Here is a 72,089-nt window from a genome sequence, read left to right as displayed (position 1 = left end):
TGGAGATCTTGTCATGCCCCGCAGCCAGCGTTCTGTCTGAACGTGTGTACAGCGCTGCTGGTGGTGTGCTGACAGATAAACGCACGCGGCTCTCCACTGATAATGTAGACAGACTCACGTTCATAAAGATGAACAAATCATGGATCCGAAACGACTTTTCTACCCCTGTGTCATCCTGGGGAGAGTAAAAGCTTGATGATTGGTTAAAATCACCCTACCAACCGTTTTAAGCTTTCAAATTACTAATCATGTTTATCTGTATCTTGACTGGAAAATAATTTGGGCTTTGTAGCAGTGTGCAGCACTGATCCTATTAGGCCATCTATACTAAAGCTTCACCAGATTTAAAATTAAAAATAATTTTTAGCTGCATCTAGCCCGGAAAATAATTTTGGGGCTCCGAGATGCGCTAGGCACATAAGTGCCTTCTTGCTGCACTACCTGCAGCATGACCCTCATATTGTCAGAATTCGAAGTAATCATGACTACTGGGTTGCCACACTCTTAGATCCCCCAAACTTTTCGATCAACCTTTTCATTTTAATAAAGACCAAAAAAATGGTCATTTTTGAAATTATAAGCATTAGCAGGTTGTTAGAAACTGAAATCAAACAGTTTTCAACTCAAAACTTTATTCTAGGTGATGTTACATTTTCACATAGGACCCCTTGTTCGAAAGGAGCTTCTGAACTCTCTCGTCCATTGAATTTGTCAGGTTTTGGATGGTTTCTGCTTCAATTGTTTTGCATGAGGACAGAATACCCTCCCAGAGCTGTTGCTTAGATGTGAACTGCCTCCCGCCATCATAGACACTCCTTTTAATGATGCTCCAAAGGTTCTGAATGGGGTAGAGGTCAGGGGAGCATGGGGTCACACCATAAGTTTGTCCCCTTTTATGCCCATATCAGCCAGAGATGCAGATGTTTTATGTGCAGCATGAGATGGTGCATTATCATGCAGAAAAATGATCTTGCTGTGAAATACACGGTTCTTCTTCTTGAACCATGGCAGGAAGTGCTGTTTGAGAAAATCCACATACATTATGGAGTTCATCTTTAGCGCCTTCAGGGATCCTAAAGGGGCCGACAATCTCTCTCCCCATGATTCCAGCCCAAAACATTACTCCACCTCCTCTTTGTTGGCGCTGTAGCCGTGTTTGCGTGGGGTGTCCATCAACCAGCCATCCTCCACTCCATCCATCTGGACCATCGAGCGCTGCACGGCACTCATCCGTGAACAAAACAGTTTTGAAATCAGTCTTCATGTAATGTTTGGCCCACTGGAGCCGTTTCTGCTTGTGTGAAGTGGATAGAGGAGGTCGATAGGATGGCGCATGCACAGCTGCAAACCTCTGAAGGACCCTGCATCTTGTTGTTCGGGGGACGTTGGAGGCACAAGCAGCTTCAAAAACTTGTCTGCTGCTATGACAAGGCTTTTTTGTCGCTGCTCTTTCAACCTGACGTAATTGCCTGTAGGAAAGAGTCCTCAATTTGCCCTTATCAGCACGCACACGTGTGTACTGTGAATCAGCTACATACTTCTTGATTGCCAAGACACTTCATCCTGATCATCGCACAATGTTGATTGTAGTCATGCCTTGACCTAAACACTCCACAATTTGTTGCTTCTCAGCAGCCGACACATCCTTTTTCTTTCCCATTTTGGCAGAAAATGTAGGCTGCTTAATAATGTGAGAGAGCCTTCTTAAGTAGTCTTGCCTTTCATTGGACACACCTGCCAAACTAATTAGCACAGGTGTCTGCAATTGCTTACAGTGATATAAAGAGCCCTGACACACATCACCATCAATGAGTTTAACTGACAAACAAACAAATTCTTCCCTTATCACTCCTAAACACTTTTTGTATAATAATTTGGAACGCAGTGTACATGTGCTTTTCCACAAAACACCAGTGGTTCACGTAGTGAATCTTACAGTTCTAACTTGCCAACCGTGGTCTGTATGGAGTTGTTCAATAAAGGGCCCAAAATTAAGATAACATAGATGGGAGAGGTCTCTATGAATAGGAATTCCTAAGTATTTGATACCCTGTGAGGGCCAGGCAAAGGGAAAGTTGGACTGGATGGAATCCTATATGGATTTGGGGAGGGAGACATCGAGGGCCTCAGACTTCGCTGCATTGATTTTAAAATTTTACCATGTAACAAAGTGATCTATTTCAGCCATAACAGCATGGATGGATATATGTGATTGAGTGATATATACTAGGACATCATCAGCAAATAGAGAGCACTTGTACTCGGTGCCTCCCACCTCAATCCACCTAATATTGGAGTTATGGCGAATTGATGAGAGCAGGTGATCCGTCACTAGGATGTATAAGAGAGGGGACAGAGGACATCACTGCCTTGTCCCATTGGTGATTGTGAAAGGTGATGAAAATGTTCTGACGCACCCCCTGGGCCTTGGGACACCCGGAGCCGGACCCTTTTTGGTGGATGCTGGTGGTTGTAGTCTTCGTGGCGGCGACCCAGTTCCGTGGCTCAGGGCGGTCAAACCAGTGGCGGAACTATTTATGTGGTTTTCATGTTTAAATGTCCGACTACGCCACCCGTGGATTGCGGTCAGAGTGAACCGCCGCTACAGGGCAGACCACTGAGGCTGGTGTTGTGGGTGCAGCAGAGCGTAGCATAACTCCCCACGGGAGGAGTATAGCCTCAGGGCAGTGTATGCGGAGGATGGGGGTGATGGTGCAGGGCAGCAGCAGTAACGACACGGAGTCAGTGATGCAGTTCAGGGCCTTTACTCACAGTTCTTATTATCCAGACCACGTCTGCAGGTAACGGCTGCCCACGTCGTACTGTGCTCACCAGGTGAGGGGCTCAGACAACTCCCAGATAACTTTGGAGCACTTCACAGGACCCCCTTTGTGTGTCCTTTGTCTGGCCTTTCTTACCAACACTTCTGTCCGGCTGCCTCGGGCCTCCTCTTGGTAAACTTGGCGCCAGTTTCCCTGACCCTATGTGGTGCCTTCCTAGCGGGTGTAGCGAGGGGCTGCGCCACATAAAATGTCAGAGCCTCCGGTTTCTAGCTGAGGGTCGTTTCCTGCCTCCACTAGTTCGGGGACCGGTCTCCCCCTTTGGCCTGACCCCTCCACGCAGGTGGATTCGGGCGTGCGGTGGCGACTCGCCCGTCCGCACCCCTGGGATCCCTTCATTCCTCGTTCCTGGAGCCTTCTCCGCTCCTCTTCCTTCCTTCTCCCTCTTCCAGGCCTGGGCCTCTGTTACTAGGCCCGCCTCCGGAGCAGAGCTCATGCAGAGCCCCTGCTCCCTGCCACTTTTGCTCAGACTTCTCTGCACTGAACTAAGATGGTGCCCACCTTTTATACTCCCTTCTCAATGCACCCAGGAACTGCTTCCTCCCTGCTCCTGCACTACAGGGTTCCCCTTCCTCAGTGTTCCCTCCCCCCACTCCAGCCAGGGACAGGGACTGTCGTGCCCATCTCAGGGGCATATTGGTCGCCCTGCCCCATGGCAATGTGGTGTAATGCATGCAGGTGTCGGGTCCTGATCCACACTCCATCCTTACCTGAGAGTGAGATATCACACCTCTGGGTGAGGTGCAATACGTCTGTAGCAACCGAGCCCTCAGGGTGCTACAGTTCCATTTATCTTCAGCCTAGGTGACGTATTGCGATACAGGGCCGTGATTTTGGCTATAAAAGGGTCCCCTAGACCCCTACCCCAAGCTTTTTAAGAGAATCATATATGGCGTGCCAGGAGACTCTATGGAATGCTTTCTCAGCATCCAACGAGAGTATCTAATTACAAATTTTTAACTGCATCTAGCCCAGGAAATACTTTGTGCCTAGTAGCAGTGTCTGCTAGTGAGCGGATTATCCCGGCTGTTAAGCAAGCTGCACCACCTGTAGTTTAGACACTTAATTTTTTCAAAGGAAATGCTTCGGGACCATGGGATACTTAGTGAAGAGCATCAGGAGGCACCCCAAGGCATAGGGGCTGGGACTGGCAGTAGGATGCCTTGCGGTGGACAGCCGAGCACGATCCTTATAAAAGCTTTTTAACTGCAGCAGCTTTAGTGGACGCTACTGGAGCTGGAATTACCGCGGCTGCTGGCATGAGACTTGCCCTCCAATAGATCCTTGTAAATGGATTTAAAGTGTATACATTCAAATTAGAGAGACAATTTAAATTAAAAAGCTTAGAGCTGCCTCCACCACAGGGGGGCTCGCTCGACCCACCAGCGGACAGGCACCAGTATTGGGAGAGGGGGGCTGGCCGTCAGGGTTCACCGCGGCTCTGGCACAAACCCGGCGACACGGAGGTGGCACGGGCAGGAGCGGACTGGCCGTGTCGGCTTCTCACTTTTTGGATTTTAGAAGGGCATGACATGCCTATATCTGTGTCTCCCCCTCCTTTTACTCCTCCACCTCTTTTATTTTCGCATGACTATATGTACTTGTCACTTTTCCATGTGTTAGTTATGTCTTCTGAGCAGTTTGTCAGCTTTTGGACACCTTTGAAGGTGTTTTCTATGTGTTTCTATGTGTTTTTGTTTGCCTGCCATTGGTTTTAACGGTGTTCGAAGGTGTTCGACGAACAGTTCGACGAACAGTTCGGTGAACACACGGGTGTTCGACGAACCGAACCGAACTCGAACACTACGGGGGTGGCTCAACACTACTTATAACTTCCTATAAACAGCATGAACCCCCACATAGCCCCTATAAATAGTATAAACCCCCATATAGCCCCTTATATACAGTATAAATCCCCATATAGCCTCTATATATACAACATGAGCCTCACATAGCCCCTTGCATATAGTATGATCCCCCATATAGTCTCCCATATACAGTATGAGCCCTCACATAGCCTCCTTTATACAGTATGTGTCTCTACATAGCCTCCTATAAACAGCATTAGCTTCACATAGCCTCTTATACACAGCATAAGCCCCATTTAGCCTTTTATATATAGCATGAGCCTTACATAGCCTCCCTGTATACACCATTAGCCCCAAATAGTCTCTTATATACTACATGATCCCCACATAGCCTCTTATATACAGTATGAACCCCACATAGCCTCTTATTTACAGCAATGGACTCCACAGAGCCTCCCATATACAGAATGAGCCTCACTTAGCCTCCAATATACAGCATTAGCCCCACATAGCCTCTTATATATAGCATGAGCCCCACATAGCCTCTTATATACAGCATGAGCACCCATCTAGCCTCCTATATACAGTATGAATGCTCACATAGCCTTCCATATATAGCATGAGACCCACATTGCCTCCCATATACAGCATGAGACCCCCATTGCCTTCCACATACAGCATGAGCCCCCGAGTAGGCTCCTATTTACAGTATTAGCCCCCACATGGCCTCCTATATACATTGTGAGCCCCCACATAGCCTCCTATATACAATATGAGCTTCCCACATAGCCTCCTATATACAGTATGAGCTCCCCACTTAGCATCCTATATATATTGTGAGCCCCCACATAGCTTCCTATATATAGTATGAGCTCTCCACATAGCCTCTTATATACAGTATCAGCCCCTCATTGCATCCCATATAGAGTATGTGCCCCCACATAGCCTCCTATACACAATATGAGCCCCCACATAGCCTCCTATGTACAGTGTGTTCCCAACATTGCCTCCCATATACAGCATGAGCCTCACATAGCCTCATATATGAAAAAAAACAACAACACATACTCACTTCGCTCCCATTCCTCCAGCACTCTGCTCTCTCTGATGCACTGATCTCCACAGTACACAGCTGATGCGACTGTTGTCTTACCGCTGATTGGTGAGAGATGGAGCCGGTGGCTCTTCCTCCACCAATGTATTCACCGCTGTCTGTCCCGAGGATGAGGATAGAGGTGACAGTGGGTGGTGGCAATGTACGGATGGCGGGTGAAGGCATGGTGTGGCCTGTGGGCCACTGTTTCATCCCTTTGGCTGTCTCGGTCCACGGGCTGGACTAAAACAGTCAGAGAGCTGAAGTTTGCCCAGCTCTGCTATAGCTGACATACTGTAGGTCTTAACTTATGGTCATAATGATATCAATATTAATAATTGTACATAAATAATACCATACTGTGGCTCTATAATCACCAGCTTTTATATAGCCAATATGGTGGCAGTAATAATCAAACACTGATAGTCATTTTGCTGTCACCCATTTTCATAGAATTATATAGTTCATTGTTAAAGAGGATGAATTTCTCTTGAGAATAATAGGGACAATCTTACTAAATGTATTGTCTCATTTATTCTGACTCGGTATTAGCAATATACTGGGGACTCCAGTCTATGTGTTATGCACACGCCCGGACTGACTGGCGTGTGCGTGTTTAGTGATCCCACTGGACCATGAACTGGAGAGTGCCTGGAGGGGCGTAACTAAGTATCTCCCTGATCCGACCAAGGTCGCACGATGGCTAATGATGCCTGTGCACCAGGGAGGAACCAAGCAGAGGGACCAGGTGCTACTCCAGGTCAGACCCCGGACATGGCTGTTGACTCACACCAGGGAATACAGGAACAGGCAGGTTAGGCTGGCACACAGACAGGTGGGTATTGGCAGGCACGGCTGGCATGCAGACAGATGGGCACTGGCAGGCACGGCTGGAGTGCAGACAGGAGGATACTGGCAGGCATGGCTGGCATGCAGACAGGAGGGTACTGACAAGTACGGCTGGCGTGCAGACGGGGAGGTACTAGCAGGTTGGAGCACAGGCTGGATAGGGTCCAGTACAGACTGGGATTCAGGAACAGAACCGCAGATGCGGCAGACAGGCAGAGTAGAGAGGAACCGCCGGAGCGGTGAGCAAGGCAGAACAGGCAGGAACCGCCGGAGCGGTGAGCAAGGCAGAGCAGGCAGGAACCGCTGGAGCAGTGAGCAAGAGCAGAGCAGGGCGAGACCGCCGGAGCGGTGAGCAAAGGTAGAGCAGAGCGAGACCGCCTGGAGTGGCGAGCAAAGGAAGAGCAGAGCAGGGCCGCCTGGAGCGGTGAGCAAAGGCAGGGGAGAGTGAGACTGCCTTTTCGCGGTGAGCAAAGGCAGAGCAGAGCGAGACCGCCTTTTTGCGGTGAGCAAAGGCAGAGCAGAGCGAGACAGCCTGGAGCGGTGAGCAAAGGCAGAGCAGAGCGAGACCGCCTGGATTGGCGAGCAAAGGCAGAGCAGAGCGAGACCGCCAGGAGCGGTGAGCAAAGGCAGGGCAGAGAAGACAGGGCTCTGTTCACACGGAACAGACTAGAAGGGAAAGGCAGAACCAGAAACACACAAGGTACTTGCAATGAAGTAGCAAGTGGACTCTAAACTCACAAATGGGAGTACAGGGACAATGAGTAGGAGTTAGGTAAGGGTTCAGACTCTGCAGGATAAGGGACGGTACGGACATAGAGAAAAACAGGTAACAGGCTAGGAGAGTATACAGACAAGAACAGACACAGCAGCAAGATACAGGAGCGTGTTCAGACCGGAACAGGCAAGATAAAGGAGCGGGTCTAGGTATGCGGCCCCTAGAAGACGGAAAGAACAGGCTAGGAGCGAGTTCAGACTGGTCTGGAAATACAGCCTCCAGGAAGGCGGACAGACAGGCTAGGGTACAGTTCAGACAGGAACTGCTACTGAAAGAGATACAGGAGCCAGTCTGGGAAAACAGTCCCCAGAGTGGTGGAAAAAGACAAGGACAGAACAGGACCTGGCACATTCAGAGTCAAGGAACACACTGAATGAAAGCGTTGCTCAGGCACCAGCTTCCAGGTGAAGCTAGTTTAAATATCCAGTGGCAGACAGCAATAGGCTGAGGACACATTAGGGGTGTGCCCACAGCAGCTACAAGAAACAGGAAGTAACCGGGCCGCCGCCCTAAGCAGTCAGAGCAGAGACAAACAGACAGCATGAATAGAAGCCAGGCTAGCAGACTGGACTGAAGATCAAGTTTGTGATCTTGCATAGTGAGAGATGTTGCACCATGCAAGCCCGCCACCAGGTATGTTATAGTACCCCCCCCTTACGCCCCCTCTTCTTCAAGCCTGCAAGAGTGTTCCGCAGAGAATTGGGAGGCCAATCCTTCTCTTCAAGAGGATTACCTCTTCTGTCCACTAGAGGGAACGAAACTGGTCTCATCATCTTGGTAACTAGGATGTTTCCTCCCATCAAGCCATCCTCAGCAACGAATGAAGTGGGTGAAGTACCAGGTACAGGGTGTAAGAAAGTCTCTGTCCATTTGTTATCAGGTAGCACCCCGGAGGCTTCAGGAGACAACTGGAGGTCCTCCACCTGTTTGGAGGGGTGCAGAGACTCAGGGGTAACCACTGCTTCGGGGTCCACTTGGTCAAGCTCACTCGATGAAGCGGGCGAGGTATCAGGTACAGGGCGTAGGAAAGTCTCTCTCCATTTGTTATCAGGTAACACCCCGGAGGATTCAGGAGGCAACTGGAGGTCCTCCGCCTGGTTGGAGGGGTGCAGAGACTTGGGGGTATCCACCGTCTCAATGGACGCAAGGCCAGATTTATTAAAGATGGAGGGTCCATGCTTTGGGACTATCCTCAAACTGAGAGATGACATGTCTGTGAGGCGGGACGGTACCTGAATCCAGATCATTGGTTCAATCGTCGAGACTGTGTGGGGACATTGCCTACACTTCTCTTCCTTCGGAGACTTCAGCGCACAGCGATTCAGCGACTAGCAGATCTGGTGAAGAAGAAGGCATTGCTGACTGTCCTGAAGATATGGGGACTGGACACCCCTTGTACCTTAACAGTCCCCCAAGATACACCATGCAAGGTCTCCAGACCTGAGCGGGCACTAGATCTCTCGGCTCTGGACGACTTGTGGGTAAACCAGTCAGCACCTGAAAGGAAAGCTTCTTCAAGTGTAATGCTCCAATCTGGAGCTTAATTTGTACAGACATCTTTTGACTGTTTCTGAGTAGGGCTCGTCCTTCTGCAGACAATGCCCAAACTGGCTTCTAGAGTTTTCGGACGGGAATCAGACACTGACTCTTCAAGGCTTTAAGCCCGAAACTTCTGATTAATCTGAGGCTTTTACTTGCCACGGAGACAGTCATGGTCATCTGTGGAGAGGAAACACTAACGCCCAGGGCAGCCTCTCCTACAGGCCTAATGTCTTGGGATTCTCCAACCTTCACAGGACAAAGACCGTCAGGGGGTCCCAAACAACCGCAGTGGGACTGCAATTCGATTTCATGACTAAGTTCCTGCCTCTGCTTTGCCTGCTGAACATGGTCAACTTTCATGGATTGCGTGCGGGTAGCTGCTTCTACAGGCTGGGGAACAAGAGGTCTTTGGGAGGACAGAACCTGGCGTGATGGTTTGCCTCTATGCCTTGCACATCTGGACTGCCTCTTGAGGTTGGGAAGAGAAGTATTCTGCGGAGCGTAGTCATCCTGTGTGGATTCTGGGTGGGCATCAGTCTCTTCGGGCAGGAGAACTGGTGAGCTACCCACACACATTACCCATCGAGGCTGCTCCGGGATACTGGAAAGTGAAGCATTAGCAGAGGCATCAGGATTGGGGTCATCGAAGACCATTAGAAAGGCCACCAGGAAGGCCTGCAGGTCAAGGACGATAGGATCCCATGCTTTCCATAGGGGGGTGATCCATTTCAAGGCATCACTCGCTAGGTAGGATAACATAAATGCCACTTTAGCCCAATCGGTAGGAAAATAGAGAGGGTAGAACTTGAAATGCAGCATGCATTGCTCCAAAAACGCATGGCTTTGTTTAGGATCCCCATATTACCGTGCCGAATCCGCAGGAACGGGTGCAGAAAGCTCCATTTGGACTGGTGCGTACATGGCCTGGGCCATAGCTAGAGAATTTTTTTTTTAATTTATTTCTAATGCACGTATTCGCTGGACACGGATTCAAAATGTCTCTGAGAGCGAAGGGCCGTGGGGCTCAACGGGAAACATGGCCTGAGCAAACTGTTATGCACACGCCCGGACTGACTGGCGTGTGCGTGTTTAGTGATCCCACTGGACCATGAACCGGAGAGTGCCTGGAGGGGCGTAACTAAGTATCTACCCGATCCGACCAAGGTAGCACGACGGTTAGCGACGCCTGTGCACCAGGGAGGAACCGAGAAGAGGGACCAGGTGCTACTCCCGGCCAGACCCCGGACACGGCTGTTGACCCACACCAGGGAATACAGGAACAGTCAGGTTAGGCTGGCACACAGACAGGTCGGTATTGGCAGGCACGGCTGGCATGCAGACAGGTGGGCACTGGCAGGCATGGCTGGTATGCAGACAGGAGGGTACTGACAAGTACGGCTGGCGTGCAGACAGGGAGATACTAGCAGGTTGGAGCACAGGCTGGATAGGGTCCAGTACAGACTGGGATTCAGGAACAGAACCGCAGATGCGGCAGACAAGCAGAGCAGAGAATAACCGCCGGAGCGGTGAGCAAGGCAGAGCAGGCAGGAACCGCCAGAGCGGTGAGCAAGGCAGAGCAGGCAGGAACCGCCGGAGAGGTGAGCAAGGCAGAGCAGGCAGGAACCGCCGGAGCGGTGAGCAAGAGCTGAGCAGGGAGAGACCGCCGGAGCGGTGAGCAAAGGCAGAGCAGAGCGAGACCGCCTGGAGTGGCGAGCAAAGGCAGAGCAGAGCGAGACCGCCTGGAGCGGTGAGCAAAGTCAGGGCAGAGCAAGACCACCTTTTCGCGGTGAGCAAAGGCAGAGCAGAGCAAGACCGCCTGGAGCGGTGAGCAAAGGCAGAGCAGAGCAAGACCGCCTGGAGCGGTGAGCAAAGGCAGAGCAGAATGAGACCTCCTGGAGCGGCGAGCAAAGGCAAAGCAGAGCGAGACCGCCTTTTCGCGGTGAGCAAAGGCAGAGCATAGCGAGACAGCCTGGAGCGGTGAGCAAAGGCAGGGCAGAGCGAGACCGCCTGGAGCGGCGAGCAAAGGCAGAGCAGAGCGAGACCGCCTGGAGCAGTGAACAAAAGCAGGCCAGAGAAAACAGGGCTCTGTTCACACGGAACAGACTAGAAGGGAAAGGCAGAACCAGAAACACAGAAGGTACTTGCAATGAAGTAGCGAGTGGACTCTAAACTCACAAACGGGAGTACAGGGACAACGAGTAGGAGTTAGGTAAGGGTTCAGACACTGCAGGATAAGGGACGGTACGGATACAGAGAAAAACAGGTAACAGGCTAGGAGAGTATACAGACAAGAACAGACACAGCAGCAAGATACAGGAGCGGGTCAAGGTATGCGGCCCCTAGAAGGCGGAATGAACAGGCTAGGAGCATGTTCAGACAGGAACAGGCAAGATACAGGAGCGGGTCAAGGTTTGCGGCCCCTAGAATGCGGAAAGAACAGGCTAGGAGTGAGTTCAGACTGGCCTGGAAATGCAGCCTCCAGGAAGGCGGACAGACAGGCTAGGGTACAGTTCAGACAGGAACTGCTACTGAAAGAGATGCAGGAGCCAGTCTGGGAATACAGTCCCCAGAGTGGCGGAAACAGACAAGGACCGAACAGGACCTGGCACATTCAGAGTCAAGGAGCACACTGAATGAAAGCGTTGCTCAGGCACCAGCTTCCAGGTAAAGCTGGTTTAAATATCCAGTGACAGACAGCAATAGGCTGAGGATGCATTAGGGGTGTGCCCACAGCAGCTTTAAGAAACAGGAAGTAACCGGGCCGCCTCCCTAAGCAGTCAGAACAGAGACAAACAGACAGCATGAATAGAAGCCAGGCTAGCAGACTGGACTGAAGATCAAGTTTACGATCTTGCATAGTGAGAGATGGTGCACCATGCAAGCCCGCCACCAGGTATGTTATACTATGTCACAATTAATTGTCTTCTCTTCCTTTTTCCCCAAACTATTAATAATGAGATTCTTTTGGGACAGCTCTCTGTCCTGACTATAGATATAGACCAATACAATTATCCCGCCTGCTGTGGTCAGCAACGCGCCAAGTGAGGGACAGCTAGCAACCTTGCTGGCTGCAGCACACAATACTGGTGAGTTCAGCAGCTTGCTGACAAATGCTGGCATATCGTCGAACACACAGGTTTACCAATAGTCAGTTGGTTACTAGTTGTACGCTGGCCAGTTAATTGCATAATACTAAGGGACAGCTCAATACATCATGCTTATAAAATATCTATGTCAAATGTCACATACTATGCATCTGTCTGCATACATAACAGCTACAATTATAGTACACAGAGATATGGTATTATAACAATGGACAAATACATTTTGCCTATACCATGCCAATTTCAACAGAGTTACCATCATATAAGCAGATATGATAGAGCAGGAGTGAGCAATTCATTTTCCCGAGGGGCCACATAAGAGACCATGGCAGTTGTGGAAGGCTGAACCAATAGGCTGAAGTTAATTCTTCTCAATATTAAGATTAACATATTAATTGTATCACTTATTACTGATAAGAATTAAGTATAACATGCCTCTCTATAACAAATGCGCCCACCCATAGCCTCTATATACAGTATGAGCTCCCACATAGCCTCCTATATACAGTATGAGCCCTCACATAGCCACTCTCTATTCAATATGAGCCCTCACATAGCCTCCTATATACAGTATAAGTCTTCACATATCCCACACATACAGGTGCATCTCACAAAAATAAGAATATCATCAAAAAGTTAATTTAGTTCAGTTCTTCAATACAAAAAGTGAAGCTCATATATTATATAGAGTCATTACCAACAGAGTGATCTATTTCAATTGTTTATTTCTGCTAATGTTGATGATTATGGCTTACAGCCAATGAAAACACAAAAGTCATTATCTCAGTAAATTAAATTAATTAACAAAAAACACCTGCAAAGGCTTCCTAAGCGTTTAAAAAGGTACCTTAGTCTGTTTCAGTAGGCTCCACAATCATGGAGAAGACTGCTGACTTGACAGATGTCCAGAAGGCAGTCATTGACACACTCCACAAGGTCCCAGAGTTCCAATTTTCATTTGCAAATCAAGGTCCCAGAGTCTGGAGAAAGAGTGGAGAGGCACCCAATCCAAGCTGCTTGAGGTCTAGTGTGAAGTTTCCACAATCAGTGATGATTTGGGGAGCCATGTCATCTGCTGGTGTAGGTCCACTGTGTTTTATCAAGACCAAAGTCAGCACAGCCGTCTACCAGGACATTTTAGAGCACTTCATGCTTTCCTCTGCCGACAAGCTTTCTGAAGTTGGAAATTTCATTCTCCAGCAGGACTTGCTATCTGTCCACACTGACAAAAGTACCAATACCTGGTATAAAAACAACAGTATCACTGTGCTTGATTGGCCAGCAAACTCGCCTGACCTTAACCCCATAGAAAATCTATGGGGTATTGTCAAGAGGAAGATGAGAGACACCAGACCCAACAATGCAGACGAGCTGAAGGCTGCTATCAAAGCAACCTGGGCTTCCATAACACCTCAGCATTGCCACAGGCTGATCACCTCCATGCCACGCCGCATTGATGCAGTAATTGATTGAAAAGGAGCCCCGACCAAGTATTGAGTGCATTTACTGAACATACATTTCAGTAGGCCAATATTTCGGATTTTAAATTTTTTTTAAAGCTGTTGTTATAAAGGATTCTAATTTACTGAGATAATGACTTTTGTTTTCATTGGCTGTAAGCCATAATCATCAACATTAACAGAAATAAACACTTGAAATGGCTCACTCTGTTTGTAATGACTCTATATAATATATGAGTTTCACTTTTTGTATTGAAGAACCGAAATAAATTAACTTTTTGATGATATTCTAATTTAGTGAGATGCACCTGTAGACTATCTATATACAGTATGAGCCCTCACATAGCCTCTCTATATTCAATATGAGCTCTCACACAGCCTCCTATATACAGTATGAGTCTTCACATATCTCACACATAGACTCTCTATATACAGTATGAGCCCTCACATAGCCTCCTTTGTACTGTATGGGCCCCACATAGCCCTCTATATACAGTATGCGACCCCACATAGCCTCCTTTATACAGTATGAGCTCCACATAGCCTCTTATATATAGCAAGACCCCCACATAACCTCATATATACAGCAAGAGCCTCACATAGTCTCCTATATACAGCATTAGCTGCACATAATCTCTTATATACAGCATGAGCCCCACATAGCCTCTTATATACAACATGATCCCAACATAGCCTCCTATATACAGTATGAGCCTCACATAGCCTTATATATACAGCAGTAGACCCCACATAGCTTCCCATATACAGAATAAGCCTCACTTAGCCTCCTATATAAAGTATGAGCACTCACATAGCATACTTTGTACTGTACAGGCCCCACGTAGCCCTCTGTATACAGTATGAGACCCCACATAGCCTCCTTTATACAGTATGAGCCCCCACATAGCCTCCTATATATTTATGAGTTCTACATAGCCTCTCATATACAGGATGAGCCTCACATAGCCTCCGATATACAGCATTAGCCCCACATAGCTTCTTATATATAGCATGAGCCCCACATAGCCTCTTATATACAGCATGAGCCCACATAGCCTCCTATATACAGTATGAGCCACAAATATCTTCTTATTTACAGCATCAGACCCCAGATAGCCTCTTAAATACAGCATGAGCCCCCACATAGCCTCTTACATACAGTATGAACCCTCATATAACGCCCCATATGCAGCATGAGCCCACCATAACCTCCCATATAAAGAATGAGCCACACATAGCCTCCTATATACAGCATTAGCCGCACATAGTCTCTTAAATACAGCATGAGACCTTACATAGCCTCCCATATACAGCATGAGTCTCATGTAGCCTCTTATATACAGCATAAGCCTCATATAGCCTCCTATATAAAGTATGAGCCTTACATAGCCTCTTATATACAGCATTAGCCACACCTAGCTTCTTATATACAGCATGAGCCCCTCCTATATATAGTATGAGCCCCACATGGCCTCTAATATACAGCATGAGACCCCATATAGCCTCACATATACAGCATGATCCCCACATAGCCTTATATATAGGATGAGCCCCCACATAGCCTCCTATATAGTATGAACCCTCACATAGCCTCCCATATACAGTATGAGACCCACATTGCCTCTCATATACAGCATGAGCCCCAATATTGCCTCCTATATGCATTGTGAGTCCCCAAATAACCTCATATAAAGCATGTGCTCCCACATAGCCTCCTATATACAGTATGAGCCCCACATTAACCCCCATATTGAGTATATGCTCCCACATAGCTTCCTATGTACTGTATGAGCCCTCACATAGCACCCTATATACAGTATGAGCCCCACATAGACTCTTATATACAGTGTGAGCCCCTAAATAGAATCCTACATACAATATGAGCCCCCACATAGCCTCCTATGTACAGTGTGATCTTAATATTGCCTCCCATATACAGCATGAGCCTCGCATAGCCATCTATATAGAGGCAAACATCCCATACACATGAAAAAAAAACAACAACACATACGCACTTCAATCCCATTCCCCTGGAACTCTGCTTTCCCTGATGCACTGACTCTCCACAGTGCACAGCTGCCATGTCTGCTGTCTCACATGCTTATTGTTGTAAGATAGAGATGGTGGTCCTTCCTCCACAAATGTATTCACCGCTTTCTGCATCTCGAGGATGCAGATAGCGGTGATAGCGGGTGGTGGTGACGAATGGACAGCGGGCGAGGGTGTGGTATGGTCCGTGGGCACTGTTTCATCCTTTCAGCTGTCTCACACCACGGGCTGCACTAAAACAGCCAGATAGCTGCTGTTTTCCCAGCTCAGCCATAGAGCATAGCTCACATAGATCTTAACATATGGTCATAATGATATCAATATTATTATTATTATTATTAATTGTTATAGCGCCATTTATTCCATGGCGCTTTACATGTGAAAAGGGGTATACATAGCAAAAACAAGTACAATAATCTTGAACACAATGTGACAGCGACTGGTACAGGAGGAGCGAGGACCCTGCCCGCGAGGGCTCACAATCTATTAGGGATGGGTAAGGATACATTAGGTGAGATATTAATAATACTATATGAGTAACTCTATACTGTGGCTCTATAATCACCAGATTTATATAGCCAATGTGATGGCAGTATTAATCAAACACTGAAAGTTATTTTGCTGTCACCTACTTTTATTTTATATAGTTTATTGTTAATAAGGACCAATTTCTGATCTTCCTCTTGAGAATAAAAGGGACACTCTTACTAAATGTATTGTCTCATTTATTCTGATTGGGTATTAGCAATATACCTGGGACTCCAGTATAGGTCAGAATTAATTGTCTTGTCTTCCGTTTGCCCCAAACTATTAATAATGGGATTCCTTAGTCAGGAAAAGAGACAGTTTTTTAAAAATAATTTTACAATCAGAAATGTTTATTAATTAATAGAAATAAAAGCTATATTTTATTTACATATTCACATCCTTTAACGTTTTCTACCTTCAGTGGTGGCCAAAAGTATTGGCACCCCTGCAATTCTGTCAGATAATACTCAGTTTCTTCCTGAAAATGATTGCAATCACAAATTCTTTGGTATTATTATCTTCATTTAATTAGTCTTCAATAGTGTTGAGCGATACCTTCCGATATCAGGAAATAACGGATGGGATTGGATCGGGCCGATACCCAAAAAGTATCGGATATCGCCGATTCCGATACCGGAAACCAATGCAAGTCAATGGGACACAAATATCGGAATGAAAATAAACCCTTTCTTTCCTTGTAGGTTAATTCTACATGAAGGAAAACAACTAACAATAATGTAGAATGTATTGGGGGAGGTGGTTGCCCAAATCAATGGGAACAGTGCTCACAGTGAAACATGAAAAGCCGGCAATTCAGCAGCGGCATACACCGGTACCCGACAATTTAGAACAGAAAGAATAGAGCTTCACACATAGATTAGATAGATAGAAACATGTCAGTCACATATATATGAAGTACAGTGACAGTGTTGCTTACTGTATGTTATGCACACGCCCAGACTGACTGGCGTGTGCGGGAGAAGTGGTTCCACTGGACCATGAACCGGAGAGTGCCTGGAGGGGCGTGACTAAGTATCTGGCCGATCCGACCAAGATGGCACGACGGCATACGACGCCAGTGCACCAGGGAGAAACCGGGCAGAGGGACCAGGTGCTACTCCAGGTCAAACTCCGGACACGGGGGTTGACCCACACAGGGATTACTGGAACAGGCAGGTTAGGCTGGCACAGACTGGTGGATATAAGCGAACACGGCAGGTATGCAGACGGGTGGATACAGGCGAATATGCAGGCAAGGAGTTACTGGCCGAAAGGACGGGCTGGAGCACAGAGAGGACAAGACCCAGTACAGACTGGGTCCCAGAAACAGAACCGCAGATGCGGTAGCCAAACACAGCAGAGAGGGAACGCCCAAAGCGGTGGGCAAGAGCAGAGCAGGACGGGACTGCCGAAGCAGCGAGCACAAGCAGAGCAGGACAGGACTGCCGGAGCAGCGAGCAGATGCAGAGCAGGACGGGGCTGCCGGAGCAGCGAGCAGAAGCAGAGCAGGACAGGACTGCCGGAGCAGCGAGCAGATGCAGAGCAGAAACCGCAGGAGCGGCAAGCAAGGCAAGAGCAGAGTGGAAACCGCAAGAGCGGTAAACAAGGCAGGAGCAGAGCGGAAACCGCAGAGCGGCTAAGAAGGCCGCAGCAGAGCGGAAACTGCAGTGCGGAAAACAAGGCAGGAGCAGAGAGGAAACCGCTGAACGGCAAACAAGGCAGGAGCAGAGCGGAAACCGCAGAGCGGTAAACAAGGCAGGAGCAGAGCGGAAACCGCAGAGCGGTAAACAAGGCAGGAGCAGAGCGGAAACCGCAGAGCGGTAAACAAGGCAGGAGCAGAGCGGAAACCGCAGAGCGGTAAACAAGGCAGGAGCAGAGTGGAAACCGCAGAGCGGTAAACAAGGCAGGAGCAGAGCGGAAAACGCAGGAGCGGCAAGCAAGGCAAGAGCAGAGCAGAAACCGCAAGAGCGGCAAGCTAAGCAGGAGCAGAGCGGAAACCGCAGAGCGGCTAAGAAGGCAGGAGCAGAGCGGAAACCGCAGAGCGGCAAACAAGGCAGGAGCAGAGCGGAAACCGCAGAGCGGCGAACAAGGCAGGAGCAGAGCGGAAACAGCAGAGCAGCAGACAAGGCAGGAGCAGAGCGGAAACCGCAGAGCGGCAGACAAGGCAGGGGGATAGGACTCTGTTCACAAAGAACAGACGGATAAGGAAAGGCAGAACCAGAAGCACACACAGTACTTACAAAGAAGTAGCGAGCGTACACTAAATTCACAACAGAGGTACAGAGACGACGAGAAGGAAATTAGGAGCAAGTTCAGACTCTGCAGAAAGACGCAGAAAACAGACAAAGAGGGAAAAGGGAGAAAAGGCAAAAGTAGAAACGAGGCACAGACAACTAGGAACCGAGGAACGGGAACAAATACAGCAAGGCTGGGACACAAACAGGACTCTGTTCAGACGGGAACAGATACCGCAAGGCACAGACAACTGGAACCAGAGAAACGGCAACAAATACAGCAAGGCTGGGACACAAACAGGACTCTGTTCAGACGGGAACAGATACCGCAAGGCACAGACAGGCAGATCTAGGAATACAGCCCCTAGAAGGCGAAAGAACAGGCTAGAAGCGTGTTCACAAGAACAGACCACAGTTCAGACACAGAACTGGAGAACAGGCAGGAAAACAGGATAGGACCTGGCACGTCAGAGACAAAAAGCCAACTGACAGGACACAATGCTCAGGCGCCATCTTGAGGAAGAAGGTGGTATAAATACCCAAAGATGGACAGCAATAGGCTGAAGGTGCAACAGGGGCTTGTCCGCAGCAGGTACAAGAAACAGGAAGTTCAGCGGGCGTCGCCCTATGCAGCCAAAACAGACAAACAGACAGCAAGGAGGGAAGCCAGAGAGACATTCTGGACTGGAGATCAAGTGCGCGCTCTTGCACAGTGGGAGATGGACCACCATGCAAGGACGCCGCCAGGTATGTTACAGTACCCCCCCCCTTACGCCCCCTCTTCTTCAGGCCTGCCAGAATCTTCCGCAGGGAATTCGAGGACCAGTCGTTCACTTCAAGGAGATCACTTCCACTGTCCACAGGAAAAATTGATCTCATCTGGTTAGCTAGGATGCTACCTCCTGTCCAGCCATCCTTAGCAACAGACGAAACGGGTGGAGTACCAGGAACAGCACACAAGGAAGTCTCTCTCCACATATTTTCAGGTGGCACCCCAGAGGGTACAGGAGACAACTGGAAGTCCTTCACCGGGTTGGAGGGGGACAGAGACTTGGGGGTAATCTCTGCTTCGAGGTACATCTTGTCAAGCTCACAGGAAGAAATAGACGGGTTATCAGGTACATAATGAGGAAAAGTCACTGTCTCTTTGCTATCTGGTGGTACCCCGGAGAATTCAGGAAACAACTGGAGGTCCTCCGCCGGGTCAGAAGAGTGCAGAGGCTCAGAGAAAACATCTGCTTCAGAGTACACTAAGTCGGACTCACTGGAGGAAGCAGGAGAGGTATCGGGTACCGAGTATAGGAAAGTCTCTGTCCATTCACCACCAGGTGGCACCCCGAAGGGTTCTGGAGACAACTGGAGGTCCTCCGCCTGGTCAGAGGGGTGTAGAGACTCAAGGGTAACCTCTGCTTCAGAGTACACAAGGTCGGACTCACTGGACGAAGCAAGCGAGGTATCAGATCCAGGATATAGCAAAGTCTCTGTCCATTCACCACCAGGTGGCACCCCGAAGGGTTCTGGAGACAACTGGAGGTTCTCCGCCTGGTCGGAGGGGTGTAGAGACTCGGGAGTAACCTCTGCTTCGGAGTACACTAGGTTGGACTCACTGGACGAAGCGAGCGAGGTATCAGGTACAGAGTATAGGAGAGTCTCTGTCCTTTCGCTACCAGGTAGCACCCCGTAGGGTTCTGGAGACAACTGGAGGTCCTCCGCCTCGTCGGAGGGGTGTAGAGACTCGGGAGTAACCTCTGCTTCGGAGTACACTAGGTTGGACTCACTGGACGAAGCGAGCGAGGTATCAGGTACAGAGTATAGGAGAGTCTCTGTCCTTTTGCTACCAGGTAGCACCCCGAAGGGTTCTGGAGACAACTGGAGGTCCTCCGCCTGGTCGGAGGGGTGTAGAGACTCGGGGGTAACTACCACTTTGGGGTACCCATTGTCAGGCTCACAGGACGAAGCGGACAAAGTATCGAGTACCGAGTGTAGAGAAGTCTCTCTCCATTTGTCATCGAGTGGTATCCCGGAGGATTCAGGAGGCAACAGGGGGTCCTCCGCCAGGTAGTAGAGGTGCACAGACTCAGAGGTAGCCACAGCTTTGGAGCATCCTTGGACATGCACACCGGTTAAAGTGGGTGAAGCATCTGATGCCGGGTGCAGGAAGTTCTCCTGTGTGGAGTCTGGATGGGCAGAAGTCTCTTCGGGCAGGAGAACCGGAGCACTACCCACGCACATTACCCATTGGGGCTTCTCCGGGATACAGGGAGATGAAGCTTCAGTAGGGACTCAAGGTTGGGGTCAGGAGGTCTCAGGGAGGAGAGACCCTGGCGTGACGGCTTGCCTCTACGTCTAGCACGTCTGGACTGCCTCTTGAGGTTGGGAGAAGTATTCCGGAAAGCGTAGTCACCCTGTGAGGATTCTGGGTGGGCAGTAGTCTCATTGGGCTGGAGGACTATTGCGCTACCCACACACATTACCCATCGGGGCTGCTCCGGGATATTGGGAGGTGAAGCTTCAGCAGGAGCCTCCGGGTTAGGATCATTGAAGACCATTAGAAAGGCCACCAGGAAGGCCATTAGGTCCAGGAGGATCGGATCCTGTGTTTCATATAGGGGGTTGATCCATTCCAAGGCATCACCCGCCAGGTAAGACATAATGAATGCCACCTTAACCCGATCGGTGGGAAAACATAGAGGGTAGAACTTGAAGTGTAGCATGCATTGCTCCACAAATGCACGACTTTGTCTTGGATCCCCATAGTAACGTGGCGGATCCGCAGGAACGAGAGCAGATAGATCCAACTGGACGGGTGCGTAATTCGCCTGGAACTCAGCTGAGAAAAAAAAAAAAAATTATTTATTTATTTTTAATGCATGTATTCGCTGGAAAACTTCTCAGAGAGCGAAGGCCGTGGGGCTCAACGGGAACCATGGCCTGAGCATGCTGTTATGCACACGCCCGGACTGACTGGCGTGTGCGGGAGAAGTGGTTCCACTGGACCATGAACCGGAGAGTGCCTGGAGGGGCGTGACTAAGTATCTGGCCGATCCGACCAAGATGGCACGACGGCATACGACGCCAGTGCACCAGGGAGAAACCGGGCAGAGGGACCAGGTGCTACTCCAGGTCAAACTCCGGACACGGGGGTTGACCCACACAGGGATTACTGGAACAGGCAGGTTAGGCTGGCACAGACTGGTGGATATAAGCGAACACGGCAGGTATGCAGACGGGTGGATACAGGCGAATATGCAGGCAGGGAGGCACTGGCCGAAAGGACGGGCTGGAGCACAGAGAGGACAAGACCCAGTACAGACTGGGTCACAGAAACAGAACCGCAGATGCGGTAGCCAAACACAGCAGAGAGGGAACGCCCGAAGCGGTGGGCAAGAGCAGAGCAGGACGGGACTGCCGGAGCAGCGAGCACAAGCAGAGCAGGACAGGACTGCCGGAGCAGCGAGCAGATGCAGAGCAGGACGGGGCTGCCGGAGCAGCGAGCAGAAGCAGAGGAGGACAGGACTGCCGGAGCAGCGAGCAGATGCAGAGCGGAAACCACAGAGCGGTAAACAAGGCAGGAGCAGAGCGGAAACCGCAGAGCGGTAAACAAGGCAGGAGCAGAGCGGAAACCGCAGAGCGGTAAACAAGGCAGGAGCAGAGCGGAAACCGCAGAGCGGTAAACAAGGCAGGAGCAGAGCGGAAACCGCAGAGCGGTAAACAAGGCAGGAGCAGAGCGGAAACCGCAGGAGCGGCAAGCAAGGCAAGAGCAGAGCAGAAACCGCAAGAGCGGCAAGCTAAGCAGGAGCAGAGCGGAAACCGCAGAGCGGCTAAGAAGGCAGGAGCAGAGCGGAAACCGCAGAGCGGCAAACAAGGCAGGAGCAGAACGGAAACCGCAGAGCGGCGAACAAGGCAGGAGCAGAGCGGAAACCGCAGAGCAGCAGACAAGGCAGGAGCAGAGCGGAAACCGCAGAGCGGCAGACAAGGCAGGGGGATAGGACTCTGTTCACAAAGAACAGACGGATAAGGAAAGGCAGAACCAGAAGCACACACAGTACTTACAAAGAAGTAGCGAGCGTACACTAAATTCACAACAGAGGTACAGAGACGACGAGAAGGAATTTAGGAGCAAGTTCAGACTCTGCAGAAAGACGCAGAAAACAGACAAAGAGGGAAAAGGGAGAAAAGGCAAAAGTAGAAACGAGGCACAGACAACTAGGAACCGATGAACGGGAACAAATACAGCAAGACTGGGACACAAACAGGACTCTGTTCAGACGGGAACAGATACCGCAAGGCACAGACAACTGGAACCAGAGAAACGGGAACAAATACAGCAAGGCTGGGACACAAACAGGACTCTGTTCAGACGGGAACAGATACCGCAAGGCACAGACAGGCAGATCTAGGAATACAGCCCCTAGAAGGCGAAAGAACAGGCTAGAAGCGTGTTCACGAGAACAGACCACAGTTCAGACACAGAACTGGAGAACAGGCAGGAAAACAGGATAGGACCTGGCACGTCAGAGACAAAAAGCCAACTGACAGGACACATTGCTCAGGCGCCATCTTGAGGAAGAAGGTGGTATAAATACCCAAAGATGGACAGCAATAGGCTGAAGGTGCAACAGGGGCGTGTCCGCAGCAGGTACAAGAAACAGGAAGTTCAGCGGGCGTCGCCCTATGCAGCCAAAACAGACAAACAGACAGCAAGGAGGGAAGCCAGAGAGACATTCTGGACTGGAGATCAAGTGCGCGCTCTTGCACAGTGGGAGATGGACCACCATGCAAGGACGCCGCCAGGTATGTTACACTGTACTTGTCACTTAGTGTAATGGATTTATTTAAAAAAATATTAGTGTTTTCATGCACTGTCTCTTTAAAAAAGCCGGCCGGCAATTCAGCAGCGCTACCCGACAATTTATAACAAAAAGAATAGAGCATCACACATAGATTAGATACATAGAAACATGTCAGTCACATATATAAGAAGTACAGTGACAGTGTTGCTTACTGTACTTGTCATTTAGTGTAAAAGATTTATTTTAAAAAATATTAGTGTTTTCATGCACCGTCTCTTTAAAAAAGCCGTCCGGCAATTCAGCAGCGGTACCCGACAATTTACAACAGAAATAATAGAGCATCACACACAGATTAGATAGATAGAAACATGTCAGTCACATATATAATAAGTACAGTGATAGTGTTGGTTACTGTACTTGTCATTTAGTGTTAAAATAAAGGATTTATTTAAAAAAAATTTGCCGTGGGGTTCCCCCTAATTTTAGTCTCTAGCGGAGGTTAAGCAGACAGCTGGGGCAGATGTTTGAAGCCTGGGAAGAGGGTAATACCCACGGAGCTTCCCAGGCTACTAATATCAGCCCCCAGATGAATACCTAGCCTTTACTAGCTATTAAAATGGGGGACCCCCCAAAAAAATGACGTGGGGTCTCCCCTATTTTAATAGCTAGCAAAGGCTAGGCAGACAGCTGGGGGCTGATATTAATAGCCAGGAAGGGTGCCATGAATATTGGCCCCCTCCCAGACTAGAAACACCAGCCGTCAGCCGCCCCAGAAATGGCGCATCCATAGGATGTGCCAATTCTGGCACTTAGCCTCGCTCTTCCCACTGCCCTGTAGCGGTGGCAGTGGGGTAATAGGGTTGGGGTTGATGTCAGCTTATAATGCCAGCTGACATCAAGCCCAGGTAAGTAATGCAGAGGCGTCTATAAGACACCCCCATTACTAACCCCATAGTGAAAGTTACAAAAAAACACAAACACCCAGAATAAAGTCCTTTAATTGAAATAAAGACACAATTCTTTATTGTTCTAAATTAACCATACTTACCATCACGCCCATTCCAGCTGAAGCCAACAATCTCCTGCAATAAAAGAAAAATAATAAAGCAACATCATCCTTACCTTTCGATGGTTCCCAGGACAGCTCCAGCTCTGCTACATCGAGATGACAGGCTGGATCGCAGCCGAAAGCTGCCATCCAGCCTGTCATCCCGCTGACACTGAGAAGCGCAGGCATGCTTGCGTTCCTCAGTGTCTGGCTGTGACGGCATCCAGATGAGCCGACAATGAACTCAGCTCACCTCATGCACGTCACTGACAGCATGGGAGAATTCTCCTGCGCATGCGGTGAGCGTGAGAGACTCGACTCATCGGGATGCCGTCACAGCCTAACGCTTCTCAGTGTCCGCAATTAAAGGACTTTATTCTGGGTGTTGTGTTTTTTTTTAAATACTTTACTAGAAATTCAAGGCAGTCATGTATAATATTGGCGTGACCCCATGAATTTTGGGCTTAGGGCCAGCTGATAGTGCCAAGCTGGCCCTAACCCCTTTATTACCCAGTGAGCCACCGCACCAGGGCCCTGGATGAGTTGGGTACAGCGCCAGAAGATGGCGCTTCTATGAACGCGCCATTTTCCGGGGGTGGCTGCGGACTGCAATTTGCAGCGGGTGGGGCCCAGAAAGCTTGGGCCTCCCTGCGCTGCAGATTCCAGCCCCCAGCCGCCTAGTTGTACCTGGCTGGACACAAAAATAGGGTGAAGCCCCACGTATTATTTTTTTTAATTATTTCATGAAATTCATGAAATAATTAAGAAAAAAAGGGCTTCCCTATATTGTTGTGTCCGGCCAGGTACAAATAGGCAGCTGGTGGTTGGGGGCAGCCCGTTCCTGCCTGCTGTACTTGGCTGGACACAAATATAGTGCGAAGCCCCACGTCAATTTTTTTTAAATTATTTCATGAAATAATTTAAAAAAAAGGGCTTCCCTATATTGTTGTGTCCGGCCAGGTACAAAAAGGTAGCTGGTGGTTGGGGGCAGCCCGTTCCTGCCTGCTGTACCTGGCTGGACACAAACATAGGGCGAAGCCCCACATCAATTTTTTTTTAATTATTTCCTGAATTTCCTGAAATAATTTAAAAAAAATTTACGTGGGGCTTCGCACTATATTTGTGTCCAGCCAGGTACAGGAGGCAGTAACGGGCTGCCCCCAACCACCACCTGCCTATTTGTACCTGGTTGGACACAACAATATAGGGAAGCCCTTTTTTTCTTAATTATTTCATGAATTTCATGAAATAAAAAAAAAAAATATGTGGGGCTTCGCCCTATTTTTGTGTCCAGCTTGCGCTCCTCAGTGTCAGGCTGTGATGGCATCCAGATGAGTCGAGTCTCTCACGCTCACCGCATGCGCAGGAGAATTCTCCCATGCTGTCAGTGACGTGAATGAGGTGAGCTGAGTTCATTGTCAGCTCAACGGGATGCCGTCACAGCCAGACACTGAGGATCGCAAGCATGCCTGCGCTTCTCAGTGTCTGCGGGATCACAGGCTGGATGGCAGCTTTCTGCTGCGATCCAGCCTGTCATGTGAATGTAGCAGAGCTGAAGCTGTCCTGGGAGCCATGGAAAGGTAAGGATGATGTTGCTTTATTATTTTACTTTTATTGCAGGAGATCGTTGGCTTCAGCTGGAATGGGCGTGACGGTAAGTAGAGTTTAATTTAGAACAATAAAGAATTGTGTGTTTATTTCAATTAAAGGACTTTATTCTGGGTGTTGTGTTTTTTTTAAATACTTTACTAGAAATTCATGGCGGTCATGTCTAATATTGGCGTGACCCCATGAATTTCGGACTTAGGGCCAGCGGATAATACAATGTTGGCCCTAACCCCTTTATTACCCAGTGAGGCACCGCACCAGGGCCCTGGATGAGCTGGATACAGCGCCAGAAGATAGCGCTTCTATGAACGCAACATTTTCTGGGGTGGCTGCGGACTGCAGCTCGCAGTAGGGGGGGCCCACAAAGCTTGGGCCACCCTGCGCTGTGGATTCCAGCCCCCAGCTGCTTAGTTGCACTTGGCTGGTCACAAAAATAGGGCGAAACCCCACGTATTTTTTTTTTTAACTTATTTCATGAAATTCATGAAATAATAAAAAAAAAGGGGCTTCCCTATATTGTTGTGTCCGGCCAGGTACAAATAGGCAGCTGGGAGTTGGGGGCAGCCCGTTCCTGGATGCTTTACCTGGCTGGCATACAAAAATATGGCAAAGTCCACGTCAAAATTTTTGGGAAAAATTAATTAAAAAATAAATAATAATTTAGAGACTGCATCTTTCTTAACCCCTCAAGTGTCATTTAGTGTTAAAATAAAGTATTTATTAAAAAAAAAATTGGTGTGGGATCCCCATAATTTTTGTCTCTAGCGGAGGTTAAGCAAACAGCTGGGGCAGATGTTTGAAGCCTGGGAAGGGGGTAATACCCACGGAGCTTCCCAGGCTACTAATATCAGCCCCCAGCTGAATACCTAGCCTTTACTAGCTATTAAAATGGGAGATCCCCCAAAAAAATGACGTGTTGTCCCCCCTATTTTAATAGCTAGCAAAGGCTAGGCAGACAGCTGGGGGCTGATATTAATAGCCCAGGAAGGGTGCCATGAATATTGGTCCCCTCCCAGGCTAGAAACACCAGCCGTCAGCCGCCCCAGAAATGGCGCATCCATAGGATGCGCCAACTCTGGCACTTAGCCTCGCTCTTCCACGCTGCAATGGTGCGGTGGCAGGGGGTAATAGGGTTGGGGTTCATGTCAGCGCCAGCTGCCATGAAGCCCAGGTTAGTAATGATGGGCGTCTATAAGACACCCCCATTACTAACCTACAAAGTGTTAAAAAGAAAAAACACACTACACCCAGAAAAATATAATTTATTTGAAATAAAACACACCATTTTATTTAATTCTTAGTTTACTAAAAAAAAATAGTTACCTGTCCATGTTCCTGCGCTGATCTCCCATGCACAGCTGTCACATCTGGAGATGGTGACAGCTGTGCATGGCTGCTGTAAGCTCACACTGACGGGAACACGTCCGCTCCTGGCAGCGTGAGCCCTGACTGAGGTCACCGGAATGCATTCAGTCAGCGCAGCTCCGGAGACCTCCTTTACGGCACTGCTGTACCGTGGGAATTTCTGACGGTACAGCAGGGCCGTAAAGGAGCTGACCGGAGCAGCGCTGCCTGAGCTCCGGCGAACCCGCTTATGCAATGACGGGGCTGCTTTATGGCCCCGTCATTCTAGCGGCGGCAGCGGTTCAGAGCGGTCACATTCTATGTGGCTGCTCTAAACTGGAGATCTTCGTGGGACACTCGTGGACTACTACGGAGGGGTAAGGATAAGGTTGTGGTTTATTACTTTATATTTTATTACAGGAGATCGATGGCTTCGGGGAATTAGGTGTCTAGGTGAGTATAGGTGTAGTTTTTTATTTTTTACTCTATTTTAGGTGGCGATCGGCGGGGACAGGTAATGTATAAACTAATTTATTTTAGGTAACCACTGGCCACCAATGAAATGTATTTAAAATTTATTGGGGACCAAAAACAAAAAAAAAATATGGGGGCCTAAAAAAACACGTATAGGGGCAAAAATAACACATGGGGCAGTTTAAATAGCAGGATCAGGCTGATGGGAACTACTGCTCCCATCGAGCTGATCCTGCCTGCCCGAGTGGACGGGGGACAGACATAGGCTGATGGGAGTAGTAGCGTCACATCGGCCTATGTCTGCCTGCACGCAGACACCCGCAGACATCGCGCACACACCCGCAGACATCGCACAGACTCCGCAAACACACTAATCATGAAAGGTCTGATGGTCTGGGAGGTGAGGCTGACCTGTGCGGCCGTGGGAAAGTTCATGTGAGTTCATGCAATGCAGTCAAGCACGAACTCACATGAATCCTCTGAGGGCACCGCGGCTACTTCAAATGAACAGCTGATCGGCATCACCTGATACCTCAGCTGTTCATTTGAAATAACAAGCGGGAAAGCGCAGCACAGAACGGGAAAGCCGGCGGTGAAGTCTTTTCACTGCCGGCTTCCCCGCCTGGGTCCTTCGCTCCCCGCCCAGTCCTAACTTACGATCGGGATGGGAGGTGGCGAGGGGAGCGGAGGATCGGGGTGGGAGGCTGTGGGGAAGCAGTATGGGGCTGTGTGATTGTTTTAAAGCCGGCAGCTTTTTACAGCCCGGCTGCTTTTTACCGCCCGCCGGCTTTTAAACAATCAGGAGAATTCTCTCACGCTGGGATGGCATTCTGATGACAGGCTGGATCGCAGCTAAGCGCTGCCATCCAGCTTGTTATCCTTCAGAGACACTGCAGAGCGCAGGCACTATAGGAACTTCCGATTCCGGTATTCAATATTGTAAAAATATCGGAACTCAGTATCGGAACTCCGATACTGCGAATATCGGCCGATACCCGATATTACAGTATCGGAATGCTCAACACTAGTCTTCAATGAAAAAACACAAAAAGAATTGTCCTAAAGCCAAATTGGATATAATTCTACACCAAACCTAAAAAAGGGGTGGACAAAAGTGTCGGCACTGTTTGAAAAATCATGTGATGCTTCTCTAATTCATGTAATTAACAGCACCTGTAACTTACCTGTGGCACCTAACAGGTGTTGGCAATAACTAAATCACACTTGCAGCCAGTTAACATGGATTAAAGTTGACTCAACCTCTGTCCTGTGTCCTTGTGTGTACCACATTGAGCATGGAGAAAAGAAAGAAGACCAAAGAACTGTCTGAGGACTTAAGAAACCAAATTGTGAGGAAGCATGAGCAATCTCAAGGCTACAAGTCCATCTCCAAAGACCTGAATGTTCCTGTGTCTTCAGTGCGTAGTGTCATCAAGAAGTTTAAAGCCCATGGCACTGTGGCTAACCTCCCTAGATGTGGACGGAAAAGAAAAATTGACGAGAGATTTCAACGCAAGATTGTGCGGACGGTGGATAAAGAACCTCGACTAACATCCAAACAAGTTCAAGCTGCCCTGCAGTCCGAGGGTACAACAGTGTCAACCCGTACTATCCGTCGGCGTCTGAATGAAAAGGGACTGTATGGTAGGATACCCAGGAAGACCCCACTTCTTACCCCGAGACATAAAAAAGCCAGGCTGGAGTTTGCCAAAACTTACCTGAGAAAGCCTAAAACGTTTTGGAAGAATTTTCTCTGGTCAGATGAGACAAAAGTAGAGCTTTTTGGGAAAAAGCATCAACATAGAGTGTACAGGAAAAAAAAAGAGGCATTCAAAGAAAAGAACACGGTCCCTACAGTCAAACATGGCGGAGGTTCCCTGATGTTTCGGGGTTGATTTGCTGCTACTGGCACTGGACTGCTTGACCGTGTGCATGGCATTATGAAGTCTGAAGACTACCAACAAATTTTGCAGCACAATGTAGGGCCCAGTGTGAGAAAGCTGGGTCTCCCTCAGAGGTCATGGGTCTTCCAGCAGGACAATGACCCAAAACACACTTCCAAAAGCACTATAAAATTTGTTCACATACTACATGAGGAAGGAGGTGACCCAAACACGTGTCGTGGCTAGTGTTGAGCATTCCGATACTGTAATATCAGGTATCAGCCGATATTCGCGGTATCGGAGTTCCGATACTGAGTTCCGATATTTTTACAATATCGGATACCGGAATCGGAAGTTCCCATAATGCCTGCGCTCTGCAGTGTCTCTGAAGGATGACAAGCTGGTTGGCAGCGCTCAGCTGCGATCCAGCCTGTCATCAGAATGCCATCCCAGCATGGGAGAATTCTCCTGATTGTTAAAAAGCCGGTGGCTTTTTACCGCCCGCCGGCTTTTAAACAATCACTCCGCCCCATACTGCTTCCCCACAGCCTCCCACCCCGATCCTCCACTCCCCTCGCCACCTCCCTTCCCGATCGTAAGTTAGGACCGGGTGGGGAGCGCAGCACCAAGGAGCGGGGAGTGAAGGACCCGGGCGGGGAAGCCGGCAGTGAGAAGACTTCACCGCCGGCTTTCCCGTTCTGTGCTGCGCTTTCCCGCCGGTTATTTCAAATGAACAGCTGAGGTATCCGCTGATGCCGATCAGCTGTTCATTTGAAGTCGCCGCGGTGCCCTCAGAGGGTTCATGTGAGTTCATGCTTGACTGCATTGCATGAACTCACATGAACTTTCCCACGGCCGCACAGGTCAGCCTCACCTCCTAGACCCGTCATGATTAGTGTGTGCGGGATGTGTGCGGGATGTGTGCGGGATGTGTGCGTGCAGGCAGACATAGGCCGATGTGACACTACTACTCCCATCGGCCTATGTCTGTCCCCCGTCCACTCGTGCCAGCAGGATCAGCTCGATGGGAGCAGTAGTTCCCATCAGCCTGATCCTGCTATTTAAATTGCCCTACTGTGTCCCCAATAAATTTTAAATACATTTCATTGGTGGCCAGTGGTTACCTAAAATAAATTAGTTTATACATTACCTGTCCCCGCCGATCGCCACCTAAAATAAAGTAAAAAATAAAAAACTACACCTATACTCACCTAGACACCTAATTCCCGAAGCCATCGATCTCCTGTAATAAAATATAAAATAATAAACCACAACCTTATCCTTACCCCTCCGTAGTAGTCCCCGAGTGTCCCACGATGATCTCCAGTTTAGAGCAGCCACATAGAAGGTGACCGCTCTGAACCGCTGCCGCCGCTAGAATGACGGGGCCGTAAAGCAGCCCCGTCTTTGCATGAGTGGGGGTCGCCGGAGTTCAGGCAGCGCTGCTCCGGTCAGCTCCTTTACGGCCCTGCTGTACCGTGAGAAATTTCCACGGTACAGCAGTGCCGTAAAGGAGGTCACCGGAGCTGCGCTGACTGAATGCACTCCGGTGACCTCAGTCAGTGGCTCTCGCTGCCGGGAGCGGACGTGTTCCCGGCAGCGTGAGCTTACAGCAGCCATGCACAGCTGTCACCATCTCCAGATGTGACAGCTGTGCATGGGAGATCAGCGCAGGAACGTGGACAGGTAACTATTTTTTTTTAGTAAACTAAGAATTAAATAAAATGGTGTGTTTTATTTTAAATAAATTTATTTTTCTGGGTGTAGTGTGTGTTTTTTCTTTTTAACACTTTGTAGGTTAGTAATGGGGGTGTCTTATAGATGCCCATCATTACTAACCTGGGCTTCATGGCAGCTGGCGCTGACATGAACCCCACCACTATTACCCCCTGCCACCGCATCAGGGCAGCGTGGAAGAGCGAGGCTAAGTGCCAGAGTTGGCGCATCCTATGGATGCGCCATTTCTGGGGCGGCTGACGGCTGGTGTTTCTAGCCTGGGAGGGGGCCAATATTCATGGCACACTTCCTGGGCTATTAATATCAGCCCCCAGCTGTATGCCTAGCCTTTTCTAGCTATTAAAATAGGGGGGACCCCACGTCATTTTTTGTGGGGGGGGTCTCCCATTTTAATAGCTGGTAAAGGCTAGGTATTCAGCTGGGGGCTGATATTAGTAGCCTGGGAAGCTCCGTGGGTATTACCCCATTCCCAGGCTTCAAACATCTGCCCCAGCTGTCTGCTTAACCTCCGCTAGAGACTAAAATTATGGGGGATCCCATGCCAATTTTTTTTTTAATAAATCCTTTATTTTAACACTAAATGACACTTGAGGGGTTAATAAAGATGCAGTCCCTAAATTATTATTTATTTTTTAAATAATTTTTCCCAAAAATTTTGACGTGGGCTTTGCCATATTTTTGTATGCCAGCCAGGTACAGAATCCAGTAACGGGCTGCCCCCAACTCCCAGCTGCCTATTTGTACCTGGCCGGACACAACAATAAAGGGAAGCCCTTTTTTTTTATTATTTCATGAATTTCATGAAATAAGATTAAAAAAAAAAAATACGCGGGGCTTCGCCCTATTTTTGTGTCCAGCCAGGTACAACTAAGCAGCTGGGGGCTGGAATCCACAGTGCAGGGTGGGCCAAGCTTTGTGGGCCCCCCCTGCTGCGAACTGCAGTCCGCATCCACCCCAGAAAATGTTGCGTTCATAGAAGCGCCATCTTCTGGCGCTGTATCCAGCTCATCCAGGGCCCTGGTGCGGTGGCTCACTGGGTAATAAAGGGGTTAGGGCCAACTTTGTATTATCCGCTGGCCCTAAGCCCGAAATTCATGGGGTCACGCCAATATTAGACATGACCGCCATGAATTTCTAGTAAAGTATTTAAAAAAAACACAACACCCAGAATAATGTCCTTTAATTGAAATAAACACACAGTTCTTTATTGTTCTAAATTAAACTCTACTTACCGTCACGCCCATTCCAGCTGAAGCCAACGATCTCCTGCAATAAAAGTAAAATAATAAAGCAATATCATCCTTACCTTTCCATGGTTCCCAGGACAGCTTCAGCTCTGCTACATTCACATGACAGGCTGGATCGCAGCAGAAAGCTGCCATCCAGCCTGTCATCCTGCAGACACTGAGAAGCGCAGGCATGCTTGTGCTCCTCAGTGTCTGGCTGTGACAGCATCCGATGAGCCGACAATGAACTCAGCTCACCTCATGCACGTCACTGACAGCGTGGGAGAATTCTCCTGCGCATGCGGTGAGCGTGAGAGACTCGGCTCATCTGGATGCAGTCACAGCCTGACACTGAGGAGCGCAAGCATGCCTGCGCTTCTCAGTGACTGCGGGATGACAGGCTGGATGGCAGCTTTCTGCTGCGATTCAGCCTGTCATCTCGATTTAGCAGAGCTGGAACTTTCCTGGGAACCATCGAAAGGTAAGGATGATGTTGGTTTATTATTTTTCTTTTATTGCAGGAGATCGTTGGCTTCAGCTGGAATGGGCGTGATGGTAGGTATGGTTTAATTTTGAACAATAAAGAGTTGTGTTTTTATTTCAATTAAAGGACTTTATTCTGGGTGTTGTGTTTTTTTTAAATACTTTACTAGAAATTCATGGCGGTCATGTCTAATATTGGCATGACCCCATGAATTTCGGGCTTAGGGCCAACTGATAATACCAAGCTGGCCCTAACCCCTTTATTACCCCGTGAGCCACCGCACCAGGACCCTGGATGAGTTGGGTACAGTGCCAGAAGATGGCGCTTCTATGAGACGGTGCATGAAAACACTATTATTTTTTTAAATAAATCCTTTACACTAAATGACAAGTACAGTAAGCAACACTGTCACTGTTCTTCTTATATATGTGACTGACATGTTTCTATGTATCTAATCTATGTGTGATGCTCTATCTTTCTGTTATAAATTGTCGGGTACCGCTGCTGAATTGCCGGCCGGCTTTTTTAAAGAGACGTTGCATGAAAACACTAATATTTTTTAAAATAAATCCTTTACACTAAATGACAAGTACAGTAAGCAACACTGTCACTGTACTTCTTATATATGTGACTGACATGTTTCTATGTATCTAATCTATGTGTGATGCTCTATCTTTCTGTTATAAATTGTCGGGTACCGCTGCTGAATTGCCAGCCGGCTTTTTTAAAGAGACGGTGCATTAAAACACTAATATTTTTTTAAACAAATCCTTTACACTAAATGACAAGTACAGTAAGCAACACTGTCACTATACTTCATATATATGTGACTGACATGTTTCTATCTATCTAATTTATGTGTGAAGCTCTATTCTTTCTGTTCTAAATTGTCAGGTACCGGTGTATGCCGCTGCTGAATTGCCGGCTTTTCATGTTTCACTGTGAGCACTGTTCCCATCGATTTGGGCAACCACCTCCCCCAATACATTCTACATTATAGTTAGTTGTTTCCTTCATGTAGAATTAACCTACAAGGAAAGAAAGGGTTTATTTTCATTCCGATATTTGTGTCCCATTGACTTGCATTGGTTTTCGGTATCGGAATCGGCGATATCCGATACTTTTTGGGTATCGGCCCGATCCAATCCGATCCGATATTTCCTGATATCGGAAGGTATCGCTCAACACTAGTTGTGGCATTTGTGGTGTTTATACATGTAGCACATTAATGGATCAGTTGTTTAAACTTGCTAATGGCTAGTAACTGACCAATTATGGATTCGACCCTTCAGAAGAGCTGAATTGTTAATAGAGGTGTTTTTTAATCTGTGCTATGGGCTACCCATGCTATACACTACTTACTGCAAGCATTGTGAGGAGAAGTAAATTAAAATTAAATGATATGATTCTCAAGCTAATATGGTACCAGCACTTCTGAACTTGAGGTACATGCAGTGAAAATTGGGAGGAATTTAAATGCAGTTTCAAAATCTTTTTCTAAATTAAAATAACTTATAAATTATCCAATGAGTTTGATTCTTCTGTGTCTTGTACTTGAATTTAAACGGTAAAAAAACAGTTGATTTCTCAGCGGGATATACAGTACATTGTGCATTTAAACTTTACTGTAATCGATTGTAATACTTTCCAATCCACTGCATCTAGTTCCGTGCAAAATAACTAATTTAGTAGCCAAATGCTGTGACTCACACCTTGATGTATTGTGCCAGAGGGCTCAAATGATTCTTGACATTTTAGAAAAGGTCATGTATTTAACCATGTTACATGATGCTTGAAGCACATTACAGTGTTTGGCTTCACAACAGTGAGCGAAATTAAAATAATTGACGATGGATTCAAGGCTATAGCTGTATTAATCTAGAGCTTGTAGTTGATCCTGTTAAGAGGAATGTGAATGCCTATATTACAGTGTTGAGCGCAATTAGAGGTGTGCTATTTCCCTGGTGTGAACCAGCATTGCATTTATTATCTACACTCTTTTAATTTACAGGCATATTTTATGATGTCATACAAATCAGGTTTGAGGATACCAGGTAAACAAAATTCCCTTTTTTCTATAATAAGTGTATAAGTTCATTTATTTCACAGCCAAACTCCTAAATGGACTTTTGGCAATAAACCCCTTAAAGGGTTATTCCCACAATACTATTATTTTTCCCAAAGTAGAGGGAAATGCATAATAATTATTAAGGTTACTATACAGACCAAGCCCAACATAAAGTTTCTTTCTTATACCTTTGTAGCTGAATGGACAGTCATATTCTTATCTGCTAATATGATAATTCCTAGCAGAATCTGCTTCTCCTTAGCTTCAGACTCCTTCCAACTCTCCAGTGCTCTTAACTAGTCCCATCTCTCTGAGTTATCTTCAAGCTAATCCATTGTTCCCAAATATATTGAACCAGGACAGTCCTGACTTAGGGGGAGCTGTCATGGGAGGTCAGGGCTTTGTTCTGACTTTCTCTAGGAGGAGTCGGCATCTCTGTGCTCCATACATACTTACAATCATTTAAGTAACTCTTTCTACTTTTTTCTTGAAGTCTGGTCTTTCCTGGGATTGTCAAAGGTTTTCATAAGTTTGTATGATGACAATACTTATCATGACCTTCGAAACATTCAGAGCAGGAATGAATGCGTCACATGGATTTATGTCTTTTTACATCAATTAAGGAATGTGGTCCTCAGACCTCATGGGGACATCACAACCATGAACCAGACCTCAATCGGGGGACAGTAAAACTATCACACTCCTTATCTATTATCTACTCCAATATTTACTGCCCCAACTGTTTCTCTGCTTCTAATATTGATAATTCTGCTTCACATTACTTGTTTTATTTACTGCATTCTTCTTGTGTCCTGTTGTGTATCAATATGTAACCACTCAGATTTTGTGTCATCCTGAGCATGATGAAAACACCGGAGTAGTCTCGAAAGGTTATTATTTATTACCATCTTTTCAGTTAGCCATTAAAAGATATCAACTACTGATGACTCTCAAATTTTAATATTTTTCTGCTACTGGCGAACACTGTACGAAGATATATTTTTCCTATATCAAGATACAGACAGACTTTTAAAGGAAAGAGAATGCAACCACCAGTATTTTGGATGCCAGGAAAGCTCATTCTACTGTAGGAGAATTATTAAAGCATTCTCAAAGGGTGAATTTCTACGTCTATGTTGAAATTGCTAAACTTTTGTTAATTTTAAAATAAGATCTAAGAAATTGAGAAGCAGGTTACCAGAAAGAAATTACAAAAAAAAGTCAATTAAAAAGGCCTATAACAATGTCCTCAGTACCAACAGGCAGGATGTCTTAGTTCCAAATTCCAAATATAGATGATTATCATGAAAATTGGGCAACAATGTTGGACATCCTGAAAACATATTGGACTATTTTGCAGTTAGACCAAGATTTGAAGGATCATATTCAAATTTTCCTCCTCAGGAAATCAAAAATTACACCCATTTCAAACCTTTTGTGGATGGTTTTGGTAATAGATATCATACCCTTAATCACAAAAATTGCACTTCTGTGGGGTATGTGTATTGTCTTGAATGCCCATGTAGTTTGAAATAGGTTGCCAAATCCACTAGGGGCCTGAGACCAAGGATAAGAGAGCATGTTGGATGGATTGCAAATTAGGAAAAGATTGAATCCACCCACACAGATCAGAATAAAGTATTCTGTCCCACCCTTATTGCTACACACTTTAAAATACCACAAAATCTTGAGTGTACTCAACTGAGTAGTTGGGCAGTATGCCAAGTTAAGACCAGTGGTGGAGGTGGAGATTAAAACTCAATTTTATTGAAATGTGAGAGAGCGTGAAATTTTAAGATGAATTCAGTAAACCCTCTGGGATTGAATTTGAATTTTAATTTTGGCAGCTTTTTTTATATAAACAGTCAGTGATGAGATCATCTTGTTTTGATATTCAGTGAAACAGCAATTTAGTAACAACTGCTAATATTAAAAGTACAGCAGAGTTTCCCTTTTAATTAACTTGTTATATTTCCTTTTAATTCAACCTCAGTAATGACAATTAGTGTTCTGTATAATACACTGCTCAAAAAATAAAGGGAACACTTAAACAACAGAATATAACTCCAAGTAAATCAAAGTTCTGTGAAATCAACACTGATTGACAATAAATTTCACATGCTGTTGTGCAAATGGAATAGACAATAGATGGAAATTATTGGCAATTATCAAGACACCCTCAATAAAGGAGTGGCTCTGCAGGTGGGGACCACAGGCCAAATCTCATACCAATACTTTCTGGCTGATGTTTTGGTCAGTTTTGAATGTTGGTTGTGCTTTCACACTCGTGGTAGCATGAGACGGACTCTACAACCCACAGAAGTTGCTCAGGTAGTGCAGCACATCCAGGATGGCACATCAATGTGAGTTGGCAAGAAGGTTTGCTGTGTCTGTCAGCGTAGTGTCCAGAGGCTGGAGGCGCTACCAGGAAACAGGCCAGTACACCAGGAGACGTGGAGGGGGCCATAGGAGGGCAACAACCCAACAGCAGGACCGCTACCTCTGCCTTTGTGCAAGGAGGAACAGGAGGAGCACTGCCAGAGCCCTGCAAAATGAGCTCCAGCAGGCCACGAATGTGCATGTGTCTGCACAAATGGTTCCACAGATGGGGGTTGTGCTCACAGCCCAACACCGTGCAGGACGCTTGGTATTTGCCACAGAACACCAGGATTGGCAAAGTCGCCACTGGCGCCCTGTGCTCTTCACAGATGAAAGCAGCTTCACACTGAGCACATGTGACAGACGTGACAGAGTCTGGAGACACTGTGGAGAGCGATCTGCTGCCTGAAACATCCTTCAGCATGACCGGTTTGGCAGCGGGTCAGTAATGGTGTGGGGTGGCTTTTCTTGGGAGGGCCGCACAGCCCTTCATGTGCTCGCCAGAGGTAGCCTGACTACCATTAGGCACCGAGATGAGCTCCTCAGACCCCTTGTGAGACCATATTCTGGTGCGGTTGGCCCTGGGTTCCTCCTAATGCAGGACAATGCCAGGCCTCATGTGGCTGGAGTGTGTCAGCAGTTCCTGCAAGATGAAGGCATTAAAGCTATGGACTGGCCTGCCCTTTCCCCAGACCTGAATCCGATTGAGCACATCTAGGACATCATGTCTCGCTATATCCAACAGTGTCATGTTGCACCACAGACTGTCCAGGAGTTGGCCTATGCTTTAGTCCAGGTCTGGGAGGAGATCCCACAGGAGGCGCATTGGGACAACTATCTGTCCTGACTATAGATATAGACCAATATACTATCCTGCCTGCTGTGGTCAGCAACGCGCCGAGTGAGGTACAGTTAGCAACCCTGCTTGCTGCGACACACAATACTGGTGAGTTCAGCAGCATGCTGACAAATGCAGGCAAATCGTTGAACACACAGGTTTATCTAGTTGTACGCTAAGTTTAGTTGTACGCAGTTTATTGCATAATACTATGGGACAGCTCCAGGGCCGGCTCCAGGTTTTTGTGGGCCCTGGGCAAAAAAGTCTCAGTGGGCCCCTTTAACACATATCACGTTTCATCATGCACTGATACCGCAGAGAAATATATATATAGTACAATGCCGAAGATTTCACTTCTTACATTACATGAGTGATATCTATTGTAAATTCTACAATAGCTCAGAAACCAGCGAATCCTCGCATTGCACAGTGCAGACCGGACAATATAGTCCTCCATACAGTATTATGGGCGCCACTAAGTCCTCCTTACAGTATTATGGGTACCACATAGTCCTCCATAAAGTATTATGGGCACCACTAAGTCCTCCATACAGTATTATGGGCCCTATTTATTGCTCCATACAGAATAATGGCCCCCATAAAATGCTCCAGGCAAAATACTGGCCCCCATATAACGCTCCATACTGAATACTAGCCCCCATATAACGCTCCATACAGAATACTGGCCCCCATATAATGCTCCATACAGAATACTCGCCCCAATATAATGCGCCATGCAGGCTGGACCCCGTATAATGCCCGATGCCTCCTGGGCCCCCATATAATGCCCCATGCAGGTGCAAAATATAATGCCCCATGCAGGTGCCCCATATAATGCCCCATGCAGGTGTCCCATGCCTCCTGGGCCCCTATATAATGCCCCATGCAGGCTGGGCCCCCATATAATGCCCCATGCCTCCTGGGCCCCTATATAATGCCCCATGCCTCCTGGGCCCTGTTAAATAGTTAATTATGGATATTCATTTTTTCTTAAATCTGAGTTCTATGCATCAGCCATCGTGTCTAGTTGACATGCGCTATTTGTGTGTGTATTTTTAGTTCACTACCATATGTAGAACAGGTGTGCCATACGACTGGCTATAAAAGCCATGGTACAGAAAGGGGGGGCTCTCTTGCTCTTCCCATCCCACAAGACGCAGAAGAAGAATCTTCATGCTGAGAAGCAGTTGACATGTAGGCCTGGACACGTGTTGGACAAAGACGTGATTTACCAACCAGGATCCAAGGAAAGATGGGTGAATCTCAACAATTAAGCTAATTATGGACAAATGGACAATTGCTTTATAACTAATTATTGTATGTACCTGCTGCAATCTGATTCTTTTTAATAGACAATCCAAGAATAAATATATACATTTTTTTATAAGAAAATCTTGATATTGATACTTTGCGAAGTCCTCAGTAGAGAAAAATAATACAGAAAGAGTATTATTTAACAATGGTGAGCCAGCCAAGCCTGATTTTTTCGTTTTTTTAAAGTGAATTTCCATTTTTTGAACAAAGGGGGGGGGAGTCCTGACGAGTTGAACAGCTGTTGTTCACGTGTCAGTAAATTCACTAATTTGTCACGAGAAGCAGAAAGGACCTACAGACTGAGGACTAACAGGAAGCAGAGGTACTAACAAGGAACAGAATCACACAGGAAAAGAATCAGACGATCTGAAGACAGGACGTGCTGATAAAGAGAAGCTAAGGAATCTTAAGGTAAGCAAAATATGGATATAATTTCTTCTTTTGCTAAACAAAGTAATATTAATTTCAAAGTTAATGTAGGAAATGACTTAGACATTTTGTAGCTCAGTTTATACAAAGAATGTGAATTGCAGATTTTACAGTTAACGTCTAAATTGGTAAATAGAGAGAAACACAAATTGCGGAATATTTTACATCTTGTACAAGTATTTCATAATTTTGTACTTGAGAAATCTAAGCAGGACAATTGTGTAGAAATAGTGTCAGATGGTGATAATGATTCTGACTGTAATGTGGAAATTGAGCAAGAAGTAAGACACGTGTGTGTAACTGAAGGTGACCTTGGGTCTGACAAAGAGACGGACATACAGAAACCTGACATGGGAGGAGACATGAATGACATACGAGAAACCGACATACTAGGTGATGTGGGAGGAGACGTGAGTGACGTAGGAGGAGCTGACGTACAAGAGCCACTAAAAATATCAGAGAATTCAGGAATTACCCAGGCTCAACTCCAAATTAAAATGAGGAAAAATTTGCTGAAATTATACAAAATCATGCCAAAATATGATGTCAAAATCCATGCCTGTAGAAATTCAGAGATTTTTGAGAGCTTCTCTGATAAGTTTGATTTATCCAATGAGGAGAGGAATCAATTATTTAAAATATGGATTCCTGTGACATTGTCCAGATGTTACTCTCCTAATGGATGGGAAAATAATTCGGACAGGTTAAAATATTTGATTTATTGTGTTACAAAGGATTTTCCCAACATAGAAGATCTGCAGAAACTAAGGATTGGTAGGAAGGAATGTACATATACATTCATGTCCATATTTGAACGGTTGTACAAAGCTCTCATCAAAAATGGAAAAGTACAACAAATGATAACAACTTTTGTACCAAAATTCAAATTCCTAAATCCAGTGTCTCAAGTTATGGCATCACAAAAAAATCATTATTTGAATGTGCGCAGTTGCTGGATTTTGTTAGAAAACATGAAAATCGTGAAAATAAAATAAATCAAGTTAAATTTATAAAACCAAAAAATCTTACCAAAAGCCAATATCAAACTCTCCTAGACTGAGTCATCCCCATAGTGAACTCTATCAAATACGCAGAAGATTTCATATATGTTATAAGCCATATCAGCCAGTGCAAAGGTCCATCTCTTCACAGAAAGAGTAAAAAATTCAAAACTGTGACTTCTCCCTGGAAAGGAAAATGGCTGAAACTGATGGACAGAGTCAGGTGAGACGACCAGCTCACAGTGACATCATGGAATGTGGACTGAAGGACAGGCAGTTCTCTGAGGTTTTGAAGGATAGAAAAATGTCTTTCCTAAATAGGGCGTTTATGGAGATATTTGAGAGAGACAGAAGATTTGGTTTAGGTAGTGGCTAAGAAAAAACTGTAATTATAATGTAGCATAGAAGTGTTACAATGTCTCAATATTTATTTATAATCTTATACAGTAAAATTGTAGTTACATAGTTTCTAATAGTTCATATATATATATATATATATATATATATACACTTGTCTAAGTAGAGATTGTGTATAATTGTATTTATATATATATTTATAAAAATATATATATATATTAATTAATACATTAGAACTTCATATATAAATTTAAGTAACAATATTTTGAATTACATTAGAACCGACCAATATATGTATAAGATATTTAAATAATTCTGTTTCTGTATGAATTTGATATTTAATTTTATTTTCTTATATTTCCTTAGAGTTTTCATTCCAAAGCAGGATTTGATCAAACAACTCTAAAATGGATTTATTTCTTTATTCACACAGGAAGTTGAAAATTGCATGATTTATGTGTATAACATTTTAAAATAATAACAATATAACTAGTTGAATTATTTTGTGTTGCTAATATTTTCTGTGCATGAAGTGTTCGTTATAACAAGTAGCTTTACAGCATGACGTGTGACAGCTGCGGCCTTTGAACTTTGAGTAAATAGTATAGAATCCCATTCATTCTATTTCCAGCTGATGTAACTTAAAACCTGGCAGCCAGTGTAAAAAAAAAAATCTAAGTCAAGTCAAGAGTTTTTTTTCAAGTATCTTAAATTTCAGTGACTTACTCTCATATTATATTATAGGTACGTGGGGAACATTCAAAGAAATATTAAGATATTAAATTTAATTAATATGGCAATGCGCATTAATAAATTGGGATACAACAATTTTGGGTCAAATATATATATATATATATCTATAACTTCGTATGTGGAATGTTTGAGTTGAACAGATCTGTGAATGTCAGAGTGAAAATGACAGGGGATGAATGTGAGCAGCTGCTAAGTTATTGAATGTGAGGCCTCATGTGTACGAGAAAAAAAAAACGTTTCTTTATGTGAAGGTACAAAAAATATATTTAATTCTGAGAAAATTATGATACATAATTAAGTATTATCAACGTATATATATATTTCTATATTTCTTTAGTAATTATTATTTTTTAATTTAACTAATAGTGGATAAGGGCAACCACACATCAATATGGTTTACAAAACAAATTTATATTTAGAATAATTTTTCCACATGATAATATTCTTGAATAACTATGATATAATTTTTAATGGTTACCTAAATAGGTACACACCTCTCTTTAGACAAATCTATGCTACTCATCGATATGAAATTTATGCAAAATATTTATAGAAGAATAATTATTTTTTGATTTGGTTCTGATATATACATACATTTTATAAAATAATATATTTTGATATTAAGGGGGAAAAATGTGTTTTTGATCCTGATTAAATAATCACTTTTGATCAATTCTTATTTTTCACACATTTCAATAAAGGTAAAATATTAATAAGGTACTATGGTATAATTAAGAAGGGTATTACATGCAAAGTTGCATAATTTAATATTTTTTGGTGATACAAGGTTATGACAAATATGAAATCATCCAAATAATGGAGATATAAAGGTATTTTTTTATGAAGAATGATTGTTCTGCATTTGTCATTATAATTTAAAGGCCTTATTTTTGTTTTTATTCTTATTTTTACTCTTAATTTTATTTTTCATTTCTAAATTTTATTCTTACTTATTTTCTTATTTTTCCATTTTTCATTTTTAATTCTCAATTTTTGATTTTATTTCGTCTCAATATCTCAATTGAGAAAACACATTAATATTTAATAAAGTAATGTCTAATACAAGAGTATTGCTTCATTAAATGTATATTGATATGATATAAATTAATATAAGAAAAATGTTTCAATTTTTTGAGTAAACACAACAATTCATTCATTCATTCATTCATACATTCATATATTTATTCATTTTAGTTCAGGAGTATACATTCTTTGGTATTATTGGTTTAATAAAGAAATAAACACTTGTTGTTTCAAAACACACTGACACCTATGGGTTGGAAAAGGTAATTACACCTATGACATAAAAATATTTTATCACATGGAGAACTTGATTGAATTACTATCTATTATTGTTTATTATTCCAAACATAATTTATTTTAATGTTTTGATAATAATTAGATGGATATTATTGATTGCTATGGTACGCTGTGCTATTATAGGTTAGGAAAAATTGCCAGATTTGGTATCAGATTAGGGAATGAAGACTTCAATCAAGACATCAAAATTATGAATTCTATCTTAATAAAGACTTTTCATATTTATAAATCAAAGAGACTCTCAAAAGTTACAAGAAGAAGCAACCGATATCCGGAAGTCTCAGAAGGTAACAGGTGTGAATGCTGAGTGATAATAGACTGTGTCCATTACATACAATACAATTCACACCACTGATCACCAGGACGGCAGAGGACGATGATCCTATATGTACTGTGTTGTGTTCAAGTTTCATCACGTTCCAGTGGTTTCTTATCACCTGCAACGCTTCAATGAAAGCTGGTGAACAGGTAATTCCTGACATATGTGTCCTGTACATAAAGGACTGAGTACTGGTTATGGTGCTATATAAAGCAGGGAAGTGTCAAGTTAACCCTTGCTTTACTGACCAAAGACGTCACATCTGTTCCAAAAGTGACTCGAGACCAGTGCGGACGACGCAGAGGATTCCAGAAAGACAACGTCAGCCCAGGTGACATCGCACAGATATTAAAGCTACATTTCATCCATGGACTTTGTTTTCTTATCAATTGACACACATGATCTTTCTAATAAAGAGTACAGTTTATAGACTGCACAATGATGAATACAATTATGGACTGTACAATATCTACACGCTATAATTTATTTCAAAGGAGTTTTCTTCTAAAGACTGTGTTATAAAAGAACCAAGGAGAAGACGAGACGATGACCCGATGACATCAGATGATGACGATTAGACCCGCGATTGCTTCAATTTAGATATAGGGAAGTATAATTATACATATTAAATGAATATTAGTCACGGCTTACCATAACATGAATTCACATCATTATATAACAATAATCCGATATTGATATTATTATTATTATTATTATGGAAATTTAATGATATTGACAAGGAAGAAGGAAAGAAAAAATGATTAATGAATGTATCTTCTTTTGAGAATTTTCAGTTAAAGTCCTTTTATTCTCAAAAAAATAAAAAAAAGGGGGGGGGGGAATGTTAAATAGTTAATTATGGATATTAATTTTTTCTTAAATCTGAGTTCTATGCATCAGCCATCGTGTCTAGTTGACATGCGCTATTTGTGTGCGTATTTTTAGTTCATTACCATATGTAGAACAGGTGTGCCATACGACTGGCTATAAAAGCCATGGTACAGAAACGGGGGGCTCTCTTGCTCTTCCCATCCCACAAGACACAGAAGAAGAATCTTCATGCTGAGAAGCAGTTGACATGTAGGCCTGGACTCGTGCTGGACAAAGACGTGATTTACCAGCCAGGATCCAAGGAAAGATGGGTGAATCTCAACAATTAAGCTAATTATGGGCAAATGGACAATTACTTTATAACTAATTAGTGTATGTACCTGCTGCAATCTGATTATTTTTAATGGACAATCCAAGAATAAATAGATACATTTTTTTATAAGAAAATCCTGATATTGATACTTTGCGAAGTCCTCAGTAGAGAAAAATAATACAGAAAGAGTATTATTTAACAGGCCCCCATATAATGCCTCATGCAGGCTGGGCCCCCATATAATGTTCCATGACTCCTGGGCCCCCATATAATGCCTCATACAGGTGCCCCATCTAATGCCCCATGCAGGTGCCCCATGTAATGCCCCATGAAAGTGCCCCATATAATGCCCCATGCCTCCTTGGCCCCCATATAATGCCCCATGCAGGTGTCCCATATTATGCCCCATGCCTCCATACATAAAAAAAATCAAATACTCACCTCACCTCTCCTCACCTGCTGCCGCTGCTCCGGACACCTCAGCCGCATCGCCATCTTTCCGCTCTGGTCTGTGACTGCTCAGCAGAGGGCGCGGTGGAAAGACGTCATCGCGCCCTCTGACCTGAGATGTCACAGTGCAGCAGCCGTGGAAAATACAGGACCTGCTGCGGAGGCACGGGGAGAGGTAAGTATTGTGCCGGGGCCCTGGACAAGCGGGGGGGGGGGGCACCGCTCTCCTCAACTCACGGGTCCCAAAACTCCGGGGTGCCCGACGACGGCTTGCCCGGGTGCGCCGGGTGCTGACTCCAGGCCTGGACAGCTCAATATATCATGCTTATAAAATATCAATGTCGAACGTAACATACTATGCACCTATTTGCATACATACAGTAACAGCTACAATAAAGTTGAACAATTATATTACACACAGATATGGTACTATAACAATGGACAGATTGTGCCTATACCATGCCTATGGCAACAGAGTTACCATCATATAAGCAGATATTATAGAGCAGGGGTGGGCAATTAATTTTCCCAAGGGGCCACATAAGAGACCGTGACTGTTGTGGAGGGCTGAATCGATACGCTAAAGTTAATTCTGCTCAACTTTAAAATTAACATATTAATTATAGTTATTTTATTTGAATATTAATTGTATAATTTATTATTAAGAAGAATAACGTATACTAACATCCCCCTATATACTGTATGACCCCACATACAGCCCCCTTATATACCTCATGAGCCCACACACAGCCCCTATACACAGTGTGGGCCCCAAACATAGCCCCTCTATATACAGTATGAGCCCCCACATGGCCTCCTATATACAGTATGAGCCCTCACATAGCCTACTATATACAGTATGAGCCCTCACATAGTCCCCACATAACCTCCTATATACAGTATGAGCCCTCATATAGCCTATTTTGTACAGTATGGGCCGCTCATAGCCCCTTATACACAGTGCGAGCCCCCACATAGCTTCCTACACAGTATGAGCCACTTATAACTAGAGATGAGCGTTGTTCTACTCGAACTGTTCGCCAATCTCAAATTCGAGCTGTTTTGGGCGGTGTTCGAGCCGTTCGGCGAACACGAACAATTTGAGAAAAATTCGGCTGTTCGAGGTTATGTTCGATAACTGTTCGTGCACCAAAATCATAAATGGATTTTTTCTCAGTAATGATGAAAATTAATGTTAATACGCAGTTTGAGTGTACAGCGGGGTGGGGGGAGGGGCAGGGGATGGATCTCTGCAGGAACAATGAAGATCTCCATTTTTTTTTCTCTTTCCCGCATTTGCAGTGGGGAGGTGCAATCTGTCAGCCTATCAGCAGCGCACACACGGAGCGAAGTGCTTTTTTTCACACAAGCAAGGGCATGTGTCATTGGCAGTGTATGTCACATGTCCTTGCCCTATAAGACCAAGCCATTTTCCCCGTCGCCACCATTTTCTCACTGCTGCAGCTGCGTGTTAGACGGCACCGCTGTTGCTGTGTGCGCTATACCTTGTTAATTTCAAGCCAATTTTCGCACAAATATACAGATAGCTTGGGAGTAGGGAATAGTTGTGATTGCAGTCCTTTTAAGGACTAGGTTCCAGCATTTCCTACGACTTTTATCAGGGAGGTCTGTGCTCTTAAATAGATAGGTTGTGGGAGTAAAGACTAATTGTAATTGGAGTCCTTTTCAGGACTAGGTTACATGAGTTCCTATCAGTTTTTGCCAGGCAGGTCTGTGCCAGTGCTGTGCAAGTTTTTTTCACAGCATTTGGCTGAATCTAGCAAAGCTAATCCTTTTTGGCCTATTGCAGAGTGTGTTAGTCAGTGGAGTAGCCTATCTGTGTTGCAAGATATAACACCTGTGTATAGAATACCAATTATTTTACTGCACCTAGTGAAGTAAAATCTTTTGGGCATAGCATCATTCTATTAGTCCATCTATACTGACCTCCATCAGGTTGCAAACTGAATATAATTTTTATCTGCATCTAGCTCTGAAAAAATATTTGGGCTTCTAGCAGTGTGTGGGACTTGGTCTATTAGTCCATCTATACTGACCTCCATCAGGTTGCAAATTAAAAATAATTTTTTTCTTCATTTAGCTCTGAAAAAATATTTGGGCTTCTAGCAGTGTGTGGGACTTGTTCTATTAGTCCTTCTATACTGACCTCCAGCAGGTTGCAAATTGAATATAATTTTTTTCTGCATCTAGCTCTGAAAAAATAGTTGGGCTTCTAGCGGTGTGTGGGACTTGGTCTATTAGTCCATCTATACTGACCTCCATCAGGTTGCAAATTAAAAATAATTTTTTTCTGCATCTAGCTCTGAAAAAATATTTGGGCTTCTAGCAGTGTGTGGGACTTGGTCTATTAGTCCATCTATACTGACCTCCATCAGGTTGCAAATTAAAAATAATTTTTTTCTGCATCTAGCTCTGAAAAAATATTTGGGCTTCTAGCGGTGTGTGGGACTTGGTCTATTAGTCCATCTATACTGACCTCCATCAGGTTGCAAATTAAAAATAATTTTTTTCTGCATCTAGCTCTGAAAAAATATTTGGGCTTCTAGCAGTGTGTGGGACTTGGTCTATTAGTCCATCTATACTGACGTCCATCAGGTTGCAAATTAAAAATAATTTTTTTCTGCATCTAGCTCTGAAAAAATATTTGGGCTTCTAGCGGTGTGTGGGACTTGGTCTATTAGTCCATCTATACTGACCTCCATCAGGTTGCAAATTAAAAATAATTTTTTTCTGCATCTAGCTCTGAAAAAATATTTGGGCTTCTAGCAGTGTGTGGGACTTGGTCTATTAGTCCATCTATACTGACCTCCATCAGGTTGCAAATTAAAAATAATTTTTTTCTTCATTTAGCTCTGAAAAAATATTTGGGCTTCTAGCAGTGTGTGGGACTTGTTCTATTAGTCCTTCTATACTGACCTCCAGCAGGTTGCAAATTGAATATAATTTTTTTCTGCATCTAGCTCTGAAAAAATAGTTGGGCTTCTAGCGGTGTGTGGGACTTGGTCTATTAGTCCATCTATACTGACCTCCATCAGGTTGCAAATTAAAAATAATTTTTTTCTGCATCTAGCTCTGAAAAAATATTTGGGCTTCTAGCAGTGTGTGGGACTTGGTCTATTAGTCCATCTATACTGACCTCCATCAGGTTGCAAATTAAAAATAATTTTTATCTGCATCTACAGTACCTCTGAAAAAATATTTGGGCTTCTAGCAGTGTGTGGGACTATTTGTATTAGTCCATCTATACTGACCTCCATCAGTTTGCAAATTCAAAATAATTTTTTTCTGCATCTAACCCAGCCAATAGTTTTGGCCTAATACCACAGTTTGGCCACTCAGCTCTGCTCGGTTACCATCCATTGTTTTTTTGTGCAAACAACTCCAGAGTTGTGAATTAGTTAACCACCAAAATGAGTGGAAAAAGGCCTGCTGCTGGTGGAAAGGGGAATAGGCGTGTTGGGAAGGGGAAAAAAGGTTGTGTCCGTGGGGTAGGTGTTAAAGCAACAGTAACATCTGCAGAAGAAAGACCATCTTCCAGCCAAACTAAAATGTCTACTTCTTTTAGCGGACAATGTGATAAGATCCCTTTCTTACGGCCACGCCAATCGCTACAAATTCCAGATGAGGCACAAAAACAGCAGGTGCTTCAACGGATATCAAGTGCTCCTTTAAGTGGGCTCTCCTCCACATCAACTTCAACATCACAAATACTCCAGTCCTCAAAGGTGTCACCCAAATCGCACTTGCTTCCTCACAGCTCCCAAATCTCCAGCTGCCCGTCTGAGTATGAGGTAGAACAGATGGTTGAGTCTGCAGAGCTGTTTACTCATACTATAGCCTGGGAATCAGAGGTCGACTCCAGCGCTTCTGTGAATCCAGACGAGGAAATGATCTGCACTGATGCCCAGAATCTTTATGAGTCGGATCCAGGACCAGACGCAGAAGGTTCTGACCATAATGTAGACCCTCATTTCCAAACTGTAACTCCTGTTGGTGGAGACAATGAGGAAGACGATGATAAGACTCAAATACCTGATTGGAGCGACAACTTTAGTTTTTTGTCAGGGCAGGAACAGGTTGGCTCTGAGGACGACGGGTGTGATAACGCACAGGGTGATGATGATGAGGTCGGAGATCCCACTTACTGTCAACCCACAGTCAGCCAAGAGATGAGGTCAGCAGAGGAGGTGGAGGAAGATGCTAGTGACGACGAGGTCAGGTTGCGCCTTCCTGGACAGAGACGTAGTACTGGAAGCATGTCAACAACTGCATCCTCAAACACAACTCTGCCTCTCACCACAAGTCGTGGTGGCTCTTCAGGTCGCATGGGTGCTAAGCCTTGCATAGCCTGGGCATTTTTTCAGATCGATAAAGATGACCCAACTCGTGTTATCTGTAACATTTGTCAGCAAAAGCTAAGTAGAGGCCAAAAAATACATAGTTTGAGTACTTCATGCATGAACCGGCACATGGACATGAAGCATAAGTTGCAGTGGGAAGCTCAGTGTGCTACAATGCGGCCTAGCTGGCCGGGCCAATCACCGTCTGCCATATCTTGTGCATCCGCGGCCTCTTCATCCTCTGTGACTGGGGGGACAGCAGTCACACCTGTTTTGGGGCGCAGACCTGCCACCTCTTTACCCGCAACAGCCAGCGTGATTGGCAGGTCATCATTTTCTTTGGAGGTGGTAACACCAGCTGGTGTTGAGCGCTGTCCGACATCGATAGCACCACCTTTGGATCAAGGCAACCTAACATGTCCGCCTGCATCTTCCTCACAGACCGGCAGTTTGCCGGGGACACCCTTATCAACCCCGTCTAAGCACAATAGCCAGCCCTCAGTCCCTCAGATGTGGACAAGTAAAAGACCATTTCCTCCTAGCCATGAGAAAGCTAAGAGGTTGAATTTCACCATCTGCAAGCTCTTGGCTACAGAAATGCTCCAGGAGCAAAAATTAAAGATGTGTCTGACAGGATATCAAGACTCTTCAGACCTACAGATCACTACCCATTCCTGCTAATACATGTGGGGACAAATGACACCGCAAGAAAGGACCTGGCAACCATCTGCAGTGACTTTGAAGACTTAGGCAAGAAAGTGAAAGAATTGGGAGCGCAGGTGGTCTTCTCATCCATCCTCCCAGTGGATGGCCATGGAACAATGAGGTGGAATAAGATTCTACAGGTGAACAACTGGCTACGTCGATGGTGCCGTCAACAAGGATTTGGATTTCTGGATCACGGAATGAATTACCTATACGATGGACTACTTGCTAGAGATGGGGTGCACCTTACGAAGACTGGAAAACATGTATTTGGAAGTCGCCTTGCTACACTCATCAGAAGAGCTTTAAACTAGAACAATGTGGGAAGGGAAGCAAAAGGCCAGAAAAAGCCATACAGCTGACAAATAATGTTGAGATCTCTGCTACTGGAAGTGGAAAAGAAGAACAAAGACAAAAAAATCTAAATAATAAAAATATGGGAGGAAGAGAAACCAATCACAAACTAAAATGTTTTTATACAAATGCACAAAGCATGGGCAACAAACAAGGAGAATTGGAACTACTAATGCAGGAAAAGGAATATGATGTCATTGGAATCACTGAAACTTGGTGGGACGATACACATGATTGGAATAAAAGGCTAAAAGGATACAACTTATTTGCAAGAAACAGACTTGATAAACGAGGAGGAGGTGTTGCATTGTATGTTAGAAAAGCGTATATCTGCACAGAGATTGAAGCTTCAGAGACTGGGAGTTCTGTGGAAACTGTTTGGGTAAGAATACAAGGAGAGAACAACGGAAAGGACACCATTGTAGGCATTTACTACAGGCCACCTGGGCAAGCTGAAGATATGGATGAACTCTTTATGTATCAAATGACCAAGTTCTCCAAAAAATATGACTTAGTGGTCATGGGAGATTTCAACTATCCAGACATTTGTTGGGAATCTCTCTCAAGTAAAACTAACAGGTCAAGCAAATTCTTATCCTCTCTTGCTGACAACTTTATCTTCCAAAAGGTAGGGGAGAAAACAAGGGGATCTGCTACTTTGGATCTAATCCTTATAAACAGGGAGGAAATGGTTGAGGAGGTAAAGGTGGCTGGGACCCTAGGAGGCAGCGATCATGCTATTATAGAATTTTGGATAACTAGAGGAGGAAGACATGTGAAGACTCAAACTTCAAGGTTAGATTTTAGAAAGGCAGATTTTAAGAGACTCAGAAAGAGAATAGGAGGGATCCAATGGCTGGATGTCCTTAAGGACAAAAATGTCCAGGAAGGATGGGAAATTTTTAAAAATGAGATTCTCAAAGCACAATCGTTAACAATCCCGAAAAGTAGGAAGAATGGGAAGCATTTAAGGAAACCAGGATGGATGAACACAGAACTTAAACACATGCTAAAAAGAAAGAAAGAAATGTTTATTAAATGGAAAGAGGGAGGCATATCTAAAGAAGATTATAATGCAGTCTGCAGATCCTGTAGGGCACGTATCAGGTTAGCTAAAGCTGACAATGAATTAAGGCTTGCAAGAGATGTCAAAAGCAATAAAAAAGGATTTTGGGGGTATGTCAAAAGTAAAAGAAAAGTCAAAGATGCTATAGGATTTTTACAGGATGAAAATGGAGAAATGGTAAGAGAGGATGTTGAGAAGGCCGAACTTTTTAATTCCTATTTTGCATCTGTTTTCTCTCAGAAAGAAAATGTAACATCAACTGATCTTCACTGTCCTTTTAAAGGAATAGAGGAATCCAAGTTATCAGTAAACAGAAAGATTGTGAGGGAATATTTAGCTAACATAAATGAGTTCAAGTCTCCAGGTCCAGATGAATTACACCCCAGAGTACTGAAGGAGATTGTAGAAGAAATTTTAGAACCACTCTCCATAATCTTTGAAAATTCTTGGAGAACAGGAGAAGTCCCAGAAGACTGGAGAAGAGCAAATGTTGTTCCTATCTTCAAAAAGGGGAAGAAGGTGGACCCAGGGAACTATAGGCCGGTGAGTCTGACTTCTATACCAGGAAAGATCTTTGAACAAATTATTAAACAACATGTATGTAAGTACATGGATAAGAATGAAGTGATTAACCAGAGTCAGCATGGGTTTGTAACTAACAAGTCATGTCAGACTAACTTAATTTCCTTCTATGACAGAATCACTGACTGGGTGGATCAGGGAAATGCTGTAGATATAGTATATCTTGACTTCAGCAAAGCATTTGACAAAGTATCTCACATCATCCTTATTGAAAAAATGACCAAGTATGCAATGGACCAGGCAACTGTTAGGTGGATTCATAACTGGCTTAGTGATCGGACTCAAAGGGTGGTTGTAAATGGCTTCACATCCTGCTGGATGAATGTCTCAAGTGGGGTACCACAGGGCTCCGTCCTGGGACCTGTATTGTTCAACATCTTTATCAATGATTTAGATGAAGGAATTGAGGGTAAACTGATTAAATTTGCTGATGACACAAAGCTAGGAGGGATAGCTAATACTAGAGAAGAGAGAGAGAGGATTCAAAAAGACCTAAATAAACTGGAGCAGTGGGCAGCAACCAACAGAATGGTTTTTAACCGGGAAAAATGCAAAGTACTACATCTGGGCAATAAAAATGAAAAAAGCATATACAGAATGGGAGGAATAGAGCTAAGCAACAGTACATGTGAAAAAGACTTAGGTATACTAATAGATCATAGACTGAACATGAGTCAACAGTGTGATGCAGCAGCAAAAAAGGCAAATACAATTCTGGGATGTATTAACAGAAGCATACAGTCTAGATCACGTGAAGTCATTATCGGTCTTTACTCCTCTTTGGTCAGACCTCATCTGGAATACTGTGTACAGTTTTGGGCACCACATTTTAAAAAAGACATCGACAAACTGGAGCAAGTTCAGAGAAGAGCGACCAGAATGGTGACTGGTCTGCAAACCATGTCCTATGAGGAACGGTTGCAGGATTTGGGAATGTTTAGCTTGCAAAAAAGAAGACTGAGAGGAGACTTAATAGCTGTCTACAAATATGTCAAGGGCTGTCACATTGTAGAAGGATCATCTTTATTCTCATTTGCACAAGGAAAGACTAGAAGCAATGGGATGAAACTAAATGGGAGGAGACACAGATTAGATATTAGAAAAAACTTTTTAACAGTTAGGGTGATTAATGAGTGGAACAGGCTGCCACGAGAGGTGGTGAGTTCCCCTTCAATGGACGTCTTCAAACAGAGGCTGGACAGACATCTGTCTGAGATGATCTAGTGAATCCTGCTTTGAGCAGGGGGTTGGACCAGATGACCCAGGAGGTCCCTTCCAACTCTACCATTCTATGATTCTATGATTCTATGATTCTTTCCGCCTGGTGGACACAGAGGATTTTCGAGACCTTATGTCCGACGCAGTGCCCCAGTACCAGATGCCCAGTCGGCACTACTTCTCAAAGAAAGGGGTGCCTGCGCTCCACCAGCATGTCGCACACAACATCACCGCTTCTTTGAGAAACTCTGTGTGTGACAGGGTGCATTTCACCACAGACACTTGGACGAGTAAGCATGGACAGGGGCGTTACATGTCGCTGACTGGGCACTGGGTAACTATGGTGACAGCAGGACAAGGGGCTGCTGTCCAAGTCTTGCCGTCCCCACGAGTTGTGCGTCAATCCTCTTTATGTCAAAGTTCCTCCACTGCTTCTGCCTCCTCAACCTCCTCTCGGTCTTCCACCTGCACCCAAAGCCTGTCTGGTCATGCCACAAGCTTTCTAACTGCGCAGAAGGGATCCTGCACACCTCCTTACTATGCTGGCAGTAGGGCTCAACGTCATCAGGCGGTTTTTACATTGAAATGTCTGGGAAATGTGAGTCACACAGCTGAGGAGTTGTGGTCAGCTCTGGAGAACCAATTTCATGAATGGTTGTCTCCACTGGACCTGAAACCAGGGAAGGCCGTGTGCGACAATGCTGCAAACCTGGGTGCGGCCCTTCGCCGGGGCAATGTCACACACGTGCCTTGTATGGCTCACGTGTTGAACCTGGTTGTCCAGCAATTTTTAGCCCACTATCCCAGACTAGATGGCCTTCTGCAGAGGGCACGGTCGCTGTGTGCTCACTTCCGCCGTTCGCATCCCGCAGCTCAGCGACTTACATCTCTACAGAAGTCGTTGGGCTTGCCACTTCACCGGCTAAAATGCGATGTGCCTACCCGGTGGAATTCAACTCTGCACATGTTGCAGCGACTGTGGCAGCACCGACAAGCCCTGGTGCAATACGTTCTGACGTATAGCCTGGGCCAACGAGATTCAGAGGTGGGGCAAATCACGCTGGAGGAGTGGTCTCAGATCAGGGACCTATGCACCCTTCTGCACAGTTTTGAAATGGCGACGAAGATGTTTAGTGCTGACGATGCCATTATCAGCATGACTATTCCGGTGATTTACATGCTGGAGCACATGTTAAACAGAATTCGGAGTCAGGTGGTGGCACAAGAGGAGGTAGAGGAAGTAGAGGAGGAGGAGTTGTATGCGGAAGGGCTAACATCTGCAAGGCCCAGACGGTCAGCAGCACCAAGGCGGCAGGCATGTGAGGGGGGGGGAGATGGTTTTACCAGGGCGCATGGTAGCAGCCAAACTAGTGAGGAAGGTGCAGGAGCCCAGGAAGAAGTGGAGGACGAACTGATGGAAGACTCATCAGATGAGGGAGACCTTGATCACATTTCTGTTGTGCGAGGTTGGGGGGAGAGGACAGAGGAAGGAAGCATGATTGTTACCTCGCCATCAACACAACAGGGACTTGGTGCTCCTGGATGCGCAACACACATGAGTGCCTTCTTGCTGCACTACCTGCAACATGACCCTCGAATTGTGAGAATTAGAAATAATCCTGACTACTGGGTTGCCACACTGTTAGATCCCCGGTACAAAAGTAAATTTGCAGAAATTATTCCTGACATAGAAAGGGATGCACGCATGCAGGAGTATCAGCAGAGACTGTTGCAGAATCTTACATGTGCTTTTCCACAAAATACCTGTGGTGCACGTAGTGAATCTCACAGTTCCAACTTGCCAACCGTGGGACTGTCAAGTGTTCAGCACTCAAACCGTAACAGAACCACAGTATCTGCTGGTAACATCAATTTTGCGGAATCATTTCACCACTTTTTTAGCCCATCCTTTGCAAGGCCACAGGAGACAAGAAGTCTGACACATAGTCAACGCCTAGAGACGATGGTACAGGAGTATCTCCAAGTAAACATTGAAGCCACGACTGTGTCACTGGACCCTTGCTCTTTTTGGGCTTCCAATCTGGATAAATGGCCGGAGCTAGCCACTTACGCCTTGGAGATCTTGTCATGCCCCGCAGCCAGCGTTCTGTCTGAACGTGTGTTCAGCGCTGCTGGTGGTGTGCTGACAGATAAGCGCACGCGGCTCTCCACTGATAATGTAGACAGACTCACGTTCATAAAGATGAACAAATCATGGATCCGAAACGACTTTTCTACCCCTGTGTCATCCTGGGGAGAGTAAAAGCTTGATGATTGGTTAAAATCACCCTACCAACCGTTTTAAGCTTTCAAATTACTAATCATGTTTATCTGTATCTTGACTGGAAAATAATTTGGGCTTTGTAGCAGTGTGCAGCACTGATCCTATTAGGCCATCTATACTAAAGCTTCACCAGATTTAAAATTAAAAATAATTTTTAGCTGCATCTAGCCCGGAAAATAATTTTGGGGCTCCGAGATGCGCTAGGCACATAAGTGCCTTCTTGCTGCACTACCTGCAGCATGACCCTCATATTGTCAGAATTCGAAGTAATCATGACTACTGGGTTGCCACACTCTTAGATCCCCCAAACTTTTCGATCAACCTTTTCATTTTAATAAAGACCAAAAAAATGGTCATTTTTGAAATTATAAGCATTAGCAGGTTGTTAGAAACTGAAATCAAACAGTTTTCAACTCAAAACTTTATTCTAGGTGATGTTACATTTTCACATAGGACCCCTTGTTCGAAAGGAGCTTCTGAACTCTCTCGTCCATTGAATTTGTCAGGTTTTGGATGGTTTCTGCTTCAATTGTTTTGCATGAGGACAGAATACCCTCCCAGAGCTGTTGCTTAGATGTGAACTGCCTCCCGCCATCATAGACACTCCTTTTAATGATGCTCCAAAGGTTCTGAATGGGGTAGAGGTCAGGGGAGCATGGGGTCACACCATAAGTTTGTCCCCTTTTATGCCCATATCAGCCAGAGATGCAGATGTTTTATGTGCAGCATGAGATGGTGCATTATCATGCAGAAAAATGATCTTGCTGTGAAATACACGGTTCTTCTTCTTGAACCATGGCAGGAAGTGCTGTTTGAGAAAATCCACATACATTATGGAGTTCATCTTTAGCGCCTTCAGGGATCCTAAAGGGGCCGACAATCTCTCTCCCCATGATTCCAGCCCAAAACATTACTCCACCTCCTCCTTGTTGGCGCTGTAGCCGTGTTTGCGTGGGGTGTCCATCAACCAGCCATCCTCCACTCCATCCATCTGGACCATCGAGCGCTGCACGGCACTCATCCGTGAACAAAACAGTTTTGAAATCAGTCTTCATGTAATGTTTGGCCCACTGGAGCCGTTTCTGCTTGTGTGAAGTGGATAGAGGAGGTCGACAGGATGGCACATGCACAGCTGCAAACCTCTGAAGGACCCTGCATCTTGTTGTTCGGGGGACGTTGGAGGCACAAGCAGCTTCAAAAACTTGTCTGCTGCTATGACAAGGCTTTTTTGCCGCTGCTCTTTCAACCTGACGTAATTGCCTGTAGGAAAGAGTCCTCAATTTGCCCTTATCAGCACGCACACGTGTGTACTGTGAATCAGCTACATACTTCTTGATTGCCAAGACACTTCATCCTGATCATCGCACAATGTTGATTGTAGTCATGCCTTGACCTAAACACTCCACAATTTGTTGCTTCTCAGCAGCCGACACATCCTTTTTCTTTCCCATTTTGGCAGAAAATGTAGGCTGCTTAATAATGTGAGAGAGCCTTCTTAAGTAGTCTTGCCTTTCATTGGACACACCTGCCAAACTAATTAGCACAGGTGTCTGCAATTGCTTACAGTGATATAAAGAGCCCTGACACACATCACCATCAATGAGTTTAACTGACAAACAAACAAATTCTTCCCTTATCACTCCTAAACACTTTTTGTATAATAATTTGGAACGCAGTGTACATGTGCTTTTCCACAAAACACCAGTGGTTCACGTAGTGAATCTTACAGTTCTAACTTGCCAACCGTGGTCTGTATGGAGTTGTTCAATAAAGGGCCCAAAATTAAGATAACATAGATGGGAGAGGTCTCTATGAATAGGAATTCCTAAGTATTTGATACCCTGTGAGGGCCAGGCAAAGGGAAAGTTGGACTGGATGGAATCCTATATGGATTTGGGGAGGGAGACATCGAGGGCCTCAGACTTCGCTGCATTGATTTTAAAATTTTACCATGTAACAAAGTGATCTATTTCAGCCATAACAGCATGGATGGATATATGTGATTGAGTGATATATACTAGGACATCATCAGCAAATAGAGAGCACTTGTACTCGGTGCCTCCCACCTCAATCCACCTAATATTGGAGTTATGGCGAATTGATGAGAGCAGGTGCTCCGTCACTAGGATGTATAAGAGAAGGGACAGAGGACATCACTGCCTTGTCCCATTGGTGATTGTGAAAGGTGATGAAAATGTTCTGACGCACCCCCTGGGCCTTGGGACACCCGGAGCCGGACCCTTTTTGGTGGATGCTGGTGGTTGTAGTCTTCGTGGCGGCGACCCAGTTCCGTGGCTCAGGGCGGTCAAACCAGTGGCGGAACTATTTATGTGGTTTTCATGTTTAAATGTCCGACTACGCCACCCGTGGATTGCGGTCAGAGTGAACCGCCGCTACAGGGCAGACCACTGAGGCTGGTGTTGTGGGTGCAGCAGAGCGTAGCATAACTCCCCACGGAAGGAGTATAGCCTCAGGGCAGTGTATGCGGAGGATGGGGGTGATGGTGCAGGGCAGCAGCAGTAACGACACGGAGTCAATGATGCAGTTCAGGGCCTTTACTCACAGTTCTTATTATCCAGACCACGTCTGCAGGTAACGGCTGCCCACGTCGTACTGTGCTCACCAGGTGAGGGGCTCAGACAACTCCCAGATAACTTTGGAGCACTTCACAGGACCCCCTTTGTGTGTCCTTTGTCTGGCCTTTCTTACCAACACTTCTGTCCGGCTGCCTCGGGCCTCCTCTTGGTAAACTTGGCGCCAGTTTCCCTGACCCTATGTGGTGCCTTCCTAGCGGGTGTAGTGAGGGGCTGCGCCACATAAAATGTCAGAGCCTCCGGTTTCTAGCTGAGGGTCGTTTCCTGCCTCCACTAGTTCGGGGACCGGTCTCCCCCTTTGGCCTGACCCCTCCACGCAGGTGGATTCGGGCGTGCGGTGGCGACTCGCCCGTCCGCACCCCTGGGATCCCTTCATTCCTCATTCCTGGAGCCTTCTCCGCTCCTCTTCCTTCCTTCTCCCTCTTCCAGGCCTGGGCCTCTGTTACTAGGCCCGCCTCCTGAGCAGAGCTCATGCAGAGCCCCTGCTCCCTGCCACTTTTGCTCAGACTTCTCTGCACTGAACTAAGATGGTGCCCACCTTTTATACTCCCTTCTCAATGCACCCAGGAACTGCTTCCTCCCTGCTCCTGCACTACAGGGTTCCCCTTCCTCAGTGTTCCCTCCCCCCACTCCAGCCAGGGACAGGGACTGTCGTGCCCATCTCAGGGGCATATTGGTCGCCCTGCCCCATGGCAATGTGGTGTAATGCATGCAGGTGTCGGGTCCTGATCCACACTCCATCCTTACCTGAGAGTGAGATATCACACCTCTGGGTGAGGTGCAATACGTCTGTAGCAACCGAGCCCTCAGGGTGCTACAGTTCCATTTATCTTCAGCCTAGGTGACGTATTGCGATACAGGGCCGTGATTTTGGCTATAAAAGGGTCCCCTAGACCCCTACCCCAAGCTTTTTAAGAGAATCATATATGGCGTGCCAGGAGACTCTATGGAATGCTTTCTCAGCATCCAACGAGAGTATCTAATTACAAATTTTTAACTGCATCTAGCCCAGGAAATACTTTGTGCCTAGTAGCAGTGTCTGCTAGTGAGCGGATTATCCCGGCTGTTAAGCAAGCTGCACCACCTGTAGTTTAGACACTTAATTTTTTCAAAGGAAATGCTTCGGGACCATGGGATACTTAGTGAAGAGCATCAGGAGGCACCCCAAGGCATAGGGGCTGGGACTGGCAGTAGGATGCCTTGCGGTGGACAGCCGAGCACGATCCTTATAAAAGCTTTTTAACTGCAGCAGCTTTAGTGGACGCTACTGGAGCTGGAATTACCGCGGCTGCTGGCATGAGACTTGCCCTCCAATAGATCCTTGTAAATGGATTTAAAGTGTATACATTCAAATTAGAGAGACAATTTAAATTAAAAAGCTTAGAGCTGCCTCCACCACAGGGGGGCTCGCTCGACCCACCAGCGGACAGGCACCAGTATTGGGAGAGGGGGGCTGGCCGTCAGGGTTCACCGCGGCTCTGGCACAAACCCGGCGACACGGAGGTGGCACGGGCAGGAGCGGACTGGCCGTGTCGGCTTCTCACTTTTTGGATTTTAGAAGGGCATGACATGCCTATATCTGTGTCTCCCCCTCCTTTTACTCCTCCACCTCTTTTATTTTCGCATGACTATATGTACTTGTCACTTTTCCATGTGTTAGTTATGTCTTCTGAGCAGTTTGTCAGCTTTTGGACACCTTTGAAGGTGTTTTCTATGTGTTTCTATGTGTTTTTGTTTGCCTGCCATTGGTTTTAACGGTGTTCGAAGGTGTTCGACGAACAGTTCGACGAACAGTTCGGTGAACACACGGGTGTTCGACGAACCGAACCGAACTCGAACACTACGGGGGTGGCTCAACACTACTTATAACTTCCTATAAACAGCATGAACCCCCACATAGCCCCTATAAATAGTATAAACCCCCATATAGCCCCTTATATACAGTATAAATCCCCATATAGCCTCTATATATACAACATGAGCCTCACATAGCCCCTTGCATATAGTATGATCCCCCATATAGTCTCCCATATACAGTATGAGCCCTCACATAGCCTCCTTTATACAGTATGTGTCTCTACATAGCCTCCTATAAACAGCATTAGCTTCACATAGCCTCTTATACACAGCATAAGCCCCATTTAGCCTTTTATATATAGCATGAGCCTTACATAGCCTCCCTGTATACACCATTAGCCCCAAATAGTCTCTTATATACTACATGATCCCAACATAGCCTCTTATATACAGTATGAACCCCACATAGCCTCTTATTTACAGCAATGGACTCCACAGAGCCTCCCATATACAGAATGAGCCTCACTTAGCCTCCAATATACAGCATTAGCCCCACATAGCCTCTTATATATAGCATGAGCCCCACATAGCCTCTTATATACAGCATGAGCACCCATCTAGCCTCCTATATACAGTATGAATGCTCACATAGCCTTCCATATATAGCATGAGACCCACATTGCCTCCCATATACAGCATGAGACCCCCATTGCCTTCCACATACAGCATGAGCCCCCGAGTAGGCTCCTATTTACAGTATTAGCCCCCACATGGCCTCCTATATACATTGTGAGCCCCCACATAGCCTCCTATATACAATATGAGCTTCCCACATAGCCTCCTATATACAGTATGAGCTCCCCACTTAGCATCCTATATATATTGTGAGCCCCCACATAGCTTCCTATATATAGTATGAGCTCTCCACATAGCCTCTTATATACAGTATCAGCCCCTCATTGCATCCCATATAGAGTATGTGCCCCCACATAGCCTCCTATACACAATATGAGCCCCCACATAGCCTCCTATGTACAGTGTGTTCCCAACATTGCCTCCCATATACAGCATGAGCCTCACATAGCCTCATATATGAAAAAAAACAACAACACATACTCACTTCGCTCCCATTCCTCCAGCACTCTGCTCTCTCTGATGCACTGATCTCCACAGTACACAGCTGATGCGACTGTTGTCTTACCGCTGATTGGTGAGAGATGGAGCCGGTGGCCCTTCCTCCACCAATGTATTCACCGCTGTCTGTCCCGAGGATGAGGATAGAGGTGACAGTGGGTGGTGGCAATGTACGGATGGCGGGTGAAGGCATGGTGTGGCCTGTGGGCCACTGTTTCATCCCTTTGGCTGTCTCGGTCCACGGGCTGGACTAAAACAGTCAGAGAGCTGAAGTTTGCCCAGCTCTGCTATAGCTGACATACTGTAGGTCTTAACTTATGGTCATAATGATATCAATATTAATAATTGTACATAAATAATACCATACTGTGGCTCTATAATCACCAGCTTTTATATAGCCAATATGGTGGCAGTAATAATCAAACACTGATAGTCATTTTGCTGTCACCCATTTTCATAGAATTATATAGTTCATTGTTAAAGAGGATGAATTTCTCTTGAGAATAATAGGGACAATCTTACTAAATGTATTGTCTCATTTATTCTGACTCGGTATTAGCAATATACTGGGGACTCCAGTCTATGTGTTATGCACACGCCCGGACTGACTGGCGTGTGCGTGTTTAGTGATCCCACTGGACCATGAACTGGAGAGTGCCTGGAGGGGCGTAACTAAGTATCTCCCTGATCCGACCAAGGTCGCACGATGGCTAATGATGCCTGTGCACCAGGGAGGAACCAAGCAGAGGGACCAGGTGCTACTCCAGGTCAGACCCCGGACATGGCTGTTGACTCACACCAGGGAATACAGGAACAGGCAGGTTAGGCTGGCACACAGACAGGTGGGTATTGGCAGGCACGGCTGGCATGCAGACAGATGGGCACTGGCAGGCACGGCTGGAGTGCAGACAGGAGGATACTGGCAGGCATGGCTGGCATGCAGACAGGAGGGTACTGACAAGTACGGCTGGCGTGCAGACGGGGAGGTACTAGCAGGTTGGAGCACAGGCTGGATAGGGTCCAGTACAGACTGGGATTCAGGAACAGAACCGCAGATGCGGCAGACAGGCAGAGTAGAGAGGAACCGCCGGAGCGGTGAGCAAGGCAGAACAGGCAGGAACCGCCGGAGCGGTGAGCAAGGCAGAGCAGGCAGGAACCGCTGGAGCAGTGAGCAAGAGCAGAGCAGGGCAAGACCGCCGGAGCGGTGAGCAAAGGTAGAGCAGAGCGAGACCGCCTGGAGTGGCGAGCAAAGGAAGAGCAGAGCAGGGCCGCCTGGAGCGGTGAGCAAAGGCAGGGGAGAGTGAGACTGCCTTTTCGCGGTGAGCAAAGGCAGAGCAGAGCGAGACCGCCTTTTCGCGGTGAGCAAAGGCAGAGCAGAGCGAGACAGCCTGGAGCGGTGAGCAAAGGCAGAGCAGAGCGAGACCGCCTGGATTGGCGAGCAAAGGCAGAGCAGAGCGAGACCGCCAGGAGCGGTGAGCAAAGGCAGGGCAGAGAAGACAGGGCTCTGTTCACACGGAACAGACTAGAAGGGAAAGGCAGAACCAGAAACACACAAGGTACTTGCAATGAAGTAGCAAGTGGACTCTAAACTCACAAATGGGAGTACAGGGACAATGAGTAGGAGTTAGGTAAGGGTTCAGACTCTGCAGGATAAGGGACGGTACGGACATAGAGAAAAACAGGTAACAGGCTAGGAGAGTATACAGACAAGAACAGACACAGCAGCAAGATACAGGAGCGTGTTCAGACAGGAACAGGCAAGATACAGGAGCGGGTCAAGGTTTGCGGCCCCTAGAATGCGGAAAGAACAGGCTAGGAGTGAGTTCAGACTGGCCTGGAAATACAGCCTCCAGGAAGGCGGACAGACAGGCTAGGGTACAGTTCAGACAGGAACTGCTACTGAAAGAGATGCAGGAGCCAGTCTGGGAATACAGTCCCCAGAGTGGCGGAAACAGACAAGGACCGAACAGGACCTGGCACATTCAGAGTCAAGGAGCACACTGAATGAAAGCGTTGCTCAGGCACCAGCTTCCAGGTGAAGCTAGTTTAAATATCCAGTGGCAGACAGCAATAGGCTGAGGATGCATTAGGGGTGTGCCCACAGCAGCTACAAGAAACAGGAAGTAACCGGGCCGCCTCCCTAAGCAGTCAGAACAGAGACAAACAGACAGCATGAATAGAAGCCAGGCTAGCAGACTGGACTGAAGATCAAGTTTACGATCTTGCATAGTGAGAGATGGTGCACCATGCAAGCCCGCCACCAGGTATGTTATACTATGTCACAATTAATTGTCTTCTCTTCCTTTTTCCCCAAACTATTAATAATGAGATTCTTTTGGGACAGCTCTCTGTCCTGACTATAGATATAGACCAATACAATTATCCCGCCTGCTGTGGTCAGCAACGCGCCAAGTGAGGGACAGCTAGCAACCTTGCTGGCTGCAGCACACAATACTGGTGAGTTCAGCAGCTTGCTGACAAATGCTGGCATATCGTCGAACACACAGGTTTACCAATAGTCAGTTGGTTACTAGTTGTACGCTGGCCAGTTAATTGCATAATACTAAGGGACAGCTCAATACATCATGCTTATAAAATATCTATGTCAAATGTCACATACTATGCATCTGTCTGCATACATAACAGCTACAATTATAGTACACAGAGATATGGTATTATAACAATGGACAAATACATTTTGCCTATACCATGCCAATTTCAACAGAGTTACCATCATATAAGCAGATATGATAGAGCAGGAGTGAGCAATTCATTTTCCCGAGGGGCCACATAAGAGACCATGGCAGTTGTGGAAGGCTGAACCAATAGGCTGAAGTTAATTCTTCTCAATATTAAGATTAACATATTAATTGTATCACTTATTACTGATAAGAATTAAGTATAACATGCCTCTCTATAACAAATGCGCCCACCCATAGCCTCTATATACAGTATGAGCTCCCACATAGCCTCCTATATACAGTATGAGCCCTCACATAGCCACTCTCTATTCAATATGAGCCCTCACATAGCCTCCTATATACAGTATAAGTCTTCACATATCCCACACATACAGGTGCATCTCACAAAAATAAGAATATCATCAAAAAGTTAATTTAGTTCAGTTCTTCAATACAAAAAGTGAAGCTCATATATTATATAGAGTCATTACCAACAGAGTGATCTATTTCAATTGTTTATTTCTGCTAATGTTGATGATTATGGCTTACAGCCAATGAAAACACAAAAGTCATTATCTCAGTAAATTAAATTAATTAACAAAAAACACCTGCAAAGGCTTCCTAAGCGTTTAAAAAGGTACCTTAGTCTGTTTCAGTAGGCTCCACAATCATGGAGAAGACTGCTGACTTGACAGATGTCCAGAAGGCAGTCATTGACACACTCCACAAGGTCCCAGAGTTCCAATTTTCATTTGCAAATCAAGGTCCCAGAGTCTGGAGAAAGAGTGGAGAGGCACCCAATCCAAGCTGCTTGAGGTCTAGTGTGAAGTTTCCACAATCAGTGATGATTTGGGGAGCCATGTCATCTGCTGGTGTAGGTCCACTGTGTTTTATCAAGACCAAAGTCAGCACAGCCGTCTACCAGGACATTTTAGAGCACTTCATGCTTTCCTCTGCCGACAAGCTTTCTGAAGTTGGAAATTTCATTCTCCAGCAGGACTTGCTATCTGTCCACACTGCCAAAAGTACCAATACCTGGTATAAAAACAACAGTATCACTGTGCTTGATTGGCCAGCAAACTCGCCTGACCTTAACCCCATAGAAAATCTATGGGGTATTGTCAAGAGGAAGATGAGAGACACCAGACCCAACAATGCAGACGAGCTGAAGGCTGCTATCAAAGCAACCTGGGCTTCCATAACACCTCAGCATTGCCACAGGCTGATCACCTCCATGCCACGCCGCATTGATGCAGTAATTGATTGAAAAGGAGCCCCGATCAAGTATTGAGTGCATTTACTGAACATACATTTCAGTAGGCCAATATTTCGGATTTTAAATTTTTTTTAAAGCTGTTGTTATAAAGGATTCTAATTTACTGAGATAATGACTTTTGTTTTCATTGGCTGTAAGCCATAATCATCAACATTAACAGAAATAAACACTTGAAATGGCTCACTCTGTTTGTAATGACTCTATATAATATATGAGTTTCACTTTTTGTATTGAAGAACTGAAATAAATTAACTTTTTGATGATATTCTAATTTAGTGAGATGCACCTGTAGACTCTCTATATACAGTATGAGCCCTCACATAGCCTCTCTATATTCAATATGAGCTCTCACACAGCCTCCTATATACAGTATGAGTCTTCACATATCTCACACATAGACTCTCTATATACAGTATGAGCCCTCACATAGCCTCCTTTGTACTGTATGGGCCCCACATAGCCCTCTATATACAGTATGCGACCCCACATAGCCTCCTTTATACAGTATGAGCTCCACATAGCCTCTTATATATAGCAAGAGCCCCACATAACCTCATATATACAGCAAGAGCCTCACATAGTCTCCTATATACAGCATTAGCTGCACATAATCTCTTATATACAGCATGAGCCCCACATAGCCTCTTATATACAACATGATCCCAACATAGCCTCCTATATACAGTATGAGCCTCACATAGCCTTATATATACAGCAGTAGACCCCACATAGCTTCCCATATACAGAATAAGCCTCACTTAGCCTCCTATATAAAGTATGAGCACTCATATAGCATACTTTGTACTGTACAGGCCCCACGTAGCCCTCTGTATACAGTATGAGACCCCACATAGCCTCCTTTATACAGTTTGAGCCCCCACATAGCCTCCTATATATTTATGAGTTCTACATAGCCTCTCATATACAGGATGAGCCTCACATAGCCTCCGATATACAGCATTAGCCCCACATAGCTTCTTATATATAGCATGAGCCCCACATAGCCTCTTATATACAGCATGAGTGCCACATAGCCTCCTATATACTGTAGGAGCCTTACATAGCCTCTTATATACAGCATGAGCCCACATAGCCTCCTATATACAGTATGAGCCACAAATATCTTCTTATATACAGCATCAGACCCCAGATAGCCTCTTAAATACAGCATGAGCCCCCACATAGCCTCTTACATACAGTATGAACCCTCATATAACGCCCCATATGCAGCATGAGCCCACCATAACCTCCCATATAAAGAATGAGCCACACATAGCCTCCTATATACAGCATTAGCCGCACATAGTCTCTTAAATACAGCATGAGACCTTACATAGCCTCCCATATACAGCATGAGTCTCATGTAGCCTCTTATATACAGCATAAGCCTCATATAGCCTCCTATATAAAGTATGAGCCTTACATAGCCTCTTATATACAGCATTAGCCACACCTAGCTTCTTATATACAGCATGTGCCCCTCCTATATATAGTATGAGCCCCACATGGCCTCTAATATACAGCATGAGACCCCATATAGCCTCACATATACAGCATGATCCCCACATAGCCTTATATATAGGATGAGCCCCCACATAGCCTCCTATATAGTATGAACCCTCACATAGCCTCCCATATACAGTATGAGACCCACATTGCCTCTCATATACAGCATGAGCCCCAATATTGCCTCCTATATGCATTGTGAGCCCCCAAATAACCTCATATAAAGCATGTGCTCCCACATAGCCTCCTATATACAGTATGAGCCCCACATTAACCCCCATATTGAGTATATGCTCCCACATAGCTTCCTATGTACTGTATGAGCCCTCACATAGCACCCTATATACAGTATGAGCCCCACATAGACTCTTATATACAGTGTGAGCCCCTAAATAGAATCCTACATACAATATGAGCCCCCACATAGCCTCCTATGTACAGTGTGATCTTAATATTGCCTCCCATATACAGCATGAGCCTCGCATAGCCATCTATATAGAGGCAAACATCCCATACACATGAAAAAAAAACAACAACACATACGCACTTCAATCCCATTCCCCTGGAACTCTGCTTTCCCTGATGCACTGACTCTCCACAGTGCACAGCTGCCATGTCTGCTGTCTCACATGCTTATTGTTGTAAGATAGAGATGGTGGTCCTTCCTCCACAAATGTATTCACCGCTTTCTGCATCTCGAGGATGCAGATAGCGGTGATAGCGGGTGGTGGTGACGAATGGACAGCGGGCGAGGGTGTGGTATGGTCCGTGGGCACTGTTTCATCCTTTCAGCTGTCTCACACCACGGGCTGCACTAAAACAGCCAGATAGCTGCTGTTTTCCCAGCTCAGCCATAGAGCATAGCTCACATAGATCTTAACATATGGTCATAATGATATCAATATTATTATTATTATTATTAATTGTTATAGCGCCATTTATTCCATGGCGCTTTACATGTGAAAAGGGGTATACATAGCAAAAACAAGTACAATAATCTTGAACACAATGTGACAGCGACTGGTACAGGAGGAGCGAGGACCCTGCCCGCGAGGGCTCACAATCTATTAGGGATGGGTAAGGATACATTAGGTGAGATATTAATAATACTATATGAGTAACTCTATACTGTGGCTCTATAATCACCAGATTTATATAGCCAATGTGATGGCAGTATTAATCAAACACTGAAAGTTATTTTGCTGTCACCTACTTTTATTTTATATAGTTTATTGTTAATAAGGACCAATTTCTGATCTTCCTCTTGAGAATAAAAGGGACACTCTTACTAAATGTATTGTCTCATTTATTCTGATTGGGTATTAGCAATATACCTGGGACTCCAGTATAGGTCAGAATTAATTGTCTTGTCTTCCGTTTGCCCCAAACTATTAATAATGGGATTCCTTAGTCAGGAAAAGAGACAGTTTTTTAAAAATAATTTTACAATCAGAAATGTTTATTAATTAATAGAAATAAAAGCTATATTTTATTTACATATTCACATCCTTTAACGTTTTCTACCTTCAGTGGTGGCCAAAAGTATTGGCACCCCTGCAATTCTGTCAGATAATACTCAGTTTCTTCCTGAAAATGATTGCAATCACAAATTCTTTGGTATTATTATCTTCATTTAATTAGTCTTCAATAGTGTTGAGCGATACCTTCCGATATCAGTAAATAACGGATGGGATTGGATCGGGCGGATACCCAAAAAGTATCGGATATCGCCGATTCCGATACCGGAAACCAATGCAAGTCAATGGGACACAAATATCGGAATGAAAATAAACCCTTTCTTTCCTTGTAGGTTAATTCTACATGAAGGAAAACAACTAACAATAATGTAGAATGTATTGGGGGAGGTGGTTGCCCAAATCAATGGGAACAGTGCTCACAGTGAAACATGAAAAGCCGGCAATTCAGCAGCGGCATACACCGGTACCCGACAATTTAGAACAGAAAGAATAGAGCTTCACACATAGATTAGATAGATAGAAACATGTCAGTCACATATATATGAAGTACAGTGACAGTGTTGCTTACTGTATGTTATGCACACGCCCAGACTGACTGGCGTGTGCGGGAGAAGTGGTTCCACTGGACCATGAACCGGAGAGTGCCTGGAGGGGCGTGACTAAGTATCTGGCCGATCCGACCAAGATGGCACGACGGCATACGACGCCAGTGCACCAGGGAGAAACCGGGCAGAGGGACCAGGTGCTACTCCAGGTCAAACTCCGGACACGGGGGTTGACCCACACAGGGATTACTGGAACAGGCAGGTTAGGCTGGCACAGACTGGTGGATATAAGCGAACACGGCAGGTATGCAGACGGGTGGATACAGGCGAATATGCAGGCAAGGAGGTACTGGCCGAAAGGACGGGCTGGAGCACAGAGAGGACAAGACCCAGTACAGACTGGGTCCCAGAAACAGAACCGCAGATGCGGTAGCCAAACACAGCAGAGAGGGAACGCCCAAAGCGGTGGGCAAGAGCAGAGCAGGACGGGACTGCCGAAGCAGCGAGCACAAGCAGAGCAGGACAGGACTGCCGGAGCAGCGAGCAGATGCAGAGCAGGACGGGGCTGCCGGAGCAGCGAGCAGAAGCAGAGCAGGACAGGACTGCCGGAGCAGCGAGCAGATGCAGAGCAGAAACCGCAGGAGCGGCAAGCAAGGCAAGAGCAGAGTGGAAACCGCAAGAGCGGTAAACAAGGCAGGAGCAGAGCGGAAACCGCAGAGCGGCTAAGAAGGCCGCAGCAGAGCGGAAACTGCAGTGCGGAAAACAAGGCAGGAGCAGAGAGGAAACCGCAGAGCGGTAAACAAGGCCGCAGCAGAGCGGAAACCGCTGAGCGGCAAACAAGGCAGGAGCAGAGCGGTAAACAAGGCAGGAGCAGAGCGGAAACCGCAGAGCGGTAAACAAGGCAGGAGCAGAGCGGAAACCGCAGAGCGGTAAACAAGGCAGGAGCAGAGCGGAAACCGCAGAGCGGTAAACAAGGCAGGAGCAGAGTGGAAACCGCAGAGCGGTAAACAAGGCAGGAGCAGAGCGGAAAACGCAGGAGCGGCAAGCAAGGCAAGAGCAGAGCAGAAACCGCAAGAGCGGCAAGCTAAGCAGGAGCAGAGCGGAAACCGCAGAGCGGCTAAGAAGGCAGGAGCAGAGCGGAAACCGCAGAGCGGCAAACAAGGCAGGAGCAGAGCGGAAACCGCAGAGCGGCGAACAAGGCAGGAGCAGAGCGGAAACAGCAGAGCAGCAGACAAGGCAGGAGCAGAGCGGAAACCGCAGAGCGGCAGACAAGGCAGGGGGATAGGACTCTGTTCACAAAGAACAGACGGAGAAGGAAAGGCAGAACCAGAAGCACACACAGTACTTACAAAGAAGTAGCGAGCGTACACTAAATTCACAACAGAGGTACAGAGACGACGAGAAGGAAATTAGGAGCAAGTTCAGACTCTGCAGAAAGACGCAGAAAACAGACAAAGATGGAAAAGGGAGAAAAGGCAAAAGTAGAAACGAGGCATAGACAACTAGGAACCGAGGAACGGGAACAAATACAGCAAGGCTGGGACACAAACAGGACTCTGTTCAGACGGGAACAGATACCGCAAGGCACAGACAACTGGAACCAGAGAAACGGCAACAAATACAGCAAGGCTGGGACACAAACAGGACTCTGTTCAGACGGGAACAGATACCGCAAGGCACAGACAGGCAGATCTAGGAATACAGCCCCTAGAAGGCGAAAGAACAGGCTAGAAGCGTGTTCACAAGAACAGACCACAGTTCAGACACAGAACTGGAGAACAGGCAGGAAAACAGGATAGGACCTGGCACGTCAGAGACAAAAAGCCAACTGACAGGACACAATGCTCAGGCGCCATCTTGAGGAAGAAGGTGGTATAAATACCCAAAAATGGACAGCAATAGGCTGAAGGTGCAACAGGGGCGTGTCCGCAGCAGGTACAAGAAACAGGAAGTTCAGCGGGCGTCGCCCTATGCAGCCAAAACAGACAAACAGACAGCAAGGAGGGAAGCCAGAGAGACATTCTGGACTGGAGATCAAGTGCGCGCTCTTGCACAGTGGGAGATGGACCACCATGCAAGGACGCCGCCAGGTATGTTACAGTACCCCCCCCTTACGCCCCCTCTTCTTCAGGCCTGCCAGAATCTTCCGCAGGGAATTCGAGGACCAGTCGTTCACTTCAAGGAGATCACTTCCACTGTCCACAGGAAAAATTGATCTCATCTGGTTAGCTAGGATGCTACCTCCTGTCCAGCCATCCTTAGCAACAGACGAAACGGGTGGAGTACCAGGAACAGCACACAAGGAAGTCTCTCTCCACATATTTTCAGGTGGCACCCCAGAGGGTACAGGAGACAACTGGAAGTCCTTCACCGGGTTGGAGGGGGACAGAGACTTGGGGGTAATCTCTGCTTCGAGGTACATCTTGTCAAGCTCACAGGAAGAAATAGACGGGTTATCAGGTACATAATGAGGAAAAGTCACTGTCTCTTTGCTATCTGGTGGTACCCCGGAGAATTCAGGAAACAACTGGAGGTCCTCCGCCGGGTCAGAAGAGTGCAGAGGCTCAGAGAAAACATCTGCTTCAGAGTACACTAAGTCGGACTCACTGGAGGAAGCAGGAGAGGTATCGGGTACCGAGTATAGGAAAGTCTCTGTCCATTCACCACCAGGTGGCACCCCGAAGGGTTCTGGAGACAACTGGAGGTCCTCCGCCTGGTCAGAGGGGTGTAGAGACTCAAGGGTAACCTCTGCTTCAGAGTACACAAGGTCGGACTCACTGGACGAAGCAAGCGAGGTATCAGATCCAGGATATAGCAAAGTCTCTGTCCATTCACCACCAGGTGGCACCCCGAAGGGTTCTGGAGACAACTGGAGGTTCTCCGCCTGGTCGGAGGGGTGTAGAGACTCGGGAGTAACCTCTGCTTCGGAGTACACTAGGTTGGACTCATTGGACGAAGCGAGCGAAGTATCAGGTACAGAGTATAGGAGAGTCTCTGTCCTTTCGCTACCAGGTAGCACCCCGTAGGGTTCTGGAGACAACTGGAGGTCCTCTGCCTCGTCGGAGGGGTGTAGAGACTCGGGAGTAACCTCTGCTTCGGAGTACACTAGGTTGGACTCACTGGACGAAGCGAGCGAGGTATCAGGTACAGAGTATAGGAGAGTCTCTGTCCTTTTGCTACCAGGTAGCACCCCGAAGGGTTCTGGAGACAACTGGAGGTCCTCCGCCTGGTCGGAGGGGTGTAGAGACTCGGGGGTA

This window comes from Phyllobates terribilis, unplaced genomic scaffold (genome assembly GCF_046119375.1).
Source record: "Phyllobates terribilis strain yellow unplaced genomic scaffold, ASM4611937v1 Scaffold_11__3_contigs__length_659146591, whole genome shotgun sequence".
Taxonomy (NCBI): Eukaryota; Metazoa; Chordata; class Amphibia; order Anura; family Dendrobatidae; genus Phyllobates; species Phyllobates terribilis.
This window is presented reverse-complemented; position numbering follows the sequence as displayed.